Source organism: Ranitomeya imitator, chromosome 7 (genome assembly GCF_032444005.1).
Source record: "Ranitomeya imitator isolate aRanImi1 chromosome 7, aRanImi1.pri, whole genome shotgun sequence".
In the NCBI taxonomy this organism is placed as follows: domain Eukaryota; kingdom Metazoa; phylum Chordata; class Amphibia; order Anura; family Dendrobatidae; genus Ranitomeya; species Ranitomeya imitator.
This window is the reverse complement of record NC_091288.1, coordinates 91,589,254-91,661,342: the sequence shown is the minus strand read 5'-3', so window position 1 is coordinate 91,661,342 and position 72,089 is coordinate 91,589,254.

The window sequence follows — 72,089 nt, the reverse complement described above, 5'->3', positions numbered from 1 at the left end:
CATATCCTGGGCTCTCCTGAGAAGACTGATGGCAGTCTCATTTGAAGGCATGGCTTTTAGACAGTCGTCGACATAAAAGTCCTTTTCTATGAATTGTCTGACATCTGCTCCGTATTCTGCTTCTCCTTCCTGAGCTGACCTTTTGAGTCCGTAAATGGCGACTGCAGGGGAAGGACTGTTGCCAAAGATGTGCACTCTCATGCGATACTCTATGACTTCTTTAGTAGGATCATTGTCTCTGTACCAGAAGAATCTTAGGAAGTTCCTGTCTCTCTCACTCACAAGGAAACAATTGAACATTTGATGGATGTCAGCGATGAAGGCAATGGAATCCTTACGGAAGCGCATAAGTACACCCAGTAGTTTGTTATTGAGGTCTGGTCCTGTCAGCAGAACGTCATTCAGGGAGACATCATTAAATTTAGCACTGGAATCAAACACGACTCTGATCTGGCCTGGTTTTTTAGGGTGGTAAACTCCAAACATGGGTAGGAACCAGCATTCTTCAGAGTCTTTGAGAGTGGGAGCTAGTTCTGCGTGACAGTTTTCAAAAATCTTTGACATGAAGGAGAAAAAGTGATCTTTCATCTCTGGTTTCTTTTGCAGATTACGAATGAGAGAGGAGAAACGTTGTAATGCCTGATTTCTGTTGTTCGGTAGACGTGGTCTGTGGGTTTTGAAGGGAAGAGGTGCGACCCAGCTGTTGGTCTCATCTTTAACGAGTCCCTTGTCCATTACCTCTAAGAACAACTTGTATTCTACCGACATTGCCACTTGGGTGTCCTGTTTAGCTCTCTGGAAGACTGTGCACCCTAACTGATCCTCATAGCTTCCCGACACTATATTGCTGTCGTGAGTAAAGTCTATTAGATGGTTGGGCAGTTGGATGCTGTGTGGCAGTTCCCTGACATGGAACTCATTGTTACAAGGTTGAAACAGAGATGGACGTCCTTTCTCCAATGTATTTGTCAGCATGCTTGTCACAGAAGATGGGGCGTGCATGCGTCCCAAGCATACGTTGCCAATTATGACCCATCCTAGGTCTAGCCTTTGGGCATAGGGAGCATTGTGGAGTCCATTGATATGACGTCTGTTATGACCTGGTGGTCAGGACAATAATGGACCTGGTGGATAAGAGCACACGGAATGACCTGATAGTTACTGATAATAAAGGACGAGCTCTGGGACGTGGGAACTCTGCTGACCGCAATCCCTAATCCTATCAACCACACTAGAAATAGCCGTGGATTGCTCCTAACGCTCCATATGCAACTCGGCACAGCCTAAGGAACTAGCTAGCCCTAAAGATAGAAAAATAAAGCCTACCTTGCCTCAGAGAAATTCCCCAAAGGAAAAGGCAGCCCCCCACATATAATGACTGTGAGTAAAGATGAAAATACAAACACAGAGATGAAATAGATTAAGCAAAGTGAGGCCCGACTTACTGAACAGACTGAGGATAGGAAAGGTAGCTTTGCGGTCAGCACAAAAACCTACAAAAAGACCACGCAGAGGGTGCAAAAAGACCCTCCGCACCGACTCACGGTGCAGAGGCGCTCCCTCTGCGTCCCAGAGCTTCCAGCAAGCAAGAACAATCAAAATAGCAAGCTGGACAGAAAAATAGCAAACCAGAGAAAAACAAGCAGTCACTTAGCTTCTGCTGGGAAGACAGGTCACAAGAACGATCCAGGAGTGAACTAGACCAATACTGGAACATTGACAGGTGGCATGGAGCAAAGATCTAAGTGGAGTTAAATAGAGCAGCCAGCTAACGAATTAACCTCGTCACCTGTGGAAGGAAACTCAGAAACACCCACAGCCACCAGAGAAAGTCCATGGACAGAACCAGCCGAAGTACCATTCATGACCACAGGAGGGAGCCCGACAACAGAATTCACAACAGACGTCTCACTTTATGAACCTGCAGGATATCTCTCCCCAACAGCAGAATTATCTGGGCCTGATGGTCGAGTTCTGGTATAAGGTGTGCTATTCGTTTTAAGTGAGCGTGATGGATTGCTACATCTGGTGTAGGGATTTCAGATGTATTGTCTGGGATCTGGTTACATTCGATGATCGTAGGTAGTGGTAGGCAGAATTGTCCGTCTAAAGACTCGATCTGGTAGTCAGCAGCTTTCCTGCCTGCTGTTGTCACAGTACCTGCACACGTCTTTAAGGAGTAGGGAGTGCTTGGCCCTTTGATGTTGAATAGGTCAAAGAACGTTGATCTAGCCAAGGATCGATTACTTTGATCATCCAAGATAGCATACAGTCTTACAGCTTGGTCTCTATGGCCCTTTGGGTATACTTTGACGAGGCATATTTTTGAACAGGACCTACTGTCTATTGTCCCTTTGCAGACCTCGGTACATTGTGAAGTGATCTCTGGCGTAGATGTATCAGTGATCCTTTCCTCCCCGCCATGCTCACTGTCAGCTGGCATGTTTTGTATACTCCATGGAGCTGGGCCAGGGTGTAGAGCGGTGTTATGATCTGTTGTGTCATATTCTGTGCATTTTACACTGACCTTGCAATCCTTGGCGAGATGAGTTGTGGACGAGCAGCACTTGTAGCAGATACCGTTTTCTTTCAGGAAGCTTCTGCGATCTGGCATAGATTTTCCTCTGAAGGCTTTGCATTTCAGGAGAGGATGAGGCTTCTGATGAAGTGGGCACTGCTTGTCAGGGTCCTGCACCTTTGTCTCTGATTGGGAGCAGCAAGCAGACCTGTAATTAGAACCTGAAGAAGAAACATAAGTCTTGTGTACTGCCACAGATGTTCTGCGTGGATTTGCAGGTGGTGACGGTGTGGCATATGGTATTGCAAAGTCAAAGCTGGGATCGTTTCTAATTCTCGCTTGTTGGTGTATGAAGTCTACAAAAACGGAGAAGGGAGGGAATGAAACGCTGTGTTTGTATTTGTACGTGGAACCATGTATGAGCCACCTCTCCTGTAGATTGTAGGGCAACTTCTGGACTATAGGGTTAACACCTCTGGCTGTGTCGAGAAATGCAAGTCCCTGTAGGTCGTCCTCGTATTTGGCAACTTGGACTTCCTTTAGCAAGTCGCTTAGCTCTCTAAGTTTCTGGAGACCTTTGTTAGATATTTTAGGATTCTTTTGAACAAGGCTCTTTCTATTACTTCTGCTGAGCCGTAACACTCATCCAGCCTTTTCCAGATCTCTTTGAGGCCAGTCTCAGGGCGGTTTATATTAATGTCTCTGATCCTTACTGCGTGTTTGACTGACTCTTCTCCCAGGTACTTGACTAACAGGTCTATCTCTTCCCTGTGTTGTAGCCCCAAGTCTCACCAAGACACCAAGGAGAGCAGACGTGTCTGTCTGCTCTCTGCTGGATGAGGACAATAAGGCGCCGTGCTAGTGGCAGCCCATTGCAGCAGCAATAGTTTTGTTTTGTTTTAGTTTTGTTTTGTTTTGTTTTATTTTGTTTTGTTTTACTTTACTTTATTTTATTTTGGAATTATTTTTGTTATGTGTGAACCTTTTTCTTTCTGAACCTCAGCTTTTTTGGTACTCCTAAGGAATTTTCTTTTCCCCAGTACCTTCTCCTTCTGAACTTGGATCCGCTGGAATGCTTCCCTTGGATTTATGCTGAACCCTTGGATTTATGCTGAACCCTTGGATTTCCCCTTGGCTGGTTGCTTCTGAACCTGGGATCCTCTGATTTGTTTTCCCTGGATGCATACTGCTACCCACAGCTTTCTGGATGTATGCTTCTGATCCTTGGCTCCCCTGGAAGGTTTCCCTTGGATGTTTGCTGCTACCCGCAGCTATCTGGATTCACAGTGCATTTGTGATCACCTTGCAACCTAGGACTGGTATTATACGCACCTACTGCCAGGCGGCCACTACCTGTCTGGGAATTGGCACAGCTATGTCTGGAGGAGTGCACTGTATACCTCCCTACACGGACAGGCTTAGTGCGACTAACATGGGCAAGGTTTTGATTGATGTCCCTGAGTCTGTTCATAAACGTGTTGCTTACTCAAGGGGCCGACTTCTGGAGCTGCGCAGGCTAATGCCTTCTCCTGCAGTGGGTAGACCACGTGTCCCGTATGAGGTAAGGCGACCCTACAGAGGCTGCAGAGCGGGCAAAAAACTTAAGGCAAGGCAAAGACGGTTTAAACCTGTAGTTCCGTCCATCATCATGGGGAATGTTCAATCACTGGGTAATAAGTCGGATGAACTGCTGGCATTAATACGGACCCAGAGGGAATACAAAGAATGCAGTTTGATATGTTTTACTGAAACATGGTTACGTGGCGAGATCCCGGACTCAAGTGTTTCAGTACCAGGATTTCACATGGTCCGGGCGGATAGAGACACTATGAAGAGCGGCAAAAAAAAGGGCGGTGGAGTTATACTCTACATAAACAATGGTTGGTGCAATCAGGGGCATGTGACTGTAAGGGAGCGCCATTGTTGCCCGAACATTGAATTGCTAGCTGTTGGCCTCAGACCTTACTATATTCCTAGAGAATTCTCGCTTGTTACTGCAATAGTGTTGTACATACCACCAACTGCAAACCATGAGGCTGCAGGTGAAGTGCTGTCAGGAGTCATTGCCCGGCTCCAGATCAAACACCCCAACTCGCTTACTGTAATCTCTGGGGATTTTAACCGGGCTAAAATGTCTACTGCCTTACCTAAATTCTATCAATTTGTTAAATGTACAACACGTGACAAAATTACGTTGGACTTACTCTATGCGAATGTCAAGAATGCTTATTCATCCTCCACCCTGCCGCCCTTGGGGAAGTCTGATCACAATCTTATACTATTGTCACCAGTCTACCAACCTGTTGTTAGAAAACAGCCTGCTAAGATTAAATCAGTTAGAATGTGGAGTCCAACAAATGAACAGGCTTTACAGGATTGCTTTCATCTTACAGACTGGGATGTGCTTCTTGGGACAATGGACGAGTATACAAATGTTAATGAAGTGGTTGGTAGAGTGACTGACTACATTAACTTCTGCACTGATATGTTGGTGCCGACTAAAAAGATTAGGTGTTTTGCAAACAACAAGCCATGGATAACAAAGGAATTGAAGCATTTGCTCAACAGGAAAAAAAGGCATTTAAACTGGGTGACAAAGAGGAAATTAAAATAATACAGCATGAATTGAAGTATAAAATAAAGGAGGCCTAGGAAGCCTTCAGAATTAAACTTGAAAAGAAACTGTCCCACAATAATACCAGAGAGGTTTGGTCAGGAATGAAATTACTGACTGGGCTTAAAGTGAGGCCTGAAAATGATCCAGGAACAATAGACAAGGCTAATGAGATGAATGAGTATTTCAATAGATTTAGCAGTACATGTGTAATGCCAACTGATAGTGGATGGGAACTGGGTGCAAATTCTGCAACATCAATATTGGAGGAGGAACAGACCAATTTTAGAGTATCCGAAAATGATGTGAGGAGGCAGTTTAAGTCACTTAACATTGGTAAAGCTGCAGGACCAGATGGACTCAGCTCACGTGTCCTTAAAGTTTGTGCAGACCAGCTGTGCACTGTCTTTACGTGCCTATTTAATGGAAGTCTACAAACACAGAGGGTACCAGTGTTATGGAAAACTTCCTGTCTGGTGCCGGTACCCAAGACGACTTCTCCTGCAACCCTAAATGACTATCGTCCTGTAGCCTTAACATCTCACGCTATGAAGGCCTTGGAAAGATTAGTGCTTGCTCACTTAAGATCAAGGGTCAATGCTTTTATCGATCCCCTTCAGTTTGCTTACCGACATAGATTGGGGGTGGATGATGCTATCCTTTCTCTGTTACATAGGGTACATTCATTTCTGGAGACTGACGGAACCACGGTGCGAGCGATGTTCTTCGATTTCTCGAGTGCATTTAACTCCCTGCAGCCACTTTTACTACACAAAAAGATGACTGATATGAAGGTTGAGGAGGGGATGAGAAATTGGATAACTGACTACCTATCAGATCGGCCACAGTTTGTACAGATGGGAGCAGTGGTGTCAAGCACATTATTGAACAGTGTAGGTGCCCCCCAGGGAACGGTGCTTGCGCCCTTTCTATTCACACTGTATACTTCAGACTTTCAGTATAAATCTGAACTTTGCCACCTTCAAAAATTTTCGGATGACTCTGTGGTTGTGGGATGCATTAGGGGAGATCAGGGGGATGAGGAATATAGAAGGGTGGTGTCGAATTTCGTGGATTGGTGCAATGGTAACTATCTACAACTAAATGTTAAGAAAACTAAGGAGTTGGTGGCCAACTATAGCAGGATAAAGATGGAATGCTTACCGATCACTATTGCTGGTCAGGAGGTAGAGCAGGTGGAGAGTTACAAATATTTGGGGGTCCATTTGGATAGCAAACTGGACTGGAGATGCCACTCGGAGTTTGTCTACAAGAAAGGGATGAGCAGACTGTATTTCCTAAGGAAACTGAGGTCTTTTAATGTGTGTAGCAAAATGTTAGAAATGTTCTACCAATCTGTGGTGGCAAGTGCCATCTTTTTTGCAATCACGTGCTGGGGTAGTAGTGTGCGGGCCTCTGATGCTAATAAGCTGAATAAGATTATTAAGAAGGCAAGTTCTGCTGTGGGCTGCAATCTGGACTCTTTTGGGGAGGTAGTGGAGAAAAGAACTCTGAGAAAGTGTATGGCAATTATGAACAATAATGCACATCCACTATATGAGCTATTCATGAGACAGAAGAGCACCTTCAGCAACCGGCTTAATCTTCTGAGGTGTAAGAAGGAAAAATATAGGAAATCGTTTGTGCCAACTGCCATGGGAATGTACAACAATAACATTAGGGTTAAACCACCAAGGTGAATGTCTACTTATTTCTCTACATTTAAGTTCACTTGTTGTGTATGTCCTATTCTAATGTATAATGTTCTTCTGTCAACAAACTGTCATGTCAACTATGTAATTCCTTTATGATTTTTATGATTCAAGTCGTGCTGCTGTGATACCATAATTTCCCACGGGATCAATAAAGTGTATCGTATCGTATCGTAATGACATTTTGGAAGGAAGCTTTCCAAGCTTTGTAACCTTCAGCTCGGTCAGTGAATTTCATGAGTCCCTTGGCAACCAGTTCACGTCGTGTGAAGAACTTGGCAAATTCTGTCGTGAACCGGTTGTCAGCAGAGTATACTGGTGATGGGTCGCCCTGATAGTGATGTGAGGTGCGTTCGTACCTGTTAGTGTCCTCATGGTGGCGCCAGCCGGTGTCATATTGCTTTGGCCTGATGTACGGTGTGTCAGCAGGGTGATCCACGTTGGTTACCTGATGAGGGGCAAGGTAGTCATTAGCAGAGTTGTTTTGCCTCACATTTTCAAGTTTGTTTCTGTCCTGAGCCTCGTGACGACTCTCGCTCACTTTGCTGTAGGTGTGTCGTATTCTGGTTTTGGTACTGGTTCAGGGTTATAGTTTGGATCAGGAAGGTCATTCACATACTGAGATGTGCGTTGTGGTGAGTCTTGCAGTGGAAACTCCAGACTCGACATACTGCTTTGGCTATGCAGCTTGGGATTTTGCGCGGCTTCTAGCAATTCTGCTCCGGCGAGGGCTGCGGCAGCTTCCCTTTTTGCTGCTAGGCTTTCTAAGGCGGCATCCACACGTGCCTTCTCTAACTGCGTCCTTCTCTCTTGGTCGGCTCTCTCATGATCTATGCATGCTTTCTCTAACTGCGACCTTCTCTCTTCGTCGGCTCTCTCATGATCTATGCGTGCTTTCTCTAAGCATGACCTTCTCTCTTCGTCATCTAGGCGTGCCTTTTCTAATTTAAGTTGCATCTCTTGGTCAGCAAAGCTCACTCGTATTTTGGCGGCTTCAGCATTTGCGCGGGCAATGGCGACCGCGCTGCTGATGGATGTTGTCTTTGAGGAGACGGAAGTAACAGATCTTGTCCTATGTGATTTGTGCGACATGGTGTCTTGGGAAAGTGCTGGGTTGTGCAGAGATTACTGTAGCTGTATTTAGTCTCTGAGTAGCCGGTGACTTGAATCCCACTAGTCGGATGGCTGCCGTTTCACTGTTCTGTCCTCACTAACTGAGGCAGGCTCATACGTAGCTATACAGTCAGCTAAACCGCTATACCGGGGTCCAATAAGGAGACTGTGGTTGAGTCTGTGCTTTATTAAACGTAGTGGTATATTGATGCGGTGAAACTGTGAACAATGATATACATAAAATCAGTGCATGGTATAGAACAGATACATAATACACATGATATACATTATGCATAACATTTAGAAAGCTAGTGACTAAACTAGGAGTACAACTGGCTAGGCTAGGCTAATATGGAGCAGAAATATCTACAGAAAGCATAAAGACATACCGGCAATGCAATCGCAAGGGGGATGAAGTGAAGCGTCTTTCCTTGAAGGCAAACTGAAGAAAGTGAAAGGAAAAATGGAGGGAAATGGAGGCTGAGCTACCATAATGCATTGCAAAGGAGGAGGAGAATCAGACATGGATAATACAAAAACAAGATTGAACTGTCAACATAACTCTGACCGCTAGAGGGAGCCAAAGCATCACAAACAAATAAAGGTATGAATATCCATACTGAGAAACCTGCAATTATGCAAAGAGATAATCAAGGTAACAATATTAGATGGCGGAGACAGAACAGCATCTTTCTATGAACTCTTATACAAAGAGTCTCTAATAGAACAGCCCACTGGACCAAAAATCCCAGAAAGAGCAAAGGATCAAGTGATTAAAACACAAATTATACAGATTTTTTCTCACAATACTACATAACAATCTGCTCAGCTCCTCCTGATGTGTAACATGGTGCCTACAGATTAGACGGCCTTTTCATGGAGACAACCTTCCTTCAAATGGAGTCTTCAGAAAGTCTTCCAGTCAGCAAAACACCTGCGCCACCTACTTCAGCACAGCCAGCGGGAAGCAACGGCAGGCTGTTCTGAACTTCATATGTTTTGTTGGATAAATCCCACACCATGCAGGAGCTGTGGATGGATATTAAAGAACAGACAAATGACTGGTTGGTGTTGCTGAATCTCAAGCCGGGCCTGTTTGAGTGCGATAAAGCACAAAATCTCCTAGCAGCTCTTGGACTAGCCGGTTTGACGCACATCCCATGCCTGGCGAATATGCTGAATTTGGTGGTGCAGAGCTTCCTTAAATATTACACAGATATGTCATAGCTGCTGCTGCTGAAAGTGTAGGCCGTCTGTGCGCACTATTGATGTTCTCACCCTGACGCTGCTCAGCTGTGTGAGCTGCAGCTTCATGTCTTCCTTACTGCTCACTGCCTCATTTGCAATGTACCCACAAGGTGGAACTCCATCTTCCACATGCTGGAGAGACTGTGCAAGCAGCAGCAAGCAATTTTGGAGTTTCATCTGCAGCACGCTTGGGTCAGGTTCTCTGCAGAGCAACACCACTTCACGAGCAGCGAATGGGTCTCCATGCGAGATGTGTGTGCCATGTTACGTTACTTCTAATAGTCCACGAACATGGCCAGAGCCAAAGATGTCATTGTCTGTGTTACGATCCACTTCTATGTCTCCTAAAAATAAAAAAAAAGACTTTCAGGAGATGATGAATGAGGTGGAGGCACAGGAGTAAGAGTAAGAGGAAAAAGGACCATTCACACTATTATCAGACCAGTCATCCACAAATAAGTTGGAGGATGGGTTCCTGTCCCAACAGCGGCCAGGCACACAAATGTCCAGCCAGGGGACAGTTGCGCAGGATGAGGAACAACTGTGTTCACAGCAGGGTGGCTCTCAAAGCAGCTCATGGGTATCATTGGATTGTGGCTGAGGGGATACAAAGAATACAGATGATACAGAGGACCCAGATGATACACTTCCCACTGATGATGACAGTATTTTGTTGCCTCTGGGCAGCCTACCACACATGAGGCAATTCATGCTGCTGTGCCTGTGCTACAACAGCCGAGTTTCCTGGATTGATACAAGCATAACTCCCGACCGTCCCGGATCCAGCGGGACAGTCCCGATTTTGAGACTCTGTCCTGCTGTCACGGCCGGGATCCTCCTTTTCCTGCATCGCCTCAGACTAAATGTACTGCCACTTTAAAACCCCTTCTCAACCTGTGATGCCACTTAGGCGTCATGAAAGTCGGAGCCAATCCGACCTGTGATGGCTTTGTGGTGTCATAGCAGGATCGCGTTCCTGTGAGTGGGGTGACCAGGGTCACTGAAATGTCACCTGACCTGCAGGTACAGGAGGACCTCTAGTTGAGCCCAGGGGATGTGGCTTTGCCCCCCATGGCTACGATCACTCTTGTAACCTCTTTGTCACCACCCCCAGATCTGATTGGAGCTAGCTTCCATGTGACGCTATCCCTCCAATCAGATGTGGAGGGGCAGGCTGAAATATGACTGCCTTCGCTCTCCATCCTGATCCCGGGCGCTGCAGAGCAGGGTCCCTTCTGCTGCACTGCTGCCACAGCTGCCACCACCTGATCGCCGCCTGACTGTTGCTGCTGCCTGACCTCCATCTGCCATCCGGTACTCCCCTCTGCTGCTCTCCACTCTGCCGCCATCCGATTCCACCCCCCAACCTCTGCTCCCTCCCCTGCCCCCCTGATCGCTTCCCTGCTGCTGCCGGCTCCACCTCCATCTCCATCTGCTGCTGCATCTCCTCTGCCCCTTGCACCTGAAATCCCCCTCCTACCCCCGGTGATCACTCCTCTGCCTCACTGATCGCCCCCCGGCCCTGCAGATCGCCTTGCAGATTGCCCCATTGCCCTGCTGATAGCCCCCTGATCGCCCCCTTGCCCTAGTGATCACCCCCCTACCCCGCTGATCGCCCCCTGCCCCGGTGATCACCCCTAGAGTTAGGCTAAAGTTAGGGTTAAAGTTGGGGCTAAAATTAGGGTTAGGGTTAGGGTAGGGGTTAAGGTTGGGATTAGGGTTAGGAGTGTATTAGGGTTAGGTTTGTGGTTAGGGTTGGGATTAGTGTTAGGGGTGTGTTAGGGTTAGGTTTGTGGTTAGGGTTAGGGTTGTACACAGCATCTGGTGGGGCCATTATACAGTATGGAGCATCATGTGAGGCCATTATACAGTATGGAACACCCTGTGTGGCCATTATACAGTATGGAGCATCATGTGGGGCCATTATACAGTATGGAGCATCATGTGAGGCCATTATACAGTATGGAGCATCATGTGTGGCCATTATACAGTACAGAGCACTATGTGAGGCCATTATACAGTATGGAGCACTATGTGTGGCCATTATACAGTATGGAGCATCATGAGTGGCCATAATACAGTATGGAGCATCATGTGGGGCCATTATACAGTAAGGAGCACTATGTGTGGCCATTATACAGTATGGAGCACTATGTGTGGCCATTATACAGTATGGAGCATCATGTGTCGCCATTATACAGTGTGGAGCATCATGTGGGGCCATTATACAGTACTGAGCACTATATGGGGCCATTATACAGTATGGAGCACTATGTATGGCCATTATACAGTATGGAGCACTATGTGTGGCCATTATACAGTATGGAGCATCATGTGTGGCCATTATACAGTATGGAGCATCATGTGGGGCCATTATACAGTACAGAGCACTATATGGGGCATTATACAGTATGGACCACTATGTATGGCCATTATACAGTATGGAGCATCATGAGTGGCCATTATACAGTATGGAGCACTATGTGGGGCCCTTATACAGTATGGAGCATCATGTGAGGCCATTATACAGTATGGAGCATCATGTGAGGCCATTATGCAGTATGGAGCATCATGTGAGGCCATTATGCAGTATGGAGCATCATGTGTGGCCATTAGACAATATGGAGCATCATGTGGGGCCATTATTATTATTATTATTATGGTTCATTTTTATAGCGCCATTTATTCCATGGCGCTTTACATGTGACTGGGGCAAATATGGGCAAGTACAATAAACATGAGTAAAACAAGGCACACACAAATACAGGAGGAGAGAGAACCCTGCCCGCGAGGGCTCACAGTCTACAGGGGATGGGTGAGGTTACACTAGGTGAGGGAAGAGCTGGTCATGTGGCGGTTCAGTAGACTGGGGATCACTGCAGGTTGTAGGCTTGTCGGAAGAGGTGGGTCTTTGGGTTCCTTTTGAAGGTTTCTGTGGTAGGTGAGAACCTGATGTGTTGGGGTAGAGAGTTCCAGAGTATGGGGGAAGCACGGGAGAAGTCTTGGATGCGGTTGTGGGAGGAAGAGATGAGAGAGGAGTAGAGTAGGAGATCATGAGATGATCGAAGGTTGCGTGTAGGTAGGTAGCGGGAGACCATGTCACAGATGTATGGAGGAGTCAGATTGTGAATGACTTTGTCATATGTCATTGTTAGTGTTTTGAACTGTAGCCTCTGGGCAATAGGAAGCCAGTGAAGGGCCTGGCAGAGAGGAGAGGCTGGGGAGTAATGGGGAGACAGGTGGATTAGTCGGGCAGCAGAGTTTAGGATGGATTGGAGTGGTGCCAGAGTGCTAGAAGGGAGGCCAGAGAGTAGGAGGTTGCAGTAGTCGAGGCGGGAGATGATAAGGGCATGTACTAGTGTTTTTGTGGTTTCGTGGTCAAGGAATGTACGGATCCGGGAAATATTTTTGAATTGGAATCGGCAAGAGGAGGCAAGGGCTTGGATATGTGGCTTGAAAGAGAGGGTAGAGTCAAGGATCACCCCGAGGAACCGAGCGTGCGGGACCGGGGAAAGTGAGCAGCCATTGACATTGATGGATAGGTCGGGTGGAGGGGTAGAGTGAGGTGGGGGAAAGATGATAAATTCTGTTTTGTCCGTGTTCAGTTTTAGAAAATGAGCAGCAAAGAAGGATGAAATAGCAGACATTGTGGGATTTTGGTCAGTAAGGAAGTGAGATCGGGTCCAGATAGGTAGATCTGCGTGTCATCAGCGTAGAGATGATATTGTAAACCGTGGGATTCTATGAGCTGTTCCAGGCCAAAGGTGTAGATGGAGAAGAGTAGGGGTCCTAGAACTGAGCCTTGGGGAACACTGACAGACAGGGGGCGAGATGAGGAGGTGGTGTGGGAGAGGGAGACACTGAATGTCCGGTCTGTTAGATATGATGAGATCCAGGATAGGGCCAAGTCTGTGATGCCAAGAGATGAGAGGATCTGTAACAGGAGGGAGTGGTCCACAGTGTCGAAGGCAGAAGACAGGTCCAGGAGGAGGAGGACAGAGTAGTGTCACTTGCTCTTGGCGGTTAGTAGGTCATTGGTCACTTTAGTTAGGGCAGTTTCAGTTGACTGATGTGTTCGGAAACCAGATTGGGAGGACAGTTCAAGATGGACATGCTGTTGCAGTAGTTTTGAGGCAAAAGGGAGAAGGGATATCGGGCGATAGCTGGACACAGAGGATGGGTTGAGGGAGGGTTTTTTGAGGATAGGTGTAATTGATGCATGTTTGAAGGATGAGGGGAAGACACCATTTGTAAGTGAGAGGTTGAAGAGTTGTGTTAAGGTTGGGATGAAGACTTTTGTGAGGTTAGGTATGAGGTGGAATTGGAGCGGGTCAAGAGAGCAAGTGGTGAGATGTGATCTTGATAGAAGTAGGGAGAGCTGATTGTCTGTCATGGTGGAGAAGCTGGATTTGGAACAGGGCTGAGAAGTCAGGAGGAGGGGCATTGGGGGCTGTGGGCCAAAGCTTTGTCTGATGTTATCTATCTTCTGCTTAAAGAAAGAGGCAAAGTCTTCAGCTGAAATGAGAGGGGAGGGAGGAGATGCTGGGGGACGGAGTACAGAATTGAAGGTGTTGAAGAGCTGTTTAGGGTTGTGAGACAGGGAGGATATTAGAGATGAGAAGTAAGTTTGTTTTGTGGCAGTGAGCGTGGACTTGAAGCTGGCGAGGGACTGCTTGTATGCAGTGAAGTGCTCAGCAGAACGAGATCTCTTCCATCGCCGTTAAGCGATCCTAGAAGCCCGTCTTAGTTCTTTGGCCAGGCTGGTTAGCCAGGGCTGCCTGTTGATTCTACGAGTTTTGTTATGCATGAGTGGGGTGGCCGAATCGAGTGTTGATGTTATTGTGGTGTTATAAAAAGAGGCAGCAGCGTCTGTGTCATGAAGGGAGGCTATGTCTGTAAGAGGGAGAAGGGACTCAGAAAGTGATTGTAAATTGAGGTGTTTGAGATTTCTGCGAGGGTGAGTGAGTTTGTGGAGTGAAGGTTGTGTGCTATGAGGGGAGAGAGAAGAAAATGTCAGTAGGTTGTGGTCAGACAGGGGGAGGGGTGAGTTAGTGAGATTAGTAAGGGAATAAAGGTGGGTGAAGATGAGGTCCAGTGTGTGGCCATCTTTATGGGTGGCTGAAAATGACCATTGAGTGAGACCAAAGGAGACAGTGAACGATAAAAGTTTAGAGGCGGCTGAGGTGGAAGTGTCAATGGGGATATTGATGTCACCCATGATGATAGTGGGGATGTCGGCTGAGAGGAAATGAAGTAGCCAGGTGGTGAAGTGGTCAAGAAAGGTGGAGATGGCTAGTTCTGGGGGGCGGTAGATGACAGCCAGCTGTAGATTGGAGGGGGAGTAGATGCGGACGGAGTGCACCTCGAACGAGGGAAGAGTAGCAGAGGGTGGTAGTGGAATTGGGGTAAAGGAGCAGGTGTCAGACAGGAGCAAGCCAACCCCTCCACCACGTTTGTTGCTGGGGCGAGGGGTGTGAGAGAGGTGGAATCCACCATAGAAAAGAGCGGCTGGAGAGGCTGAGTCAGAGGGGTGAGTCAGGTTTCAGTGATGCTGAGGAAGAAGAGTTTGTTATTGATAAAGAGGTCATGGATAAATGACAGTTTATTGCAGACAGAGCGTGCGTTCCATAGTGCTCCAGATAGGGGGACCGGGGGAGTGGGGGCTGGATGAATGGGTATGAGGTTACTGTGGTTGTGAAGATGTGTAGAGGATCGTGGCAGGGGATCAGAAATGAGTATGGGGATGTGATGAGGAGGGCCAGGATTTGGGGATATGTCGCCAGCAATGAGGAGCAGCAGACAGAGCGTTAGAAGGTGTGAGCTCGATAGGTCATGATGTGGCCGTGTGTGTCTGGAGAGAAAGGATTGTATGTGGGGGAATAGTTCTGTGGAGGAGGTGAGGTGACTGGGGAGGATAGAGGAAGAAATGACTAGTTCCTTACTGGGTTGAGGGATTACAGGAGATAGAAAGAAATAAAGTAGTATGGGGGTGAATGTTAAAAGAAACCGAAACATTGTCGTTTTCTATTCCTTTACCTTCCAGTCAATTCCAGTCCAATTCTAGTCTAATTCATAGTGATTAAAAATCTGTGATTTCAAAGATGGTCAGACACGTCTGGTCACACTCATTACTTTGAATTTATGTGCACCTAAGGGCTCACAGCTGAGAGGGGGAATGTGGGTGTGTGTGTCCAGAGCACATGTTCACCGTTAAGCCAGGTTATAAAGAGGGGGTGGGGTAGATTGGCCACTCAGGCATGCAAGGAAGACACAAGAGGAGTGAAGTACATATGGATAGAAAATAATGGGTAAGCAAAGCATGCCATGTGGCAATTACATGCACTTCACATAAACAGACATTGCAGGAAAAGCTGAGTAGATGAGCATTATACAGTATGGAGCACTATGTGTGGCCATTATACAGTATGGAGCATCATGTGGGGCCATTATACAGTACGGAGCACTATGTGTGGCCATTATATAGTATGGAGCATCATGAGTGGCCATTCTACAGTATGGAGCATCATGTGGGGCCATTATACAGTATGGAGCATCATGAGTGGCCATTATATAGTATGGAGCATCATGTGGGGCCATTATACAGTATGGAGCACTGTGTGGCCATTATACAGCATTGAGCATCATGTGGGGCCATTATACAGTATTGAGCACTGCATGGCCATTATTCATCAGCCATCATGCTGCCCAGTGTCACATTTTGGTTTAAAATTCATCTTGAACACACGTTTAACCCCTTCACCCCAAAGCCTGGTTTCACATTTATGACCAGGTCAGTCTTTTCAGTTTTAACCTCTGTCACTTTATGAGGTCATAACTCTGAAATGCTTCAGTGGATCCTAATAGCTCTGAGATTGTTTCTTGCAACATATTTTACCTCATGAAAGTGGTAACATTTCGTTGATATGACTTACATTTATTTGTGAAAATATTGGAAATTTGGCAAAAATTTTGAAAATGTTGCAATTTTAAAACTTTTAATATTTAAACCCCTAAATTAGAGAGTCATGTCACACAAAATACATTTTTGTTAGGTAGTTATAAGGGTTAGAAGTTGACCAGTGATTTCTTATTTTTACCGCAAAATTTACAAAACCATTTTTTTAGGGACCGCACCACATTTGAAATGACTTTGGGGGCCTATATGACAGAAAATACCCAAATGTGACACCATTCTAAATACGGCACTCCTCAAGATACTCAATACCACATTAAAGAAGTTTATTAACCCTTCAAGTGCTTCACAGGAATTAATAGAATGTGGAAGTGGAGCACCCACCAGGGCCATGGGGATACTCAGTACCGTTCTTAAAGGGGATGGGTCATGGCAGCAGTGACCCGGTCCGTGGCCCTGGGCGTAAAATAAAAGGGGAATAAAGTTTATGGGATAAATGTTTGTGATGCCACCTGTGGTACTCGGCAAATAGGAGATGTTAGCCGATGCTGCTTGAAGGGACCGCTGGGGCAGATGGTGATGCAGCAGAGTTGGTACAACTCTCCACAGGTAAAGCTTTAGTCCCAGGGCACTTAGTTGAAATTGTGAGACGATGGATGTTTGTAGTAGCTGTGGTGCAGGGTGGATGGCACAGTAAATAAGTATGAGGACACAGTAGGGTGCAGTTTCCAAAGCTTTGCTCATAGTTTTTAGCTGCCGCAGCCGGGGTGCTGTGTCCTCCGAGTAGGTGATCCAGCCAGCTCTCAAGCAATTTGGGTGCACTTTCCAGAACCCTCTTTCTATGTTTCTTTCTCTGGCCATCTCTCTGCGCTGGCTTCGCCTCTCCTGCCCAGCGCCTGCCACACAGTGTCACAAGCCAACAGCTACGGATCTTGTTTAGCAGCGTACACTGAATCCCCCTGGATCCTATTTGGCTGCCTTTTCAGCAAATGTGTGGAGATGTGGCTGTGGCACATAAAGATACCACAGCCTCTGGTTAGCTAGCTGAGTCCTTAGTTTCTCCACTAGAATGGGTCCGGACCCCTTGCCTGCAACCTGGTGTTAGGGGTCGAGTTCCCACCTCTGCACAGGGGGAGTCTCGAACCATCTCCGCTGCGGTCTCCCATTCTTCTCCAGCCGCAGTGGAGCCTACTCAGTGGAGACATCAGTCTCAGCGTATGGCTCAGCCTGATGCTGTGCGGATGGTTACTGCTGCCTTTCCAAGCTCAGCCATTGTAGCCAGTACTGGTCAACAGCGAGCAGACATCTCTGGGACTAAGTCCTGCTTTTCACCTTCTGAGCATGCCCAAGGTAAGACCTCTCATTGGAGATCAGGGGTCACATGCCCAGGTACTGCACCAGCTCCCATTGGTCCTCTAGGAAGGTCCTGAAGTTGCTGAGGTACTGTGGCAGCTCCCATTGGTCCTCTAGGAAGGTCCTGAAGTTGCTGCAGCTATAAATGGTTTGCACGGTGGCATGGCCATGCGCTAAGATCAGCTTATGCCATGAGTTTTTGCTATTCAGTGGTCTTGTCTGCCTGTGGTCAGGGTCCGGCTGAAATAAGCCACTAGAATTCCGGCACCTCCGGTGAGGAGTTATGGATGGTGAATTCAGGGCTGGCGTAAAACCATTAGAATTCTGGCTCCACCGGAGAGGAGGTGTTTGTGTGCTTGCTACTTCCTGACCACTGATTGTTTTTGCTCTGTTAGGCAGCTGTGTTCACCTGTGACGCTAACAGGGCACTGCGTTTTCCCTTCTGTGCGACTCTGTGAAGTAACAGAGTTCACTTATACTGCCATATTGTGCCACCATTTGCTAGCAGCAGGTTGGCATCCTGCACGGTGGACCCCGGGCTGCGAACGCACCAATAGTTATATTTAAATATACTCGGTGCGTTCCGCCAGCCCTAACACCTGGTCCCTCCACTTCTGAATACGAGCCCCACAGCTGGATTTCTCACTACCCGTGCATCTAGGACCCCTTCTCTTTTTTTCTTTAGCTTCATTTTCATGTTCCCTCTCTCTGGGAACTCCTTTCTGTCTGTTTCAGTCTTTCTGTCTGACAGGAGCTGCAGACCCTCACGTCTGCTCAGCTCCACTCCTTTCACACTAGCGTCCTACAACGCACGTCGCAATGCGTCGTTTTGGAGAAAAAACGCATCCTGCCAAATTGCTTGCAGAATGCATTTTTTCTCCATAGACTAACATTAGCGACGCATTGCGACGCTTTGCCACACGTCGCAACCGTCGTGCGACGGTTGCGTCGTGTTGCGTCGGACATCGAAACCAAAAAACATTGCATGTAACGTTTTTTGGTGCGCCGTGTCTGCTATTTCTGACCGCGCATGTGCGGTCGGAACTCTGCCCCCTCCTCCCCGCAGCTCAGAATGGGGCAGCAGATGCATTGAAAAACTGCATCCGCTGCCCCCATTGTGCGGCGCTGTCACAGTATGCGTCGGTACGTCGCAACGTCGCATTGCGACGTGCGTCGTACGACGCTAGTGTGAAAGTAGCCTTACTCACTAACTTTTCTAGATCTTTCCTGACTCTTGCTTACTAAGCTCTTCCCCTACTCTATCTCCCCCACCCACTCCTCCAACACCCTGTCCTATCCAGCCTGGGATGAGGCTTCCTCCCTTAGGATACGCTCAGGTGCCTTGACTGAATTGTCTAGTGTTCGATGCAAGTGTAGGGTTCTGTGCAGTGCCATCTACTTGCCTGAGAGCAGGATACCACACCTCAGGGTGAGGTGCAGTTATACAGGTCCTTCTCAAAAAATTAGCATATAGTGTTAAATTTCATTATTTACCATAATGTAATGATTACAATTAAACTTTCATATATTATAGATTCATTATCCACCAACTGAAATTTGTCAGGTCTTTTATTGTTTTAATACTGATGATTTTGGCATACAACTCCTGATAACCCAAAAAACCTGTCTCAATAAATTAGCATATCAAGAAAAGGTTCTCTAAACGACCTATTACCCTAATCTTCTGAATCAACTAATTAACTCTAAACACATGCAAAAGATACCTGAGGCTTTTATAAACTCCCTGCCTGGTTCATTACTCAAAACCCCCATCATGGGTAAGACTAGCGACCTGACAGATGTCTTCATGTGTGGATCAGCTCACGGCAAGAGTACAAAATATTCAAGACTTTGTGGTTCAGAATTCTATGTTAGAACCAAAAATTCCTATTCCTGATTTATTTTTTGGAGATAGAACTAAATTTCTGAGTTTCAAAAATAATTCTAAACTATTTCTGGCTTTGAAACCTCGCTCCTCTGGTGACCCAGTTCAACAAGTCAGGATCATTATTTATTTTTTACGTGGCGACCCTCAGGATTGGGCATTTTTTCTTGCGCCAGGAGATCCTACATTATGTAATATTGATGTGTTTTTCCTGGCGCTCGGATTGCTGTACGATGAACCTAATTCAGTGGATCAGGCAGAAAAAAATTTACTGACTCTGTGTCAGGGTCAGGATGAGATAGAGGTATATTGTCAGAAATTTAGAAAATGGTCCGTGCTCACTCAATGGAATGAAGGCGCGCTCGCAGCTATTTTCAGAAAGGGTCTCTCTGAAGCCCTTAAGGATGTCATGGTGGGATTTCCTATGCCTGCTGGTCTGAATGAGTCTATGTTTTTGGCCATTCAGATCGGCCGACGCTTGCGTGAGCGTAAATCTGTGCACCATTTGGCGGTATTATCTGAGCATAAACCTGAGCCTATGCAGTGTGATAGGACTTTGACCAGAGTTGAATGGAAAGAACACAGACGTCAGAATGGGCTGTGTTTCTACTGTGGTGATTCCACTCATGCTATCTCTGATTGTCCTAAACGCATTAAGCGGTTCGCTAGGTCTGCCACCATTGGTACGGTACAGTCAAAATTTCTTTTGTCCGTTACCTTGATCTGCTCTTTGTCATCTTATTCTGTCATGGCATTTGTGGATTCAGGCGCTGCCCTAAATTTGATGGACTTGGAGTATGCTAGGCGTTGTGGGTTTTTCTTGGAGCCCTTGCAGTGTCCAATTCCATTGAGAGGAATTGATGCTATGCCTTTGGCCAAGAATAAGCCTCAGTATTGGACCCAGCTGACCATGTGCATGGCTCCTGCACATCAGGAGGTTATTCGCTTTCTGGTGTTGCATAATCTGCATGATGTGGTCGTGTTGGGGTTGCCATGGCTACAAGTCCATAATCCAGTATTAGATTGGAAATCCATGTCTGTATCCAGCTGGGGTTGTCAGGGGGTACATGGTAATGTCCCATTTCTGTCTATTTCGTCATCCACCCCTTCTGAGGTCCCAGAATTCTTGTCTGATTACCGGGATGTATTTGATGAGCCCAAGTCCGATACCCTACCTCCGCATAGGGATTGTGATTGTGCTATCGATTTGATTCCTGGTAGTAAATTCCCAAAAGGTCGACTGTTTAATTTATCTGTGCCTGAGCACGCCGCTATGTGGAGTTACGTGAAAGAGTCCTTGGAGAAGGGGCATATTCGCCCGTCATCGTCGCCATTGGGAGCAGGGTTCTTTTTTGTGGCCAAGATGGATGGTTCGCTGAGACCTTGTATAGATTACTGCCTTCTAAATAAGATCACGGTTAAATTTCAGTACCCCTTGCCGCTGTTATCTGATTTGTTTGCTCGGATTAAGGGGGCTAGTTGGTTCACCAAGATAGATCTTCGTGGTGCATATAATCTTGTGCGTATTAAGCGAGGCGATGAATGGAAAACTGCATTCAATACGCCCGAGGGCCATTTTGAGTACCTAGTAATGCCATTCGGACTTGCCAATGCTCCATCAGTGTTTCAGTCCTTTATGCATGGCATCTTCCGAGAGTACCTGGATAAATTCCTGATTGTATACTTGGATGATATTTTGGTCTTCTCTGATGATTGGGAGTCTCATGTGAAGCAGGTCAGAACGGTGTTTCAGGTCCTGCGTACTAATTCTTTGTTTGTGAAGGGATCAAAGTGTCTCTTTGGTGTTCAGAAGGTTTCATTTTTGGGGTTCATTTTTTCCCCTTCTACTATCGAGATGGACCCTGTTAAGGTCCAGGCCATCCATGATTGGACTCAGCCGACATCTCTGAAAAGTCTGCAAAAGTTCCTGGGCTTTGCTAATTTTTATCGTCGCTTCATCTGCAATTTTTCTAGTATTGCTAAACCATTGACCGATTTGACCAAGAAGGGTGCTGATGTGGTCAATTGGTCTTCTGCTGCTGTGGAAGCTTTTCAAGAGTTGAAGCGTCGTTTTTCTTCTGCCCCTGTGTTGTGTCAGCCAGATGTTTCGCTTCCGTTCCAGGTCGAGGTTGATGCTTCTGAGATTGGAGCGGGGGCTGTTTTGTCGCAGAGAAGTTCTGATTGCTCGGTGATGAAACCATGCGCCTTCTTTTCCAGGAAGTTTTCACCTGCTGAGCGAAATTATGATGTTGGCAATCGAGAGTTGCTGGCCATGAAGTGGGCATTCGAGGAGTGGCGTCATTGGCTTGAAGGAGCTAAGCATCGCGTGGTGGTCTTGACTGATCATAAGAACTTGACTTATCTCGAGTCTGCCAAGCGGTTGAATCCTAGACAGGCTCGTTGGTCGCTGTTTTTCGCCCGTTTTGACTTTGTGATTTCGTACCTTCCGGGCTCTAAAAATGTGAAGGCGGATGCCCTGTCTAGGAGTTTTGTGCCCGACTCTCCGGGTTTGTCTGAGCCGGCGGGTATTCTCAAAGAGGGAGTAATTGTGTCTGCCATCTCCCCTGATTTGCGGCGGGTGCTGCAAAAATTTCAGGCTAATAAACCTGATCGTTGCCCAGCGGAGAAACTGTTTGTCCCTGATAGGTGGACGAATAAAGTTATCTCTGAGGTTCATTGTTCGGTGTTGGCTGGTCATCCTGGAATCTTTGGTACCAGAGAGTTAGTGGCTAGATCCTTTTGGTGGCCATCTCTGTCGCGGGATGTGCGTTCTTTTGTGCAGTCCTGTGGGATTTGTGCTCGGGCTAAGCCCTGCTGTTCTCGTGCCAGTGGGTTGCTTTTACCCTTGCCGGTCCCGAAGAGGCCTTGGACACATATCTCTATGGATTTTATTTCAGATCTTCCCGTCTCTCAAAAAATGTCAGTCATTTGGGTAGTTTGTGATCGCTTCTCTAAGATGGTCCATTTGGTACCCTTGTCTAAATTACCTTCCTCCTCTGATTTGGTGCCATTGTTCTTCCAGCATGTGGTTCGTTTACATGGCATTCAAGAGAATATCGTTTCTGACAGAGGTTCCCAGTTTGTTTCGAGGTTTTGGCGAGTCTTTTGTGCAAGGATGGGCATTGACTTGTCTTTTTCCTCAGCTTTCCATCCTCAGACTAATGGCCAGACCGAACGAACCAATCAGACCTTGGAAACATATCTGAGATGCTTTGTTTCTGCTGATCAGGATGACTGGGTGTCCTTTTTGCCTTTGGCTGAGTTTGCCCTTAATAATCGGGCCAGCTCGGCTACCTTGGTTTCGCCGTTTTTCTGCAACTCTGGGTTCCATCCTCATTTCTCTTCAGGGCAGGTTGAGTCTTCGGACTCTCCTGGTGTGGATACTGTGGTGGACAGGTTGCAGCAGATTTGGACTCATGTAGTGGACAATTTGACCTTGTCCCAGGAGAAGGCTCAACGTTTTGCTAATCGCAGACGCTGTGTGGGTCCCCAACTTCGTGTTGGTGATTTGGTTTGGTTGTCTTCTCGTCATATTCCTATGAAGGTTTCCTCTCCTAAGTTTAAACCTCGTTTCATTGGTCCGTATAGGATTTCTGAGGTTCTTAATCCTGTGTCTTTTCGTTTGACCCTTCCAGATTCCTTTTCCATCCATAACGTATTCCATAGGTCATTGTTGCGGAGATACGTGGCACCTATGGTTCCATCTGTTGATCCTCCTGCCCCGGTTTTGGTGGAGGGGGAGTTGGAGTATATTGTGGAGAAGATTTTGGATTCTCGTGTTTCAAGACGGAAACTCCAGTATCTGGTTAAGTGGAAGGGTTATGCTCAGGAAGATAATTCCTGGGTTTTTGCCTCTGATGTCCATGCTCGCGATCTTGTTCGTGCCTTTCATATGGCTCATCTTGGTCGTCCTGGGGGCTCTGGTGAGGGTTCGGTGACCCCTCCTCAAGGGGGGGGGGGTACTGTTGTGAATTCTGTGGCAGAGTTCCCTCCTGTGGTCACAAGTGGTACTTCGGCTGATTCTCTCTATGAGCTTCTGTTCGTGGAGGAAAGTGGTACTGCGGCTTCTGCGTTTCCTTCCTCAGGTGATGTGGTGAAGTCATTAGGTGCTGCTCTATTTAACTCCACCTAGTGCTTTGATCCTGGCCTCCAGTCAATGTTCTAGTATTGGACTTGCTTCCTCCTGGATCGTTCCTGTGGCCTGCTGCTCTGCATAGCTAAGTTGCTCTTGTGTTATTTTTGTTTGCTGTTTTTTCTGTCCAGCTTGTTTATTTGTTTTTCTTGCTTGCTGGAAGCTCTGGGACGCAGAGGGTGTACCTCCGTGCCGTTAGTCGGTACGGAGGGTCTTTTTGCCCCCTTTGCGTGGTTGTTTGTAGGGTTTTGTGTTGACCGCAAAGTTACCTTTCCTATCCTCGCTCTGTTCAGAAAGTCGGGCCTCACTTTGCTAAATCTATTTCATCTCTGCGTTTGTCTTTTCATCTTAACTCACAGTCATTATATGTTGGGGGCTGCCTTTTCCTTTGGGGTATTTCTCTGAGGCAAGGTAGGCTTATTTTCTATCTTCAGGCTAGCTAGTTTCTCAGGCTGTGCCGAGTTGCATAGGGAGCGTTAGGCGCAATCCACGGCTGCCTCTAGTGTGGTTGGAGAGGATTAGGGATTGCGGTCAGCAGAGTTCCCACGTCTCAGAGCTTGTTCTATGTTTTTGGGTTATTGTCAGGTCACTGTATGTGCTCTGACTTCTATGTCCATTGTGGTACTGAATTACCTGATCATAACAGTTTAGACTCACTGTGGCTCAGAAGGGAGGGGGGCATATGGATTTGGGAGTGTTGAATTTGTTGAATTTCTTTTGAGGGACGAGGAGCCATTTTGCTTTTCCAGAGCTCTTGTGCTACCAGTAACATGAAAGTCCCCTATATTTCCATTAACAGATGATGGACCTGAGTGGGGACTTGCTTTTTTGTGGATTGAATTGAAGCTTTTATTAGGAACATTTTATACAACATGTGCGATCACATTTATCCTGCGCTCTACCCTCAGCACTTACTTTGGGGTTTCCATCTAAATTTTTGAGTGACATGATTCAGGTGAAACCCCAGAGGGATCCACTCACTATAATGAGGCAGCAGAATTACTCTGGGCTCTATCTGGCTCTGTTCAGCAGTGTCCTTTTCAGAAGTGCACAAAACTGTGGTTGACCGCATTTTTATGCTCGCCTGTAAAGAGAGACACCGCCGGATCACAGGTCAGACGGTGTCCACATTATGTCCATCTGCCTCATTATAGGGAATCTTCCACCATAGGTTCAGACTGAATCACATATTTTAGAGATTTACACAAAAACCCGGGTGTAAGCGCTCAGTGCAGAGCGCAGAATACATGTGCGCCAAGCCTTACTACGATCTTTGGGATGCAAAATGGAAAAATCAACAGCAGGTGAAGAATTGTTTTTATTTATTTTTTATGCCATTCCTTATGCAGTATAAGTAATTACCATATATACTCGAGTATAAACCAACCTGAGTATAAGCCGACCCCCCTAATTTTACCACAAAAAACTGTGAAAACTTATTGACCCGAGTATAAGCCTAGGGTGGAAAATGCAGCAGCTACCGGTGAATTTCAAAAATAAAAATAGATGCTCCATACCGTTCATTATGGCCCCATAGCTGTGCCATATAGTGCTCTGCACCGTTCATTATTGCCCCATAGCTGTGCCATATAGTGCTCTGCACCGTTCATTATTGCCCCATAGCTGTGCCATATAGTGCTCTGCACCGTTCATTATTGCCCCATAGCTGTGCCATATAGTGCTCTGCACCGTTCATTATTGTCCCATAGCTGTGCCATATAGTGCTCTGCACCGTTCATTATTGCCCCTAGCTGTGCCATATAGTGCTCTGCACCGTTCTTTATTGCCCCATAGCTGTGCCATATAGTGCTCTGCACCATTCATTATTGCCCCATAGCTGTGCCATATAGTGCTCTGCACCGTTCATTATTGCCCCATAGATGTACCATAGAAAGCTGTGCCATTGCTGCTGCTGCTGCTGCAATAATAAAAAAAATGCCAAACTCACCTCTCTTGCTTGCAGCTCCTCAGCGTCCCGTCCCGGCGTCTCTCTGCATTGACTGATCAGGCAGAGGGCGAAGCGCACACTATATGCGTCATCGCGCCCTCTGACCTGCACAGTCAGTGCAGAGAGACGCCGGGAAGATGGAGCGGCGCCCGGGGGGTGATACATGGTGTTAGGAGTCGAGTTTCCTCTGCTGCACAGGGGGAATCTCGATCCGTGTCTACTGCGGTCTCCCATTCGGTATCAGCCGCAGTGGGCTCTGCTCAGCGGAGACGTCGCTCCCAGCGTCTCGCTGGGGCTGATTCGGTGCATAGGGTCACTACTGCCTTTTCTGGCTTTCCTATGGTACCCTGCACTGATCTGCGGCAAGCGAGCCTCTCTGGGACTAAGTCCTTGTTTACTCACACTGAGCATACCCAGGGCAGGGTCTCCCATTGGAGGTCGAGGGCCACATGTTCGGTCACATGCTCAGGTGCTGCAGTACATTCCATTGGTCCTTCTGGAAGGTCCTGAAAGGGCAAAACATGCTCAGGTACTGCAGCACTTTCCATTGGTCCTTCTGGAAGGTCCTGAAAGGGCAAAACATGCTCAGGTACTGCAGCACTTTCCATTGGTCCTTCTGGAAGGTCCTGAAAGGGCAAAAACTTCAGTAGCAGCTTCCTGTGCTGCAACTATATAAACTGCGCATGACCGCACGGCCATGTGCTAGTATCGTCTTATGCTATATGCTTTGCGCCAATGTGGTCATGTGTTTGAATGTGTTCAGGGACCCGGCTGAAATAAACCCCTAGAATGCTGGCACCTCCGGCGAGGAGATTGTGTTTAAGTGTGTTCAGGGACCCGGCTGAAATAAGCCCCTAGAATGCTGGCATCTCCGGCGAGGAGTTTTGTATGCATGCATGACCACTCACTGCTCACCTCTGGGTAGTTGGCCTGTGCCTCTGTGAAAGTCTAACAGGGCACAGAGCTTTCCTCTCGCGGTTACTCTGTGAAGCTAACAGAGTTGGTATATACCGCCATATAGAGCCGCCATTATTTAGCAGCAGGTGCTTTCCTGCACGGTGGATCCCGGGTTGCGAACGCACCAATTCCATTTAATAAATTATATATTTGGTGCGTTCCGCCAACCCTAACACATGGGCAGGTGAATATGAAATACTTACCTGCTCCCGGCGTCCTGCTCCTTTCCCCGGACAGATGGTCTTTGGTGCCGCAGCCTCTTCCTCTATCAGCGGTCACTGGCACCGCTCATTAGAGAAAGGAATATACGGCTCCACCCCTGTGGGAGTGGAGTCCATATTCATTTCTCTAATGAGCGGTCCCACGTGACCACTGAACAGGGGAAGAGCTGTGGCGCCCGGAGACCGTGGGACTGCAGGGACAGCGCCAGGAGCCCCGGAAGCAGGTAAGTATGCCTCAGCGCCCTCTCCCCCTCACCCGCCGACCCTGCCGCCGACCGTGACTCGAGTATAAGCCGAGAGGGGCACTTTCAGCCCAAAAATTTGGGCTGAAAATCTCGGCTTATACTCGAGTATATACGGTAGATGACTTTATTCTTCAGGTTGGTGCGATTACAAGATTTATATCATTTTTTTATGTTTGGCTGCTGTCACACACTAAAAGATGCTTTAGATTGCAAAAACTAGTTTTTTCCATCCCCATATTTTGAGAGCTATAATTTTTCCATATTTTGTCCAACAGAGTCATGTGATGGCTTAGTTTTTGCAGGACAAGTTGACATTTTTATTGGTAACATTTTTAGACACATGACATTTTTTCACCGCTTTCTATTCTGATTTTTGGGAGGTAGAATGAGGAAAAACCAACAATTCAGTAATAGTTTTTTGTGCTTTTTTTGTCATACCCTTCCACGTGTGGTAAAATTGGATAATGCAGCTTTACTCTTTGGGTCAGCACTAGTGTTGAGCGATACCTTCCGATATCGGAAAGTATCGGTATCGGTTTGGATCGGCCGATATTCAAAAAATATCGGATATCGCCGATACCGATACCCGATCCCAATGCAAGTCAATGGGACCAAAATATCGGAATTAAAATAAACCCTTTCTTTCCTTGTAGGTTCATTCTACCTGAAGGAAAACAACTAAGAATAATGTAGGATGTATGGGGGAGGTGGCGGAGACATTAAAGGCAATGAGGATTAGTCCAATCAAATAGAATAGCATGTTTTTTTTTTTTTTTTAAAGAAGTTCGGATTGAAAAAGATATTGAGTATGTAAATTTTTTTTATTTTGTCAGATATTGATGTTTCACTATTCCACGCCCTTCCCCTTCTTTTTTTTCTTTTTTTTTTTTTTCTTTTCCCACACTTTCATCTTCATCATCATCAGCATCCTTGACATCAACTTCTTCACCTTATTCATCTTCTTCTTCATCTTCTACCTATTTTTTTTTTTATTACATTCTTCATATTCATTTTCTTCAACTATTATTATTCTTCCTATTCTACATATTCTTTTTATTCCACTGTTATTATTCTTCCTATTCTACTTCTTCATCATATTCTCATTTGTGACAGGCATTCCCGTAGTTGTTATCTATAAAAGTTGGAAGATTACACCTTCCGTTCTGCCAGTCACAAAAGTTACATTTGTCCGCGTTCAGTTTGGCCTGCAGCATCAGGCTTTATCCAGGGGCACCACGAGGAGGAACGGACTCACCCCCATACACTGCTTAGTCTTCTTCTGCATATAATTTAGATAATATCTTTTGCTCTGATATTAAGTCTTATGCTTAATGTTCTTCTGCTCTTTGTTCTGCAGCCTCTTGTTCTTCTGCTTCTCGGTCTTCCATGTTGTCGTCTCCAGGGTCTTCGTCTCCAGTGTCGTCATCTCCGCCGTCGTCGTCTCAGCCGTCGTCGTCTCCGCCGTCGTCGTCGTCGTCGTCATCGGGGTGGTCTTCCGGGTCGTCGTCATCGGGGTGGTCTTCCGGGTTGTCGACGTTAGGGTCTTCAACTTGGAAATGTAGCAGAAGGTACAAGAAGGCTGAGAAAATGCCAAGAACCAGCTGATGGAACTGGAACTCGGATGGCTACCCGAAGGTTCAAGAGCCTATGGAACTACCGAGGACCAGCTGACGTTACTGGAACCCGGTTACTAAGCAGGAGGTACCCGTGCTAAAAAGCACTACCAAGGACCGCCTGACGTTGGCGGAACTCGGATACCCAGAAGGAGGCACCTAAGCCAAAGGCTCTGCCCGGAACCAGATGACGTTACTGGAACCAGGATGGGGAGCAGAAGGTACAAGAGCAAAAGACACTGCCGAGAACCAGCTGACGGTACTGGAACCCGGATGGGTAGCCGAATGTCCAAGAGCCAATGGAACTACCAAGGACCAGCTGACGTTACTGGAACCCGGTTACTAAGCAGGAGGTACCCGTGCCTGAAAGCACTACCAAGGACCACCTGACATTGGTGGAACTTGGATACCCAGAAGGAGGCACCTAAGCCAAAGGCTCTGCCCGGAACCAGCTGACGGTACTGGAACCAGGATGGGGAGCAGAAGGTACAAGAGCAAAAGACACTGCCGAGAACCAGCTGACGGTGCTGGAACCAGGTGGTGGACCCGAAGGCCCACAGGAGAGGAGAGAACAGCTAGGCCGCGAGGCAGCCGCAGTTACCGAACCCCAACAGTCCTACAGGGGGAGCTGGGCCTACTGGCACTACAGAACCAGCCTTGACTACCAGTTCACGCAGCCCACATAGGAAGCTCCTAAACTGGAGGCACCCTGGAGTTGGCTAACTCGACCGCCCCACGACGGGGCAAGCATAGGCGTCTCAGTGAAGTTGACACAACCCGGAAACAGCTGACGGTGCTGAAACCAGGCTTGGCACGAGGGAGTACCTGTGACAAGAACACTGCCGAGAACCAGCTGGCGGTGCTGGAACCCGGATGCGTTGCCCCAGTGTGCAAGAGCCAATGGCACGACCGAGGACCAGCTGACGGTGCTGGAACCCGGTTACTAAGCTGTAGGTGCCCGCGCTTAAAAGCACTACCAAGGACCGCCTGGCGTTGGCGGAACTCGGATACCCAGGAGGAGGCACCTTAGCCAAAGGCTCGGCCCGGAACCAGCTGACGGTGCTGGAACCAGGTGGTGGACCCGAAGGCCCACAGGAGAGGAGAGAACAGCTAGGCCGCGAGGCAGCCGCAGTTACCGAACCCCAACAGTCCTACAGGGGGAGCTGGGCCTACTGGCACTACAGAACCAGCCTTGACTACCAGTTCACGCAGCCCACATAGGAAGCTCCTAAACTGGAGGCACCCTGGAGTTGGCTAACTCGACCGCCCCACGACGGGGCAAGCATAGGCGTCTCAGTGAAGTTGACACAACCCGGAAACAGCTGACGGTGCTGAAACCAGGCTTGGCACGAGGGAGTACCTGTGACAAGAACACTGCCGAGAACCAGCTGGCGGTGCTGGAACCCGGATGCGTTGCCCCAGTGTGCAAGAGCCAATGGCACGACCGAGGACCAGCTGACGGTGCTGGAACCCGGTTACTAAGCTGTAGGTGCCCGCGCTTAAAAGCACTACCAAGGACCGCCTGGCGTTGGCGGAACTCGGATACCCAGGAGGAGGCACCTTAGCCAAAGGCTCGGCCCGGAACCAGCTGACGGTGCTGGAACCAGGTGGTGGACCCCAAGGCCCACAGGAGAGGAGAGAACAGCTAGGCCGCGAGGCAGCCGCAGTTACCGAACCCCAACAGTCCTACAGGGGGAGCTGGGCCTACTGGCACTACAGAACCAGCCTTGACTACCAGTTCACGCAGCCCACATAGGAAGCTCCTAAACTGGAGGCACCCTGGAGTTGGCTAACTCGACCGCCCCACGACGGGGCAAGCATAGGCATCTCAGTGAAGTTGACACAACCCGGAAACAGCTGACGGTGCTGAAACCAGGCTTGGCACGAGGGAGTACCTGTGACAAGAACACTGCCGAGAACCAGCTGGCGGTGCTGGAACCCGGATGCGTTGCCCCAGTGTGCAAGAGCCAATGGCACGACCGAGGACCAGCTGACGGTGCTGGAACCCGGTTACTAAGCTGTAGGTGCCCGCGCTTAAAAGCACTACCAAGGACCGCCTGGCGTTGGCGGAACTCGGATACCCAGGAGGAGGCACCTTAGCCAAAGGCTCGGCCCGGAACCAGCTGACGGTGCTGGAACCAGGTGGTGGACCCGAAGGCCCACAGGAGAGGAGAGAACAGCTAGGCCGCGAGGCAGCCGCAGTTACCGAACCCCAACAGTCCTACAGGGGGAGCTGGGCCTACTGGCACTACAGAACCAGCCTTGACTACCAGTTCACGCAGCCCACATAGGAAGCTCCTAAACTGGAGGCACCCTGGAGTTGGCTAACTCGACCGCCCCACGACGGGGCAAGCATAGGCGTCTCAGTGAAGTTGACACAACCCGGAAACAGCTGACGGTGCTGAAACCAGGCTTGGCACGAGGGAGTACCTGTGACAAGAACACTGCCGAGAACCAGCTGGCGGTGCTGGAACCCGGATGCGTTGCCCCAGTGTGCAAGAGCCAATGGCACGACCGAGGACCAGCTGACGGTGCTGGAACCCGGTTACTAAGCTGTAGGTGCCCGCGCTTAAAAGCACTACCAAGGACCGCCTGGCGTTGGCGGAACTCGGATACCCAGGAGGAGGCACCTTAGCCAAAGGCTCGGCCCGGAACCAGCTGACGGTGCTGGAACCAGGTGGTGGACCCCAAGGCCCACAGGAGAGGAGAGAACAGCTAGGCCGCGAGGCAGCCGCAGTTACCGAACCCCAACAGTCCTACAGGGGGAGCTGGGCCTACTGGCACTACAGAACCAGCCTTGACTACCAGTTCACGCAGCCCACATAGGAAGCTCCTAAACTGGAGGCACCCTGGAGTTGGCTAACTCGACCGCCCCACGACGGGGCAAGCATAGGCGTCTCAGTGAAGTTGACACAACCCGGAAACAGCTGACGGTGCTGAAACCAGGCTTGGCACGAGGGAGTACCTGTGACAAGAACACTGCCGAGAACCAGCTGGCGGTGCTGGAACCCGGATGCGTTGCCCCAGTGTGCAAGAGCCAATGGCACGACCGAGGACCAGCTGACGGTGCTGGAACCCGGTTACTAAGCTGTAGGTGCCCGCGCTTAAAAGCACTACCAAGGACCGCCTGGCGTTGGCGGAACTCGGATACCCAGGAGGAGGCACCTTAGCCAAAGGCTCGGCCCGGAACCAGCTGACGGTGCTGGAACCAGGTGGTGGACCCCAAGGCCCACAGGAGAGGAGAGAACAGCTAGGCCGCGAGGCAGCCGCAGTTACCGAACCCCAACAGTCCTACAGGGGGAGCTGGGCCTACTGGCACTACAGAACCAGCCTTGACTACCAGTTCACGCAGCCCACATAGGAAGCTCCTAAACTGGAGGCACCCTGGAGTTGGCTAACTCGACCGCCCCACGACGGGGCAAGCATAGGCGTCTCAGTGAAGTTGACACAACCCGGAAACAGCTGACGGTGCTGAAACCAGGCTTGGCACGAGGGAGTACCTGTGACAAGAACACTGCCGAGAACCAGCTGGCGGTGCTGGAACCCGGATGCGTTGCCCCAGTGTGCAAGAGCCAATGGCACGACCGAGGACCAGCTGACGGTGCTGGAACCCGGTTACTAAGCTGTAGGTGCCCGCGCTTAAAAGCACTACCAAGGACCGCCTGGCGTTGGCGGAACTCGGATACCCAGGAGGAGGCACCTTAGCCAAAGGCTCGGCCCGGAACCAGCTGACGGTGCTGGAACCAGGTGGTGGACCCCAAGGCCCACAGGAGAGGAGAGAACAGCTAGGCCGCGAGGCAGCCGCAGTTACCGAACCCCAACAGTCCTACAGGGGGAGCTGGGCCTACTGGCACTACAGAACCAGCCTTGACTACCAGTTCACGCAGCCCACATAGGAAGCTCCTAAACTGGAGGCACCCTGGAGTTGGCTAACTCGACCGCCCCACGACGGGGCAAGCATAGGCGTCTCAGTGAAGTTGACACAACCCGGAAACAGCTGACGGTGCTGAAACCAGGCTTGGCACGAGGGAGTACCTGTGACAAGAACACTGCCGAGAACCAGCTGGCGGTGCTGGAACCCGGATGCGTTGCCCCAGTGTGCAAGAGCCAATGGCACGACCGAGGACCAGCTGACGGTGCTGGAACCCGGTTACTAAGCTGTAGGTGCCCGCGCTTAAAAGCACTACCAAGGACCGCCTGGCGTTGGCGGAACTCGGATACCCAGGAGGAGGCACCTTAGCCAAAGGCTCGGCCCGGAACCAGCTGACGGTGCTGGAACCAGGTGGTGGACCCCAAGGCCCACAGGAGAGGAGAGAACAGCTAGGCCGCGAGGCAGCCGCAGTTACCGAACCCCAACAGTCCTACAGGGGGAGCTGGGCCTACTGGCACTACAGAACCAGCCTTGACTACCAGTTCACGCAGCCCACATAGGAAGCTCCTAAACTGGAGGCACCCTGGAGTTGGCTAACTCGACCGCCCCACGACGGGGCAAGCATAGGCGTCTCAGTGAAGTTGACACAACCCGGAAACAGCTGACGGTGCTGAAACCAGGCTTGGCACGAGGGAGTACCTGTGACAAGAACACTGCCGAGAACCAGCTGGCGGTGCTGGAACCCGGATGCGTTGCCCCAGTGTGCAAGAGCCAATGGCACGACCGAGGACCAGCTGACGGTGCTGGAACCCAGTTACTAAGCTGTAGGTGCCCGCGCTTAAAAGCACTACCAAGGACCGCCTGGCGTTGGCGGAACTCGGATACCCAGGAGGAGGCACCTTAGCCAAAGGCTCGGCCCGGAACCAGCTGACGGTGCTGGAACCAGGTGGTGGACCCCAAGGCCCACAGGAGAGGAGAGAACAGCTAGGCCGCGAGGCAGCCGCAGTTACCGAACCCCAACAGTCCTACAGGGGGAGCTGGGCCTACTGGCACTACAGAACCAGCCTTGACTACCAGTTCACGCAGCCCACATAGGAAGCTCCTAAACTGGAGGCACCCTGGAGTTGGCTAACTCGACCGCCCCACGACGGGGCAAGCATAGGCGTCTCAGTGAAGTTGACACAACCCGGAAACAGCTGACGGTGCTGAAACCAGGCTTGGCACGAGGGAGTACCTGTGACAAGAACACTGCCGAGAACCAGCTGGCGGTGCTGGAACCCGGATGCGTTGCCCCAGTGTGCAAGAGCCAATGGCACGACCGAGGACCAGCTGACGGTGCTGGAACCCGGTTACTAAGCTGTAGGTGCCCGCGCTTAAAAGCACTACCAAGGACCGCCTGGCGTTGGCGGAACTCGGATACCCAGGAGGAGGCACCTTAGCCAAAGGCTCGGCCCGGAACCAGCTGACGGTGCTGGAACCAGGTGGTGGACCCCAAGGCCCACAGGAGAGGAGAGAACAGCTAGGCCGCGAGGCAGCCGCAGTTACCGAACCCCAACAGTCCTACAGGGGGAGCTGGGCCTACTGGCACTACAGAACCAGCCTTGACTACCAGTTCACGCAGCCCACATAGGAAGCTCCTAAACTGGAGGCACCCTGGAGTTGGCTAACTCGACCGCCCCACGACGGGGCAAGCATAGGCGTCTCAGTGAAGTTGACACAACCCGGAAACAGCTGACGGTGCTGAAACCAGGCTTGGCACGAGGGAGTACCTGTGACAAGAACACTGCCGAGAACCAGCTGGCGGTGCTGGAACCCGGATGCGTTGCCCCAGTGTGCAAGAGCCAATGGCACGACCGAGGACCAGCTGACGGTGCTGGAACCCGGTTACTAAGCTGTAGGTGCCCGCGCTTAAAAGCACTACCAAGGACCGCCTGGCGTTGGCGGTACTCGGATACCCAGGAGGAGGCACCTTAGCCAAAGGCTCGGCCCGGAACCAGCTGACGGTGCTGGAACCAGGTGGTGGACCCCAAGGCCCACAGGAGAGGAGAGAACAGCTAGGCCGCGAGGCAGCCGCAGTTACCGAACCCCAACAGTCCTACAGGGGGAGCTGGGCCTACTGGCACTACAGAACCAGCCTTGACTACCAGTTCACGCAGCCCACATAGGAAGCTCCTAAACTGGAGGCACCCTGGAGTTGGCTAACTCGACCGCCCCACGACGGGGCAAGCATAGGCGTCTCAGTGAAGTTGACACAACCCGGAAACAGCTGACGGTGCTGAAACCAGGCTTGGCACGAGGGAGTACCTGTGACAAGAACACTGCCGAGAACCAGCTGGCGGTGCTGGAACCCGGATGCGTTGCCTTGCCTATTAAAGATTGTCTTCCTAGAGCCCCAACTAGCGGTGTTGGAGCAAAGGGTAAGCAGGGGGAGATGAGTGTAGGCCGAAGCCTGCACTGGAGGCAGCTTTGTGTCTGCGTTGCGTTTGCAGGACACTTTGCCGGCTACACACTGGGGGAACAGCTGGCGTTGCTGAACCCCACTAACACAATGGCGTGTGTTTTTATCTGTGCAGCTAGCACTTGCGGGCAAAAACTTGCGATGTTAGAGCCCGTGTTGAAGCAGGAGGAGGAGGAGAGGAGCAGAGTGTAGGCCGAAGCCTAGTTGAACCAATTTCAAAGGAAACCTTTAACCCCCCCCTCAGGTGTTACAAAGTACAAGAGACACACCTTGTGCAGTATTAATGCTGCACAAGTGAAAGGTTGCTCTATTAATTTGTCTACTTGCACACGCTGAATGAAAGACATACACAATTTACCCCATTCTACAGTAAAACTGTAGTGGATGCGTGACTTGGTTTTTTGATGAGACGCAGCACAGGTGTCCAAAATAACGCCTTGGTGCTTGGCGCAGCTTCCTGAGCGTTGTTATTTGCTGTACAGGAGTCTGCGCTCTTGTGTTATCCCTTGGCAATGCCCTGTTAGCGCTGCCCATCTTATGACCTCATTTCATGTTGGCCGGTGCGGTTAACGATGGCCATAAATCCCAGACCCACAGTGGCTTTTCCTAAAGTCACACTGCGGTGCTGGGATTCGTGGCCTTGAGCAGTAAATATTTTGGCCGCTCACACACGTCCTTACACCTGCTTCAGACTGGGCGGCCTCTGCTGATCCCTTCTCGCATGCCGCGGCCATGAGGCTGCACAGTCTGAAGAAGGCGGAAGGAGATGAGTTAAGACAGGCGAAGATATGCACTGCTCGTGCCCATCAATCACACCCTCGCAGTCAAAATAATTAAGACAACGAGGAGCATTTTATTCAGGCAGGGCGGACGAACAGGCGCAAGTAGCCAACCAATGATGTCAGAAGACGGGAAGCGCTACCAAGGGGGGTGCTGCGTATCATTAGAAAGGAAAGTCACACCTCAGGGACAGTGGAATGGTCTCAAAGAGACACATTTTGTACGTGTTGAGTTCCACGTGGGCAAGGAGAAAACGTCAGCCACCTTGTACAAATGCAGCAGTACTGCTGTACAAGGTGGCTGTTATACATAGAAACACCTGGGGGTGGTGGCCAGGCTCCCTTCAATTTCAGTTCATGTGCCTGCGTGGCGTTTGCAGGTCACGTTGCAAGCTACACAGCAGGGGAACAGCTGGCGTTGCTGAACCCCACTGACACATTGACTGGTGTTTTTCTCTGTGCAGATTGCATGTCCGGGCAAAAACTAGCGGTGTTAGAGCCCAGGGTCAGCAGGAGGAGGAGGAGAGGAGCAAAGTGTAGGCCGAAGCCTGCACTGGTGGCAGCTTTTGGTCGGTTGTGCCAGCGTGGCTTGTGCTGGACACGATGCCGGCTACACAGCGGGGGAACAGCTGGCGGTGCTGAACCACACTAACACATTGGCTGGTGTTTTTCTCTGTGCAGCTAGCATGTCCGGGCAGAAACTGGCGTTGTTTGAGCCCAGGGTCAGCAGGAGGAGGAGAGGAGCAAAGTGTAGGCCGAAGCCTGCACTGGTGGCAGCTTTTGTTCTGTTGTGCCAGCGTGGCTTGTGCTGGACACGTTGCCGACTACACAGCAGGGGAACAGCTGGCGATGCTGAACCCCACTAACACATTGGCTGGTGTTTTTCTCTGTGCAGCTAGCATTTCCGGGCAAAAACTAGCGGTGTTTGAGCCCAGGGTCAGCAGGAGGAGTAGAGGAGCAGAGTGTAGGCCGAAGCCTAGTTGAACCAATTTCAAAGGTTACCTTTAACCCCCCCCTCAGGTGTTGCAAGGTACAAGAGCCACACCTTGAACAGCATTAATGATGCACAAGTCAAAGGTTGCTCTATTTAATTTTGCTCCTTGCACACGCTGAATTAAACACGTACACTATTTAGCCCATTATACTGTCAAACAGTTGTGGAGGCGTGACTTGTCTTTTTAACGAGACGCAGCACAGGTGTCAAAATTTGCACCTAGGTACTGGGCGCAGATTCCTGAGCGTTGTTATTTGCTGTACAGGAGTCTGCGCTATTGTGATCCCTTGGCCATGCGCTGTGAGCGCTTCCTGTCTTCTGACCTCATTTCATGTCGGCCGTTGCGGTTAGCGATGGACATGAATCCCAGACCCACAGTGTGTTTTTAAAAAATCACACTGCGGTGCTGGGATTCGTGCCCTGGTGCACTAAATATGTTTGCCGCTCACACATGTCCTTACACCTGCTTCAGACTGGGTGGCCTCATCTGATCCCTTATCGCCTGCCGCGGCCATGAGGACACCCAGTCTGAAGAAGGCGGAAGGAGATGAGTGAACACAGGCAAACATATGCACTGCACATGCCCATCAATCACACCCTCGCTGTCCAAAAAAATAAGACACCGAGGGCCGTTGTTTCGAGCAGGGGAGATGCACAGGCGCAGCCAGCTAACCAATGATGTCAAAAGACGGGCAGCGCTAACAAGGGTGGTGCTGCGTGTCATTACAAAGGAAAGTCACACCTCAGGGACATTGTAATGGTCTCTAATGAGACACATTTTGTACGTGTTGAGTTCCACGTGGGCAAGGAGAAAAAGTCAGCCACCTCGTACAAATGCAGCAGTACTGCTGTACAAGGTGGCTGATATACATAGAAACACCTGTGGGTGGGGGGCAGGCTCCCTTCAATTTCAGTTCATGTGCCTGCGTGGCGTTTGCAGGTCACGTTGCAAGCTACACAGCAGGGGAACAGCTGGCGTTGCTGAACCCCACTGACACATTGACTGGTGTTTTTCTCTGTGCAGATTGCATGTCCGGGCAAAAACTAGCGGTGTTAGAGCCCAGGGTCAGCAGGAGGAGGAGAGGAGCAAAGTGTAGGCCGAAGCCTGCACTGGTGGCAGCTTTTGGTCGGTTGTGCCAGCGTGGCTTGTGCTGGACACGATGCCGGCTACACAGCGGGGGAACAGCAGGCGGTGCTGAACCCCACTAACACATTGGCTGGTGTTTTTCTCTGTGCAGCTAGCATGTCCGGGCAGAAACTGGCGTTGTTTGAGCCCAGGGTCAGCAGGAGGAGGAGAGGAGCAAAGTGTAGGCCGAAGCCTGCACTGGTGGCAGCTTTTGGTCGGTTGTGCCAGCGTGGCTTGTGCTGGACACGTTGCCGACTACACAGCAGGGGAACAGCTGGCGGTGCTGAACCCCACTAACACATTGGCTGGTGTTTTTCTCTGTGCAGCTAGCATTTCCGGGCAAAAACTAGCGGTGTTTGAGCCCAGGGTCAGCAGGAGGAGGAGAGGAGCAGAGTGTAGGCCGAAGCCTAGTTGAACCAATTTCAAAGGTTACCTTTAACCCCCCCCTCAGGTGTTGCAAGGTACAAGAGCCACACCTTGTGCAGCATTAATGCTGCACAAGTAAAAGGTTGCTCTATTTGTTTTGCTCCTTGCACACGCTGACTAAAACACGTACACTATTTAGCCCATTATACTGTCAAACAGTTGTGGAGGCGTGACTTGTCTTTTTAACGAGACGCAGCACAGGTGTCAAAATTTGCACCTAGGTACTGGGCGCAGATTCCTGAGCGTTGTTATTTGCTGTACAGGAGTCTGCGCTATTGTGATCCCTTGGCCATGCGCTGTGAGCGCTTCCTGTCTTCTGACCTCATTTCATGTCGGCCGTTGCGGTTAGCGATGGACATGAATCCCAGACCCACAGTGTGTTTTCAAAAAATCACACTGCGTGGCTGGGATTCGTGGCCTTGTGCAGTAAATAGGTTTGCCGCTTACACATGTCCTTACACCTGCTCCAGACTGGGCGGCCTCAGCTGATCCCTTATCGCCTACCACGGCCAGGAGGCCGCACAGTCTGAAGAAGGCGGAAGGAGATGAGTTAAGACAGGCGAACATATGCACTGCTCGTGCCCATAAACCACACCCTCGCTGACAAAATAAATATGACAACGAGGGGCGTTGTTTCTAGCAGGGCGGATGCACAGGCGCAGCCAGCTAACCATGATGACAAAAGACGGGAAACGCTACCAAGGGGGGTGCTGCGTATCATTACAAAGGAAAGTCACACCTCAGGGACAGTGGAATGGTCTCAATGAGACACATTTTGTACGTGTTGAGTTCCACGTGGGCAAGGAGAAAAAGTCAGCCACCTTGTACAAATGCAGCAGTACTGCTGTACTAGGTGGCTGTTATACATAGAAACACCTGGGGGGGTGGGGCCAGGTTCCCTTTTAATTTCAGTTCCTGTGCCTGCATGGCGTTTGCAGGTCACGTTGCCGGCTACACAGCAGGGGAACAGCTGGCGTTGCTGAACCCCACTAACACATTGGCTGGTGTTTTTCTCTGTGCAGCTAGCACTTCCGGGCAAAAACTAGCGGTGTTTGAGCCCAGGGTCAGCAGGAGGAGGAGAGGAGCAGAGTGTAGGCCGAAGCCTGCACTGGTGGCAGCTTTTGTTCTGTTGTGCCAGCGTGGCTTGTGCTGGACACGTTGCCGACTACACAGCAGGGGAACAGCTGGCGGTGCTGAACCCCACTGACACATCACCTAGTGTTTTTTTCTGTGTAGACAACACTTCCAGGTGGCAACTGACAGTGTTGAAACCCAGGGAATCAAAGAGGAGCAGAGTGTAGGCCGAAGCCTGCAGTGGAGCAAGTTGAAAGGGAACCTTTAACCCCCCCCCCCCAGGCATTTGTTGCTGAAAGAGCCATCTTGTACAGCAGTAATACTGCACATGGAAAATGGTGGCTCCGAAAATTATGCTCCTTGCAAACGCTGAAGTACACACTCATATAATGTGTCCCCTCACACCGTCAAACCATCCCGGAAGTGGGACTTTCCTTTGTAATGTGACACAGCACAGCCGTCATTCCAACCCCCTTGGTGCCGGGCACCACCTCCTCAACGTTGTTTGGTTCTGTCACGGAGCCCGCACTGTAATGTTATCCCTTGGCCATGCACAGTTAGCGGTGCCCGTCTTCTGACATCATGTAGGTGTCAGGCTGGCAGTGCCTGTGCGTCCAAGCTGCCCGAGATCCAACCTTGCAGTGTCATCTAATGTAGTCCCACTGCGGGCCAGGGATCCATGGGCATGCGCAGTGCATATCATCGCCTCTCACTCACCTCCTTCCTGCTTCTTCAGACTGTGCGGCGTCACGGCCGTGGCATGCTATTAGGGATCAGCTGACGCCGCCTAGTCTGAAGAAGCGTGAAGAAGGGGAGTGAGAGGCTAGTATATGCACTGCGCATGGCCATGGATACCAGGCCCACTGTGGGATCACATTAGACGACACTGCGAGGTGTGATTTCGGGCAGCGTGGACGCACAGGCGCAGCCAGGACGACAACAAATGATGTCAGAGGACGGGCAGCGCAAACTGTGCATGGCCAAGGGATAACATAACAGCGCAGGGTCCATGACGGAATCAAACAACGCTAAGGAGGCAGCGCACGGTGCCAAGGGGGTAGCAATGACGGCTGTGCTGCGTCACATTACAAAGGAAAGTCCCACCTCCAGGACGGTTGGACGGTGTGAGGGGACACATTACATGAGTGTGTAGTTCAGCGTTTGCAAGGAGCATAATTTCAAGAGCGACCTTTCCCTTGTGCAGTATTAGTGCTGCACATGGTGGCTCTTTCAGTAACAAACGCCTAGGGGGGGGGGGGGACAGGTCCCCTTACATTTTAGTTGTGCCAGCGTGGCGGTCGCATGACACGTTGCCGGATACACAGCTGGGGATCAGCTGACGTTACTGAACCCCAATAACAGAGGAGCGACTGTTGACTGTGCACACAGCACTTCCAGGCACCAACTGGCGGTGTTAGAGCCCAGGGACAGCAGGAGGAGCAGATTGGAGGTATTGCCGCACACACAGCTGGGGATCAGCTGACGTTACTGAACCCCAATAACAGAGGAGCGACTGTTGACTGTGCACACAGCACTTCCAGGCACCAACTGGCGGTGTTAGAGCCCAGGGACAGCAGGAGGAGCAGATTGGAGGTATTGCCGCACACACAGCTGGGGATCAGCTGACGTTACTGAACCCCAATAACAGAGGAGCGACTGTTGACTGTGCACACAGCACTTCCAGGCACCAACTGGCGGTGTTAAAGCCCAGGGACAGCAGGAGGAGCAGAGGAACAGAGTGTAGGCCGAAGCCTGATTGGAGCAAGTTGAAAGGAAACCTTTAACCCCCCCCCCCAAGACGTTTGTAGCTGAAAGAGCCATGTTGTGCAGCACTAAGGATGCAAAAGGAAAAGGTTGCTCTTTTAGTTATGCTCCTTGCAAACATCGAAGTAAACACTAAAAATGTGTCCCTTTATACCGTTAAACCGTTCCGGAGGTGCGAATTTCCTTCGTAATGGGACACAGCACAGCTGTCATTCCTATCCCCTTGATGCCGTGCGCTGCCTCCTCAGCGTTGTTTTAAGCTGCCACGGAGCCTGCGCTGTTCTGTTAGCCCTTGGCCATGCCCAATTAGCGCTGCCTGTCTTCTGACATAATTTGGTGTCAGGCTGTCAGTGCCTGTGCGTCCACGCTGCTCCAGATCCCACCTCGCAGTCTCATCTAACGTAATCCCACTGCGGGCCTTGGAACCATGGGCATGCACAGTGCATAACCTCGACTCTCACTCCCCTCCTTCCCTCTTCTTCAGACTGTGCGGTGTCACGGCCGTGGCATGCTAGGGATCAGCTGACGGCGCACAGTCTAAAGAAGGCGGAGGGAAATGAGCGAGAGCCCGAGGGGAAGATATGCACTGCGCATGCCCATGGATCCCAGGCCCGCAGTGTGACTCAATCAGAAGACACTGCGAGGCGGGATCTCGGGCACCGCGGCCGCACAGGCGCAGCCAGCCTGACACCAAATTATGTCAGAAGACAGGCAGCGCAAATAGGGCATGCCCAAGGGATAACAGAACAGCGCAGGCTCCGTGACAGCTTAAAACAACGCTGAGGAGGCAGCGCATGGCACCAAGGGGGTAGGAATGACGGCTGTGCTGCGTCACATTACGAAGGAAAGTCCCAGCTCCGGGACGGTATAACGGTATCAGTGAACACATTTTATAAGTGTTAAGTTCTGCGTGTGCAAAGAGCTAAAAAAAAAGAGCTACCTTTTCCTTGTGCAGCATTACTGCTGCACAAGATGGCTCTTTCAGTAACAAACGACGGGGGGGGGGGGGGGGACAGGTTCCCTTACATTTAGGTTGTTGTGCCAGCGTGGCGGTCGCAGGACACATTGCCGGCTACACAGCTGGGGATCAGCTGACGTTACTGAAACCCAATAACACTGGGTCGTATGTTTTTACTGTGCAGCCTGCACTTCTGAGCCGCAACTGGCGGTGTTGGAGCCCAGGAATAGCAGTTCAGGTGGTAGAAAGATGAACACAGCAGGAGACCTGGATGACACCCAATTACTTAATCAGGCAGAGGAGTGGCAAATTCCTGCGAGATCCAGGCCTGGTTCATTTTCAGGAAAGTAAGCCGGTCAACGTTATCGGAGGATAGTCGCATGCGACGGTCTGTTAGTACACCACCTGCGGCACTAAAGACACGTTCCGATAAGACACTAGCCGCAGGGCAAGCCAGCACCTCCAATGCATACTGGCTTAGCTCTGGCCATGTATCCAGCTTAGAGACCCAAAACTTGAACGGGGAAGAGCCGTCTGGGAGTACAGTAAGAGGGCAAGCCATGTAGTCTGTCACCATCTGACGGAACCGTTGCCTCCTGCTGACTGGAGCCGCCGGTGATGGTGTAGACATTTGGGGCGGGCACACAAAAGTGTGCCAGAGTTGTGCCATACTGGGCTTGCCTTGGGCAGAGGCACTGCTTCTGCTCCCTCTTTGGGCAGAGCCTCCCCCACTGCCTCGACGCACTGAGCTGCTTTGTAAAGCACTAGCAGCACTCCTCTCAGTTGGACAGGAGAAGATGATGGAATTCACCAGTGTGTCGTGGTACTCCCGCAATTTACGCTCCCGGGTCAACGCAGGGATGAGGTTTTGGACGTTGTCCCGGTAGCGAGGATCGAGGAGGGTGAACACCCAATAATCAGGCATGTTGAGAATGTGGTCGATGCGGCGGTCGTTTCTCAGGCACTGCAGCATGAAATCCACCATGTGCTGCAGAGTGCCAACCGGCCCAGAAACGCTGTCCCCTGCTTGAGACATGATCTCTGCCCGCTCGTCATCACCCCACCCTCGCTGTACACACTGACCACTGGACAATTGTGTCGCTCCCTCCTCTGGACGGAGCTCTTCCTCCTCCATTGACTCCTCCTCATCCTCCTCACAAATTGGCCCCTGCGTACCCCTTTGTGAGGAACCACGTGGCGCTGACTCTCCAGAAGCTGATGGAAAAGGTGACTCCTCATCCTCCACCTCTTCCACCACATCATCCCTTAACCCTTGCAAAGTTTGCTGAAGCAGGCAGATAAGGGGGACAGTCATGCTGACTAGTGCATCATCTGCACTTGCCATCCGCGTGGAATAATCAAAAGGACGCAAAACCTGGCAGACGTCCTTCATAGTGGCCCACTCTGTGGTTGTGAAGTCTGATCGGCGCTGACTGCGACTTCTTTGCGCCTGATGCAGCTGGTACTCCATAACTGCTTGCTGCTGCTCACACAACCGCTCCAACATATGTAACGTGGAATTCCACCGGGTAGGTAGGTCACATATGATGCGGTGTTCCGGAAGGCGGAATCGGCGCTGCAGAGCAGCAATGCGGGATCTGGCCAAGCTGGAACGCCGCAAGTGAGCACACTCTAGGCGGACCTTGTGCAGCAGGGCATCAAGATCCGGATAGTCCCTCAGAAAACTCTGCACAACCAAATTGAGCACATGTGCCAGACATGGGATGTGAGTGAGGTTGCCAAGGGCCAAAGCTGCCACCAGATTTCGGCCATTGTCACACACTACCATGCCTGGCTGGAGATTCGCTGGCAGTAACCACACATCGCTCTCCTGCTTTATAGCATTCCAGAGCTCCTGCGCTGTGTGGCTTCGATGCCCCAATGAAACTAGTTTCAAGACGGCCTGCTGACGTTTGGCCACGGCTGTGCTCATGTCGGTCATAGGTAAACGTTCACGGGTCCATGTGGGGGTGGACTGTGACGGATCCTGCAGAGAGGAATCAGAGGAACTGGTGTAAGAGGAGGAGTCGATGCGTACAGACTGGATTCCTGCAATCCTTGGAGTGGGCAGGACACGTCCTGCGCCACTCGCACGATCTGTACCTGGCTCAACAACATTAACCCAATGGGCAGTGAGGGAAACATATCGCCCCTGTCCATGCTGACTGGTCCACGCATCGGTGGTGAGGTGGACCTTGCTACTGACGGCGTTCAGTAGCGCATGTTTTATGTTTGCCTCAACATGCCTGTGCAGGGCAGGGACAGCCTGCCTGCTGAAGTAAAAGCGGCTGGGCACCTTGTACTGTGGGACTGCCAATGCCATCAAGTCACGGAAGCTGTCAGTCTCCACCAGCCTGAACGAGAGCATTTCCAGGGACAACAGTTTGGCAATGCCTGCATTCAGAGCCTGTGCTCGGGGGTGGTTGGCCGAGAATGCCCGCCTTTTCTCCCATGCCTGTACTACCGATGGCTGTAGAGTAGACTGGGAGTGTGAGGATGACTGGGAAGGTGGTGCTGTGGGTGGAATTACACAAGGTCTCTGGGAGGAAGCCAAACCAGCTGTGCGTGAGCTGGAGGAAGAGGCAACACGAGCTGAAGAGGTGGTAGCTGCCGCTGTTGGTTGGCCTACATCTTCAGTGTGTTTCTGTAACTCCACCGCGTGCCTGGTCCGCACATGTTTCCACATATTTGTGGTATTGAGGTTGCTGACATTTTTCCCTCTTTTTACTTTATGATGACACAGCTTGCATTTGACAAAACAAATGTCATCTGCAACTGTGTCAAAAAAGGACCAGGCACTGCAAGTCTTGGGAGCGCCCTTTTTGGCTTTGGAAAGAGACAGGCTCCTAACGGGTGCCAAAGTGGAGGCTACAGGCTCCGCAGTCTTCCCCCTCCCTCTCCCTCTTTGGCCCGTAAGAGGAAGCTCTTCCTCTGAGCTGCTCCCACCACCTTCCTGTTCCTCACGCCACGATGGGTCAAGGACCTCATCATCTCCACTACCCTCTGCCACCAACTGCTCCTCCTGGGTAGTCTCAGCAGCACAGTACGCACGAGAAAGCGGCACCTGAGTTTCATCATCAGATGCGTACTGCGCTGTGGTCACCGGAGGCACTGGCCCACCTGCCTCTTCAGAGTCAGAGAGAAAAAGGTGTTGGGCATCACTGCACACTGCCTCTTCTTCCATTTCTCCAATGCTGCTTGGCTGGCCCCCTGTTTCCAAGCCAAGAGATTCAGAGAACAGAAGTAGAGACGGCTCCTGTCCTGGGCTCTCTGACTGCCTGGCCAATTTGGCAGGTGGTGAAGAGACAGATGGCTGCTCTCCAGTGCTCTGTGCCTGAGAGGATGTGGCACTAACTGAAGTCGATGCCGAGGCGTTAGCTGCCATCCACCCGACAACGGCTTCAATTTGGTCTTCACGCAGCAGCGGTGCACGGCGCTCTCCGACAAAGCTGCGCATGAAGGACTGTTCCCTGCTGAAACTGAGTGACGACGAGTCACCGGCGCCCGCAGCAGGCACAGAATCACCACGTCCTCTCCCTGCTCCTCTCCCTGCTCCGCGCCCACGCCCACGTGCCTTACTCCCTGCCCTCTTCATCTTGGTTGACAGATAAAGATAAGCAGAAAAGTACTAAGGCCTTAGTGTGCTTATTCCTGTAATGCTCCTCCTAACAGGTGTAAGAAACACTAATGTTGTAAATTGTGGACTAAACTTTATTATTTTGCAAATGTGGCCTACACAAGTGTAAGTTGTGTTTGGTGAACTTAACCTTTTTTTTGGTGCAGATCGGGCTACAGAGCTAGTTTAAATCACACGGAGACCGTGCAGACAGCCGTAAACGGCGCTGCAAGGCCAAGAAACCCTCCTCTCGGTTATCCTATATAGTGTTTTTCCACTATTTAGCTGGATACGAGTGGAAAGACACTAATAGGAATTTTTTTTTTCAAATTTTAAACTGGCTGCACTATTTGAAAAAAAGGAAATTGTTTTTCAAGGTATGAGGCAGTAACGCACCCTGAGCTGAATCCAACCGGCTATGGCTGCACACAGACTACAGGGCGAGCTGCGCTCACACAGAGACCGTGCAGACAGCCGTAAACGGCGCTGCAAGGCCAAAAAACCCTCCTCTAGGTTATCCTATATAGTGTTTTTCCACTATTTAGCTGGATACGAGTGGAAAGACACTAATAGGAATTTTTTTTTTCAAATTTTAAACAGGCTGCACTATTTGAAAAAAAGGAAAATTTTTCTCAAGGTATGAGCCAGTAACGAACCCTGAGCTGAATCCAACCGGCTATGGCTGCACACAGACTACAGGGCGAGCTGGGCTCACACGGAGACCGTGCAGACAGCCGTAAACGGCGCTGCAAGGCCAAAAAACCCTCCTCTCGGTTATCCTATATAGTGTTTTTCCACTATTTAGCTGGATACGAGTGGAAAGACACTAATAGGAATTTTTTTTTTCAGATTTTAAACAGGCTGCACTATTTGAAAAAAAGGGAAATTTTTCTCAAGGTATGAGCCAGTAACGAACCCTGAGCTGAATCCAACCGGCTATGGCTGCACACAGACTACAGGGCGAGCTGGGCTCACACGGAGACCGTGCAGACAGCCGTAAACGGCGCTGCAAGGCCAAAAAACCCTCCTCTAGGTTATCCTATATAGTGTTTTTCCACTATTTAGCTGGATACGAGTGGAAAGACACTAATAGGAATTTTTTTTTTCAAATTTTAAACAGGCTGCACTATTTGAAAAAAAGGAAAATTTTTCTCAAGGTATGAGCCAGTAACGAACCCTGAGCTGAATCCAACCGGCTATGGCTGCACACAGACTACAGGGCGAGCTGGGCTCACACGGAGACCGTGCAGACAGCCGTAAACGGCGCTGCAAGGCCCAAAAACCCCCCTCTAGGTTATCCTATGTAGTGTTTTTCCACAATAGAGCTGGAGACTGGTGGAAAAACACTAATAGGAAATTTGAGAAAAAATGTGCAGCAGGCTGCACTAAGAGCAAAAAAGAACAACTGTGTGAGGCAGTGTGAACCCCCCCTGAGCTGAATACAACCGGGTATATGGCTGCACACAGACTACAGAGTGAGCTGCACACACACACACACAGAGACCTTGCAGAACGCTGTTAAAACAGCGCTGCAAGGCAAGAGCAAGGTGAACAGTGAAGAACACACAGCGTTTTGCTAAATTAGCCTTTGGAAAGGAAAATAAAGCAATTAGCTAGCTCGACTGGCCCTCAGTTAGAACACAGCGTCCTGTCCCTAACTGAAATCACAGCAGAGTGAGCGCAAAATGGCGGCAGCGCTTTTTTATAGTGCAGAGTGACATCATTTCAGCAGCCAATCCCAGCCTTGCCAGTACTTACATGCCCACCATGCTAAACAGGATGTGCCCACACTTTCATTCATTCCTCATTGGCTGCTGCGTTCAATTTGAATTCTGGGAACTTCCGATTCCGGTATCCGATACGCGGGAAGTATCGGAATTCAGTATCGGAATTCCGATACCGCAAATATCGGCCGATACCCGATACTTGCGGTATCGGAATGCTCAACACTAGTCAGCACAATTATAGCAATACTCCAGTTATTTTTTTAAATGTTTTGGCGCTTTTACAAAACAAAAAATAATTTATAGAAAAAATAATTATTTTTGCATCGCTTTATTCTGAGAGCTATAACTTTGTGGCAGCTTGTTTTTTGCGGGACAAGATGACGTTTTCAGTGGTACCATTTTATTTACATTTGTCTTTTTGATCACATTTTATTAGACTTTGTGTTCAGCGATATGATGATAAAGCATTGTTTATTTGCCTTTTTTTACGGCGTTAACTACTGGGACAATTTTATAGAGTGGGTCGTTCTGGATGCAGCGAAGCCAAATACGTTTACTTTTTTTTTTATTTACATAAATAAATGTATTTATTAGAATAATATTTGTTTATTTTGCTCTTTATTTTGGGGATTTTAAAAAATATATTTTTGAACTTTTTAATAACTTTTTAAAACTTTTTTTTACATTGTTCCAGGATAGGACATCACTGTACCTTATCAGATTGCATTGTAGAGCATCAGATCAGCATCTGATAGGCAGGGAAGGACGCATGTAAACACCTGTCCTTAGCATGCGCTCACAAGCCACTGTCCCTGCAGGACCCCATGGCCATCTTGAGTCCAGGGGTCTCCATGGAGACCATCAGAACAATGTGCGTTGTTCTGATGGGAGCACACAGGGAGTCCCCTCCGTGCGCGATGCTCCTCGATGTCGCTGTCACTATTGACAGCAGCATAAGAGGGGTTAAATGCCCACGATCGGTGCTAGAACTGATCGTAGGTGTTGCTGAAGGGTGTCAGCTCTCACATAGAGATGACACCAGCACCCGATCACCACAGCACTCAGGGTGAGGCCGCACGATTGCGGCGCCGTACATATACTGCCAAGCAGCAGTATATATACGACGCATGTTTGGAAAGGGTTAATATTGAAATTTTTTTAACCCCTTAATCCCATATGACATACAATCCCCTCGAGGTGAGGTGGGCTCGTATGACCATCGATGAGATAGTACGTCATATGCGATTGGCCGCCCTCACGGGGGGAGCGCAGCCGATTGCGGCCGGGTATCAGCTGACTTTTGCAGCTGACATCCGGCACTATGTGCCAGGAGCGGTCACGGACCGCTCCTGGCACATTACCCCTGAAACACTGCGATCAAACATGATCACAGCGTTGCGGCAGTACAAAGAAACATCGTGCATGGAGGGGGCTCCCTGCAGGCTTCCCTGAGACCCTCAGTACAAGGCGATGTGCTCACCTTGTACCGAGCATCTACTCCCTGCAGGCCCCGGATCCAAAATGGCAACGGGGCTACATCCGGGTCCTGCAGGGAGGTGGCTTACCAGCGCCTGCTCAAAGCAAGCGCCTGTAAGCCTGGAGCCCTACATGTCAGATCGCTGATCTGACACAGTGCTCTGCAAAGTGTCAGATCAGCGATCTGACAATATAGTGTGATGTTCCCCCCACGGGGGAATGTTATAAAGTAAAAAAAAAAATATTCACATGTGTAAAAAAAAAAAAAAATTCCTAAATAAAGAAAAAAAAATATTGGTCTCATAAATACATTTCTTTATCTAAATAATAAAAAAAATAAAAGTACACATATTTAGTATCACCGCATCTGTAGCAACCCCACCTATAAAACTGTCCCGCTAGTTAACCCCTTCAGTGAACGCGGTAAAAAAAAAACTGAGGCAAAAAACAATGCTTTATTATCATACCGCCGAACAAAAAGTAGAATAACACGCGATCAAAAAGACAGATATAAATAACCATGGTACCACTGAAAACATCATCTTGTCCCGCAAAAATCAAGCCACCATACAGCATCATTAGCGAAAAAATAAAAAAGTTATAGTTCTCAGAATAAAACGATGCAAAAATAATTATTTTTTCCATAACATCGTTTTTATCATATAAAAGGGCCAAAACATGAAAAAATGATATATATGAGGTATCGCTGTAATCGTACTGACCTGAAGAATAACACTGCTTTACCAAGTTTACCAAATGTGGAATGGTATAAACGCCCCCCCCCCAAAAAAAAAAGAAATTCATGAATAGCTGTTTTTTGGTCATTCTGCCTCACAAAAATCGGAATAAAAAGCGATCAAAAAATGTCACGTGCCCAAAAATGTTACCAATAAAAATGTCAATTCGTCCCGCAAAAAACAAGGCCTCACATGACTCTGTGGACCAAAATATGGAAAAATTATAGCTCTCAAAATGTGGAGATGCAAAAACTATTTTTTGCAATAAAAAGCATCTTTTAGTGTGTGACGGCTGCCAATCATAAAAATCCGCTAAAATAAACGCTATAAATAGTAAATCAAACCCCTCTTCATCACCCCCTTAGTTAGGGAAAAATAATACAATTTATTAGTCCTAGCCCTAGCCTTAACCCTAGCCCTAGGGCTAGGGTTAAGATTAGGGCTAGGGTAAGGGTTAGGGCTAGGGTTAGGGTTAAGGCTAGGGTTAGGGCTAGGGTTAGGGCTAGAGTAAGGGTTAGGGCTAGGGTTAGGGCTAGGGTTAGGGCTAGGGTTAAGGCTAGGGTTAGGGCTAGGGTTAAGATTAGGGCTAGGGTAAGGGTTAGGGCTTGGGTTAGGGTTAAGGCTAGGGTTAGGGCTAGGGTTAGGGCTAGAGTTAGGGTTAGGGCTAGGACTAGGGCTAGGGTTAAGGCTAGGGTTAGGGCTAGGACAAGGGTCAGGGCTAGGGTTGGGGTTAGGGTTAGGGTTGGGGCTAGGGTTAGGGTTGGGGCTAGGGCTAGGGTTTCAGTAAGAATTGGGGTTTCCACTGTTTAGGCACGTCAGGGGCTCACCAAACACGACATGGCGTCTGATCTCAATTCCAGCCAATTCTTCGTTGAAAAAGTGAAACAGTGCTCCCTTCTGAGCTCTCCTGTGCGCCCAAACAGGGGTTTACCCCAACATATGGGGTATCAGCGTACTCAGGACAAATTGGACAGCAATTTTTGGGGTCCTATTTCTCTTGTTACCCTTGGGAAAATAAAAATTTGCGGTGGTAAAAAAAAACATTTTTGTGGGAAAAAATGATTTTTTATTTTCACAGCTCTGCGTTATAAACTGTAGTGAAACATTTGGTGGTTCAAAGTTCTCACAACACATCTAGATAAGTTCAATGGGGGTTTAGTTTCCAATATGGGGTCACTTGTGGGGGGTTTCTACTGTTTAGTTACATCAGGGGCTCTGCAAATGCAACATGACGCCTGCAGACCAATCCATCTATGTCTGCTTTCCAAATGGCACTCCTTCCCTTCCGAGCTCTGCCATGCACCCAAACGGTGGTCCCCTCCACATATGGGTTATCAGCGTATTCAGGATAAATTGGACAACAACTTTTGGGGTCCAATTTTTCCTGTTACCCTTGGGAAAATACAAAACTTGGGTCTAAAAAATAATTTTTGTGGGAAAAAAAAATTATTTTCATGGCTCTGCGTTATAAACTGTAGTGAAACACTTGGGGGTTCAAAGCTCTCACAACACATCTAGACAAGTTCCTTAGGGGGTCTACTTTCCACTTTTGGGGGGTTTCAATGTTCAGGCACATCAGTGGCTCTCCAAACGCAACATGGCGTCCCATCTCAATTCCAGTCAATTTTGCATTGAAAAGTCAAACGGCGCTCCTTCTTTTCTGAGCTCTGCCATGCGCCCAAACAGTGGTTTACCCCCACTTATGGGGTATCAGCGTACTCAGGATAAATTGCACAACAACTTTTTGGTCCAATTTCTTTTCTTACCCTTGCAAAAATAAAAAATTGGGGGCGAGAAGATCACTTTTGTGAAAATATATAATTTTTTATTTTTACGGCTCTGCATTATAAACTTCTGTGAAGCACTTGGTGTGTCAAAGTGCTCACAACAACACATCTAGATAAGTTTCTTAGGGGGTCTACTTTCCAAAATGGTGTCACTTGTGGGGGGTTTCAATATTTAGGCACATCAGTGGCTCTGCAAACACTACATGGCGTCCCATCTCAATTCCTGTCAATTTTGCATTGAAAAGTCAAATGGCGCTTCTTCCCTTCCGAGCTCTGCCATGCGCCCAAACAGTGGTTTACGCCTACATATGGGGTATCAGCATACTCAGGACAAATTGCACAACATCTTTTGGGGTCCAATTTCTTCTCTTACCCTTTGGAAAATAAATAATTGGGGGCGAAAAGATCATTTTTGTGAAAAAATATGATTTTTTATTTTTACGGCTCTGCATTATAAATTTCTGTGAAGCACTTGGTGGGTCAAAGTGCTCACCACACACCTAGATAAGTTCTTTAGGGGGTCCACTTTCCAAAATTGTGTCACTTGTGGGGGGTTTCAATGTTTAGCAACATCAGGGGTTTTCCAAACTCAACATGGCGTTCCATCTCAATTCCAGTCAATTTTGCAATGAAAAGTCAAATAGCGCTCCTTCCCTTCCGAGCTCTGTCATGTGCCAAAACAGTATTTTACCCCCATATATGGGGTATCAGCGTACTCAGGACAAATTGTACAACAACTTTTGTGGTCCATTTTTTCCTGTTACCCTTGGTAAAATAAAATAAATTGGAGCTGAAGGACATTTTGTGTGAAAAAAAAGTTAAATGTTCATTTTTATTTAAAAATTCCAAAAATTCCTGTGAAACACCTGAAGGGTTAATAAACTTCTTGAATGTGGTTTTGAGCACCGTGAGGAGTGCAGTTTTTAGAATGGTGTCACACTTGGTTATTTTCTATCATATAGACCACTCAAAATGACTTCAAATGAGATGTGGTCCCTAAAGAAAAATGGTGTTGCAAAAATGAGAAATTGCTGGTCAACTTTTAACCCTTATAACTCCCTAACAAAAAAAAATTTGGTTCCAAAATTGTGCTGAGGTAAAGTAGACATGTAGGAATTGTTACTTATTAAGTATTTTGAAGACACAAAAGAGAATAGTAAAACCAAAAACACTCAGTTTAAAAAAATGTTGCAGTAATCCGCAAGTGCTAGTAAAAGATGTAAAAAACAGGGTATTTGGTTGATACGTTTTTTGCAAAAAATGTATACTAAGCTGCTCTACCAATCTTCACGGTATACCCTTATCAGAGCAGTCCTAACTAATGTATGCAATCCCTATCTGATGTGTTTAAAAACCTGATCATCTGTATATAAACTGTGTGAACACGGTTCAGAGAGGAAAAATCCATGTGTGCATACAGGGTAGAACAGCTTTTGTGCAGATAGCCCAAGAGGAGTGGTGGAACTCCCCAGTCTTGTAGACACAAGAGAACAATTATGGAAACAGGAACACATGGGCTACTTGCACAGTGAACAAGTCTGTATGATCATGTTCACACACCACCAAGAAACCTGAAGACACAAAAGAGAATAGTAAAACCAAAAACACTCAGTTTGAAAAAATGTTGCAGTAATCCGCAAGTGCTAGTAAAAGATGTAAAAAACAGGGTATTTGGTTGATACGTTTTTTGCAAAAAATGTATACTAAGCTGCTCTACCAATCTTCACGGTATACCCTTATCAGAGCAGTCCTAACTAATGTATGCAATCCCTATCTGATGTGTTTAAAAACCTGATCATCTGTATATAACCTGTGTGAACAGGGTTCAGAGAGGAAAAATCCATGTGTGCATACAGGGTAGAACAGCTTTTGTGCAGATAGCCCAAGAGGAGTGGTGGAACTCCCCAGTCTTGTAGACACAAGAGAACAATTATGGAAACAGGAACACATGGGCTACTTGCACAGTGAACAAGTCTGTATGATCATGTTCACACACCACCAAGAAACCTGAAGACACAAAAGAGAATAGTAAAACCAAAAACACTCAGTTTGAAAAAATGTTGCAGTAATCCGCAAGTGCTAGTAAAAGATGTAAAAAACAGGGTATTTGGTTGATACGTTTTTTGCAAAAAATGTATACTAAGCTGCTCTACCAATCTTCACGGTATACCCTTATCAGAGCAGTCCTAACTAATGTATGCAATCCCTATCTGATGTGTTTAAAAACCTGATCATCTGTATATAACCTGTGTGAACAGGGTTCAGAGAGGAAAAATCCATGTGTGCATACAGGGTAGAACAGCTTTTGTGCAGATAGCCCAAGAGGAGTGGTGGAACTCCCCAGTCTTGTAGACACAAGAGAACAATTATGGAAACAGGAACACATGGGCTACTTGCACAGTGAACAAGTCTGTATGATCATGTTCACACACCACCAAGAAACCTGAAGACACAAAAGAGAATAGTAAAACCAAAAACACTCAGTTTGAAAAAATGTTGCAGTAATCCGCAAGTGCTAGTAAAAGATGTAAAAAACAGGGTATTTGGTTGATACGTTTTTTGCAAAAAATGTATACTAAGCTGCTCTACCAATCTTCACGGTATACCCTTATCAGAGCAGTCCTAACTAATGTATGCAATCCCTATCTGATGTGTTTAAAAACCTGATCATCTGTATATAACCTGTGTGAACAGGGTTCAGAGAGGAAAAATCCATGTGTGCATACAGGGTAGAACAGCTTTTGTGCAGATAGCCCAAGAGGAGTGGTGGAACTCCCCAGTCTTGTAGACACAAGAGAACAATTATGGAAACAGGAACACATGGGCTACTTGCACAGTGAACAAGTCTGTGTGATCATGTTCACACACCACCAAGAAACCTGAAGACACAAAAGAGAATAGTAAAACCAAAAACACTCAGTTTGAAAAAATGTTGCAGTAATCCGCAAGTGCTAGTAAAAGATGTAAAAAACAGGGTATTTGGTTGATACGTTTTTTGCAAAAAATGTATACTAAGCTGCTCTACCAATCTTCACGGTATACCCTTATCAGAGCAGTCCTAACTAATGTATGCAATCCCTATCTGATGTGTTTAAAAACCTGATCATCTGTATATAACCTGTGTGAACAGGGTTCAGAGAGGAAAAATCCATGTGTGCATACAGGGTAGAACAGCTTTTGTGCAGATAGCCCAAGAGGAGTGGTGGAACTCCCCAGTCTTGTAGACACAAGAGAACAATTATGGAAACAGGAACACATGGGCTACTTGCACAGTGAACAAGTCTGTATGATCATGTTCACACACCACCAAGAAACCTGAAGACACAAAAGAGAATAGTAAAACCAAAAACACTCAGTTTGAAAAAATGTTGCAGTAATCCGCAAGTGCTAGTAAAAGATGTAAAAAACAGGGTATTTGGTTGATACGTTTTTTGCAAAAAATGTATACTAAGCTGCTCTACCAATCTTCACGGTATACCCTTATCAGAGCAGTCCTAACTAATGTATGCAATCCCTATCTGATGTGTTTAAAAACCTGCTCATCTGTATATAACCTGTGTGAACAGGGTTCAGAGAGGAAAAATCCATGTGTGCATACAGGGTAGAACAGCTTTTGTGCAGATAGCCCAAGAGGAGTGGTGGAACTCCCCAGTCTTGTAGACACAAGAGAACAATTATGGAAACAGGAACACATGGGCTACTTGCACAGTGAACAAGTCTGTATGATCATGTTCACACACCACCAAGAAACCTGAAGACACAAAAGAGAATAGTAAAACCAAAAACACTCAGTTTGAAAAAATGTTGCAGTAATCCGCAAGTGCTAGTAAAAGATGTAAAAAACAGGGTATTTGGTTGATACGTTTTTTGCAAAAAATGTATACTAAGCTGCTCTACCAATCTTCACGGTATACCCTTATCAGAGCAGTCCTAACTAATGTACGCAATCCCTATCTGATGTGTTTAAAAACCTGCTCATCTGTATATAACCTGTGTGAACAGGGTTCAGAGAGGAAAAATCCATGTGTGCATACAGGGTAGAACAGCTTTTGTGCAGATAGCCCAAGAGGAGTGGTGGAACTCCCCAGTCTTTTAGACACAAGAGAACAATTATGGAAACAGGAACACATGGGCTACTTGCACAGTGAACAAGTCTGTATGATCATGTTCACACACCACCAAGAAACCTGAAGACACAAAAGAGAATAGTAAAACCAAAAACACTCAGTTTGAAAAAATGTTGCAGTAATCCGCAAGTGCTAGTAAAAGATGTAAAAAACAGGGTATTTGGTTGATACGTTTTTTGCAAAAAATGTATACTAAGCTGCTCTACCAATCTTCACGGTATACCCTTATCAGAGCAGTCCTAACTAATGTATGCAATCCCTATCTGATGTGTTTAAAAACCTGATCATCTGTATATAACCTGTGTGAACAGGGTTCAGAGAGGAAAAATCCATGTGTGCATACAGGGTAGAACAGCTTTTGTGCAGATAGCCCAAGAGGAGTGGTGGAACTCCCCAGTCTTGTAGACACAAGAGAACAATTATGGAAACAGGAACACATGGGCTACTTGCACAGTGAACAAGTCTGTATGATCATGTTCACACACCACCAAGAAACCTGAAGACACAAAAGAGAATAGTAAAACCAAAAACACTCAGTTTGAAAAAATGTTGCAGTAATCCGCAAGTGCTAGTAAAAGATGTAAAAAACAGGGTATTTGGTTGATACGTTTTTTGCAAAAAATGTATACTAAGCTGCTCTACCAATCTTCACGGTATACCCTTATCAGAGCAGTCCTAACTAATGTATGCAATCCCTATCTGATGTGTTTAAAAACCTGATCATCTGTATATAACCTGTGTGAACAGGGTTCAGAGAGGAAAAATCCATGTGTACATACATGGTAGAACAGCTTTTGTGCAGATAGCCCAAGAGGAGTGGTGGAACTCCCCAGTCTTGTAGACACAAGAGAACAATTATGGAAACAGGAACACATGGGTTACTTGCACAGTGAACAAGTCTGTATGATCATGTTCACACACCACCAAGAAACCTGAAGACACAAAAGAGAATAGTAAAACCAAAAACACTCAGTTTGAAAAAATGTTGCAGTAATCCGCAAGTGCTAGTAAAAGATGTAAAAAACAGGGTATTTGGTTGATACGTTTTTTGCAAAAAATGTATACTAAGCTGCTCTACCAATCTTCACGGTATACCCTTATCAGAGCAGTCCTAACTAATGTATGCAATCCCTATCTGATGTGTTTAAAAACCTGATCATCTGTATATAACCTGTGTGAACAGGGTTCAGAGAGGAAAAATCCATGTGTGCATACAGGGTAGAACAGCTTTTGTGCAGATAGCCCAAGAGGAGTGGTGGAACTCCCCAGTCTTGTAGACACAAGAGAACAATTATGGAAACAGGAACACATGGGCTACTTGCACAGTGAACAAGTCTGTATGATCATGTTCACACACCACCAAGAAACCTGAAGACACAAAAGAGAATAGTAAAACCAAAAACACTCAGTTTGAAAAAATGTTGCAGTAATCCGCAAGTGCTAGTAAAAGATGTAAAAAACAGGGTATTTGGTTGATACATTTTTTGCAAAAAATGTATACTAAGCTGCTCTACCAATCTTCACGGTATACCCTTATCAGAGCAGTCCTAACTAATGTATGCAATCCCTATCTGATATGTTTAAAAACCTGATCATCTGTATATAACCTGTGTGAACAGGGTTCAGAGAGGAAAAATCCATGTGTGCATACAGGGTAGAACAGCTTTTGTGCAGATAGCCCAAGAGGAGTGGTGGAACTCCCCAGTCTTGTAGACACAAGAGAACAATTATGGAAACAGGAACACATGGGCTACTTGCACAGTGAACAAGTCTGTATGATCATGTTCACACACCACCAAGAAACCTGAAGACACAAAAGAGAATAGTAAAACCAAAAACACTCAGTTTGAAAAAATGTTGCAGTAATCCGCAAGTGCTAGTAAAAGATGTAAAAAACAGGGTATTTGGTTGATACGTTTTTTGCAAAAAATGTATACTAAGCTGCTCTACCAATCTTCACGGTATACCCTTATCAGAGCAGTCCTAACTAATGTATGCAATCCCTATCTGATGTGTTTAAAAACCTGATCATCTGTATATAACCTGTGTGAACAGGGTTCAGAGAGGAAAAATCCATGTGTGCATACAGGGTAGAACAGCTTTTGTGCAGATAGCCCAAGAGGAGTGGTGGAACTCCCCAGTCTTGTAGACACAAGAGAACAATTATGGAAACAGGAACACATGGGCTACTTGCACAGTGAACAAGTCTGTATGATCATGTTCACACACCACCAAGAAACCTGAAGACACAAAAGAGAATAGTAAAACCAAAAACACTCAGTTTGAAAAAATGTTGCAGTAATCCGCAAGTGCTAGTAAAAGATGTAAAAAACAGGGTATTTGGTTGATACATTTTTTGCAAAAAATGTATACTAAGCTGCTCTACCAATCTTCACGGTATACCCTTATCAGAGCAGTCCTAACTAATGTATGCAATCCCTATCTGATATGTTTAAAAACCTGATCATCTGTATATAACCTGTGTGAACAGGGTTCAGAGAGGAAAAATCCATGTGTGCATACAGGGTAGAACAGCTTTTGTGCAGATAGCCCAAGAGGAGTGGTGGAACTCCCCAGTCTTGTAGACACAAGAGAACAATTATGGAAACAGGAACACATGGGCTACTTGCACAGTGAACAAGTCTGTATGATCATGTTCACACACCACCAAGAAACCTGAAGACACAAAAGAGAATAGTAAAACCAAAAACACTCAGTTTGAAAAAATGTTGCAGTAATCCGCAAGTGCTAGTAAAAGATGTAAAAAACAGGGTATTTGGTTGATACGTTTTTTGCAAAAAATGTATACTAAGCTGCTCTACCAATCTTCACGGTATACCCTTATCAGAGCAGTCCTAACTAATGTATGCAATCCCTATCTGATGTGTTTAAAAACCTGATCATCTGTATATAACCTGTGTGAACAGGGTTCAGAGAGGAAAAATCCATGTGTGCATACAGGGTAGAACAGCTTTTGTGCAGATAGCCCAAGAGGAGTGGTGGAACTCCCCAGTCTTGTAGACACAAGAGAACAATTATGGAAACAGGAACACATGGGCTACTTGCACAGTGAACAAGTCTGTATGATCATGTTTACACACCACCAAGAAACCTGAAGACACAAAAGAGAATAGTAAAACCAAAAACACTCAGTTTGAAAAAATGTTGCAGTAATCCGCAAGTGCTAGTAAAAGATGTAAAAAACAGGGTATTTGGTTGATACGTTTTTTGCAAAAAATGTATACTAAGCTGCTCTACCAATCTTCACGGTATACCCTTATCAGAGCAGTCCTAACTAATGTATGCAATCCCTATCTGATGTGTTTAAAAACCTGATCATCTGTATATAACCTGTGTGAACAGGGTTCAGAGAGGAAAAATCCATGTGTGCATACAGGGTAGAACAGCTTTTGTGCAGATAGCCCAAGAGGAGTGGTGGAACTCCCCAGTCTTGTAGACACAAGAGAACAATTATGGAAACAGGAACACATGGGCTACTTGCACAGTGAACAAGTCTGTATGATCATGTTCACACACCACCAAGAAACCTGAAGACACAAAAGAGAATAGTAAAACCAAAAACACTCAGTTTGAAAAAATGTTGCAGTAATCCGCAAGTGCTAGTAAAAGATGTAAAAAACAGGGTATTTGGTTGATACGTTTTTTGCAAAAAATGTATACTAAGCTGCTCTACCAATCTTCACGGTATACCCTTATCAGAGCAGTCCTAACTAATGTATGCAATCCCTATCTGATGTGTTTAAAAACCTGATCATCTGTATATAACCTGTGTGAACAGGGTTCAGAGAGGAAAAATCCATGTGTGCATACAGGGTAGAACAGCTTTTGTGCAGATAGCCCAAGAGGAGTGGTGGAACTCCCCAGTCTTGTAGACACAAGAGAACAATTATGGAAACAGGAACACATGGGCTACTTGCACAGTGAACAAGTCTGTATGATCATGTTCACACACCACCAAGAAACCTGAAGACACAAAAGAGAATAGTAAAACCAAAAACACTCAGTTTGAAAAAATGTTGCAGTAATCCGCAAGTGCTAGTAAAAGATGTAAAAAACAGGGTATTTGGTTGATACGCTTTTTGCAAAAAATGTATACTAAGCTGCTCTACCAATCTTCACGGTATACCCTTATCAGAGCAGTCCTAACTAATGTATGCAATCCCTATCTGATGTGTTTAAAAACCTGATCATCTGTATATAACCTGTGTGAACAGGGTTCAGAGAGGAAAAATCCATGTGTGCATACAGGGTAGAACAGCTTTTGTGCAGATAGCCCAAGAGGAGTGGTGGAACTCCCCAGTCTTGTAGACACAAGAGAACAATTATGGAAACAGGAACACATGGGCTACTTGCACAGTGAACAAGTCTGTATGATCATGTTCACACACCACCAAGAAACCTGAAGACACAAAAGAGAATAGTAAAACCAAAAACACTCAGTTTGAAAAAATGTTGCAGTAATCCGCAAGTGCTAGTAAAAGATGTAAAAAACAGGGTATTTGGTTGATACGTTTTTTGCAAAAAATGTATACTAAGCTGCTCTACCAATCTTCATGGTATACCCTTATCAGAGCAGTCCTAACTAATGTATGCAATCCCTATCTGATGTGTTTAAAAACCTGATCATCTGTATATAACCTGTGTGAACAGGGTTCAGAGAGGAAAAATCCATGTGTGCATACAGGGTAGAACAGCTTTTGTGCAGATAGCCCAAGAGGAGTGGTGGAACTCCCCAGTCTTGTAGACACAAGAGAACAATTATGGAAACAGGAACACATGGGCTACTTGCACAGTGAACAAGTCTGTATGATCATGTTCACACACCACCAAGAAACCTGAAGACACAAAAGAGAATAGTAAAACCAAAAACACTCAGTTTGAAAAAATGTTGCAGTAATCCGCAAGTGCTAGTAAAAGATGTAAAAAACAGGGTATTTGGTTGATACGCTTTTTGCAAAAAATGTATACTAAGCTGCTCTACCAATCTTCACGGTATACCCTTATCAGAGCAGTCCTAACTAATGTATGCAATCCCTATCTGATGTGTTTAAAAACCTGATCATCTGTATATAACCTGTGTGAACAGGGTTCAGAGAGGAAAAATCCATGTGTGCATACAGGGTAGAACAGCTTTTGTGCAGATAGCCCAAGAGGAGTGGTGGAACTCCCCAGTCTTGTAGACACAAGAGAACAATTATGGAAACAGGAACACATGGGCTACTTGCACAGTGAACAAGTCTGTATGATCATGTTCACACACCACCAAGAAACCTGAAGACACAAAAGAGAATAGTAAAACCAAAAACACTCAGTTTGAAAAAATGTTGCAGTAATCCGCAAGTGCTAGTAAAAGATGTAAAAAACAGGGTATTTGGTTGATACGTTTTTTGCAAAAAATGTATACTAAGCTGCTCTACCAATCTTCACGGTATACCCTTATCAGAGCAGTCCTAACTAATGTATGCAATCCCTATCTGATGTGTTTAAAAACCTGATCATCTGTATATAACCTGTGTGAACAGGGTTCAGAGAGGAAAAATCCATGTGTGCATACAGGGTAGAACAGCTTTTGTGCAGATAGCCCAAGAGGAGTGGTGGAACTCCCCAGTCTTGTAGACACAAGAGAACAATTATGGAAACAGGAACACATGGGCTACTTGCACAGTGAACAAGTCTGTATGATCATGTTCACACACCACCAAGAAACCTGAAGACACAAAAGAGAATAGTAAAACCAAAAACACTCAGTTTGAAAAAATGTTGCAGTAATCCGCAAGTGCTAGTAAAAGATGTAAAAAACAGGGTATTTGGTTGATACGTTTTTTGCAAAAAATGTATACTAAGCTGCTCTACCAATCTTCACGGTATACCCTTATCAGAGCAGTCCTAACTAATGTATGCAATCCCTATCTGATGTGTTTAAAAACCTGATCATCTGTATATAACCTGTGTGAACAGGGTTCAGAGAGGAAAAATCCATGTGTGCATACAGGGTAGAACAGCTTTTGTGCAGATAGCCCAAGAGGAGTGGTGGAACTCCCCAGTCTTGTAGACACAAGAGAACAATTATGGAAACAGGAACACATGGGCTACTTGCACAGTGAACAAGTCTGTATGATCATGTTCACACACCACCAAGAAACCTGAAGACACAAAAGAGAATAGTAAAACCAAAAACACTCAGTTTGAAAAAATGTTGCAGTAATCCGCAAGTGCTAGTAAAAGATGTAAAAAACAGGGTATTTGGTTGATACGCTTTTTGCAAAAAATGTATACTAAGCTGCTCTACCAATCTTCACGGTATACCCTTATCAGAGCAGTCCTAACTAATGTATGCAATCCCTATCTGATGTGTTTAAAAACCTGATCATCTGTATATAACCTGTGTGAACAGGGTTCAGAGAGGAAAAATCCATGTGTGCATACAGGGTAGAACAGCTTTTGTGCAGATAGCCCAAGAGGAGTGGTGGAACTCCCCAGTCTTGTAGACACAAGAGAACAATTATGGAAACAGGAACACATGGGCTACTTGCACAGTGAACAAGTCTGTATGATCATGTTCACACACCACCAAGAAACCTGAAGACACAAAAGAGAATAGTAAAACCAAAAACACTCAGTTTGAAAAAATGTTGCAGTAATCCGCAAGTGCTAGTAAAAGATGTAAAAAACAGGGTATTTGGTTGATACGTTTTTTGCAAAAAATGTATACTAAGCTGCTCTACCAATCTTCACGGTATACCCTTATCAGAGCAGTCCTAACTAATGTATGCAATCCCTATCTGATGTGTTTAAAAACCTGATCATCTGTATATAACCTGTGTGAACAGGGTTCAGAGAGGAAAAATCCATGTGTGCATACAGGGTAGAACAGCTTTTGTGCAGATAGCCCAAGAGGAGTGGTGGAACTCCCCAGTCTTGTAGACACAAGAGAACAATTATGGAAACAGGAACACATGGGCTACTTGCACAGTGAACAAGTCTGTATGATCATGTTCACACACCACCAAGAAACCTGAAGACACAAAAGAGAATAGTAAAACCAAAAACACTCAGTTTGAAAAAATGTTGCAGTAATCCGCAAGTGCTAGTAAAAGATGTAAAAAACAGGGTATTTGGTTGATACGCTTTTTGCAAAAAATGTATACTAAGCTGCTCTACCAATCTTCACGGTATACCCTTATCAGAGCAGTCCTAACTAATGTATGCAATCCCTATCTGATGTGTTTAAAAACCTGATCATCTGTATATAACCTGTGTGAACAGGGTTCAGAGAGGAAAAATCCATGTGTGCATACAGGGTAGAACAGCTTTTGTGCAGATAGCCCAAGAGGAGTGGTGGAACTCCCCAGTCTTGTAGACACAAGAGAACAATTATGGAAACAGGAACACATGGGCTACTTGCACAGTGAACAAGTCTGTATGATCATGTTCACACACCACCAAGAAACCTGAAGACACAAAAGAGAATAGTAAAACCAAAAACACTCAGTTTGAAAAAATGTTGCAGTAATCCGCAAGTGCTAGTAAAAGATGTAAAAAACAGGGTATTTGGTTGATACGTTTTTTGCAAAAAATGTATACTAAGCTGCTCTACCAATCTTCACGGTATACCCTTATCAGAGCAGTCCTAACTAATGTATGCAATCCCTATCTGATGTGTTTAAAAACCTGATCATCTGTATATAACCTGTGTGAACAGGGTTCAGAGAGGAAAAATCCATGTGTGCATACAGGGTAGAACAGCTTTTGTGCAGATAGCCCAAGAGGAGTGGTGGAACTCCCCAGTCTTGTAGACACAAGAGAACAATTATGGAAACAGGAACACATGGGCTACTTGCACAGTGAACAAGTCTGTATGATCATGTTTACACACCACCAAGAAACCTGAAGACACAAAAGAGAATAGTAAAACCAAAAACACTCAGTTTGAAAAAATGTTGCAGTAATCCGCAAGTGCTAGTAAAAGATGTAAAAAACAGGGTATTTGGTTGATACGTTTTTTGCAAAAAATGTATACTAAGCTGCTCTACCAATCTTCACGGTATACCCTTATCAGAGCAGTCCTAACTAATGTATGCAATCCCTATCTGATGTGTTTAAAAACCTGATCATCTGTATATAACCTGTGTGAACAGGGTTCAGAGAGGAAAAATCCATGTGTGCATACAGGGTAGAACAGCTTTTGTGCAGATAGCCCAAGAGGAGTGGTGGAACTCCCCAGTCTTGTAGACACAAGAGAACAATTATGGAAACAGGAACACATGGGCTACTTGCACAGTGAACAAGTCTGTATGATCATGTTCACACACCACCAAGAAACCTGAAGACACAAAAGAGAATAGTAAAACCAAAAACACTCAGTTTGAAAAAATGTTGCAGTAATCCGCAAGTGCTAGTAAAAGATGTAAAAAACAGGGTATTTGGTTGATACGTTTTTTGCAAAAAATGTATACTAAGCTGCTCTACCAATCTTCACGGTATACCCTTATCAGAGCAGTCCTAACTAATGTATGCAATCCCTATCTGATGTGTTTAAAAACCTGATCATCTGTATATAACCTGTGTGAACAGGGTTCAGAGAGGAAAAATCCATGTGTGCATACAGGGTAGAACAGCTTTTGTGCAGATAGCCCAAGAGGAGTGGTGGAACTCCCCAGTCTTGTAGACACAAGAGAACAATTATGGAAACAGGAACACATGGGCTACTTGCACAGTGAACAAGTCTGTATGATCATGTTCACACACCACCAAGAAACCTGAAGACACAAAAGAGAATAGTAAAACCAAAAACACTCAGTTTGAAAAAATGTTGCAGTAATCCGCAAGTGCTAGTAAAAGATGTAAAAAACAGGGTATTTGGTTGATACGCTTTTTGCAAAAAATGTATACTAAGCTGCTCTACCAATCTTCACGGTATACCCTTATCAGAGCAGTCCTAACTAATGTATGCAATCCCTATCTGATGTGTTTAAAAACCTGATCATCTGTATATAACCTGTGTGAACAGGGTTCAGAGAGGAAAAATCCATGTGTGCATACAGGGTAGAACAGCTTTTGTGCAGATAGCCCAAGAGGAGTGGTGGAACTCCCCAGTCTTGTAGACACAAGAGAACAATTATGGAAACAGGAACACATGGGCTACTTGCACAGTGAACAAGTCTGTATGATCATGTTCACACACCACCAAGAAACCTGAAGACACAAAAGAGAATAGTAAAACCAAAAACACTCAGTTTGAAAAAATGTTGCAGTAATCCGCAAGTGCTAGTAAAAGATGTAAAAAACAGGGTATTTGGTTGATACGTTTTTTGCAAAAAATGTATACTAAGCTGCTCTACCAATCTTCATGGTATACCCTTATCAGAGCAGTCCTAACTAATGTATGCAATCCCTATCTGATGTGTTTAAAAACCTGATCATCTGTATATAACCTGTGTGAACAGGGTTCAGAGAGGAAAAATCCATGTGTGCATACAGGGTAGAACAGCTTTTGTGCAGATAGCCCAAGAGGAGTGGTGGAACTCCCCAGTCTTGTAGACACAAGAGAACAATTATGGAAACAGGAACACATGGGCTACTTGCACAGTGAACAAGTCTGTATGATCATGTTCACACACCACCAAGAAACCTGAAGACACAAAAGAGAATAGTAAAACCAAAAACACTCAGTTTGAAAAAATGTTGCAGTAATCCGCAAGTGCTAGTAAAAGATGTAAAAAACAGGGTATTTGGTTGATACGCTTTTTGCAAAAAATGTATACTAAGCTGCTCTACCAATCTTCACGGTATACCCTTATCAGAGCAGTCCTAACTAATGTATGCAATCCCTATCTGATGTGTTTAAAAACCTGATCATCTGTATATAACCTGTGTGAACAGGGTTCAGAGAGGAAAAATCCATGTGTGCATACAGGGTAGAACAGCTTTTGTGCAGATAGCCCAAGAGGAGTGGTGGAACTCCCCAGTCTTGTAGACACAAGAGAACAATTATGGAAACAGGAACACATGGGCTACTTGCACAGTGAACAAGTCTGTATGATCATGTTCACACACCACCAAGAAACCTGAAGACACAAAAGAGAATAGTAAAACCAAAAACACTCAGTTTGAAAAAATGTTGCAGTAATCCGCAAGTGCTAGTAAAAGATGTAAAAAACAGGGTATTTGGTTGATACGTTTTTTGCAAAAAATGTATACTAAGCTGCTCTACCAATCTTCACGGTATACCCTTATCAGAGCAGTCCTAACTAATGTATGCAATCCCTATCTGATGTGTTTAAAAACCTGATCATCTGTATATAACCTGTGTGAACAGGGTTCAGAGAGGAAAAATCCATGTGTGCATACAGGGTAGAACAGCTTTTGTGCAGATAGCCCAAGAGGAGTGGTGGAACTCCCCAGTCTTGTAGACACAAGAGAACAATTATGGAAACAGGAACACATGGGCTACTTGCACAGTGAACAAGTCTGTATGATCATGTTCACACACCACCAAGAAACCTGAAGACACAAAAGAGAATAGTAAAACCAAAAACACTCAGTTTGAAAAAATGTTGCAGTAATCCGCAAGTGCTAGTAAAAGATGTAAAAAACAGGGTATTTGGTTGATACGTTTTTTGCAAAAAATGTATACTAAGCTGCTCTACCAATCTTCACGGTATACCCTTATCAGAGCAGTCCTAACTAATGTATGCAATCCCTATCTGATGTGTTTAAAAACCTGATCATCTGTATATAACCTGTGTGAACAGGGTTCAGAGAGGAAAAATCCATGTGTGCATACAGGGTAGAACAGCTTTTGTGCAGATAGCCCAAGAGGAGTGGTGGAACTCCCCAGTCTTGTAGACACAAGAGAACAATTATGGAAACAGGAACACATGGGCTACTTGCACAGTGAACAAGTCTGTATGATCATGTTCACACACCACCAAGAAACCTGAAGACACAAAAGAGAATAGTAAAACCAAAAACACTCAGTTTGAAAAAATGTTGCAGTAATCCGCAAGTGCTAGTAAAAGATGTAAAAAACAGGGTATTTGGTTGATACGCTTTTTGCAAAAAATGTATACTAAGCTGCTCTACCAATCTTCACGGTATACCCTTATCAGAGCAGTCCTAACTAATGTATGCAATCCCTATCTGATGTGTTTAAAAACCTGATCATCTGTATATAACCTGTGTGAACAGGGTTCAGAGAGGAAAAATCCATGTGTGCATACAGGGTAGAACAGCTTTTGTGCAGATAGCCCAAGAGGAGTGGTGGAACTCCCCAGTCTTGTAGACACAAGAGAACAATTATGGAAACAGGAACACATGGGCTACTTGCACAGTGAACAAGTCTGTATGATCATGTTCACACACCACCAAGAAACCTGAAGACACAAAAGAGAATAGTAAAACCAAAAACACTCAGTTTGAAAAAATGTTGCAGTAATCCGCAAGTGCTAGTAAAAGATGTAAAAAACAGGGTATTTGGTTGATACGTTTTTTGCAAAAAATGTATACTAAGCTGCTCTACCAATCTTCATGGTATACCCTTATCAGAGCAGTCCTAACTAATGTATGCAATCCCTATCTGATGTGTTTAAAAACCTGATCATCTGTATATAACCTGTGTGAACAGGGTTCAGAGAGGAAAAATCCATGTGTGCATACAGGGTAGAACAGCTTTTGTGCAGATAGCCCAAGAGGAGTGGTGGAACTCCCCAGTCTTGTAGACACAAGAGAACAATTATGGAAACAGGAACACATGGGCTACTTGCACAGTGAACAAGTCTGTATGATCATGTTCACACACCACCAAGAAACCTGAAGACACAAAAGAGAATAGTAAAACCAAAAACACTCAGTTTGAAAAAATGTTGCAGTAATCCGCAAGTGCTAGTAAAAGATGTAAAAAACAGGGTATTTGGTTGATACGCTTTTTGCAAAAAATGTATACTAAGCTGCTCTACCAATCTTCACGGTATACCCTTATCAGAGCAGTCCTAACTAATGTATGCAATCCCTATCTGATGTGTTTAAAAACCTGATCATCTGTATATAACCTGTGTGAACAGGGTTCAGAGAGGAAAAATCCATGTGTGCATACAGGGTAGAACAGCTTTTGTGCAGATAGCCCAAGAGGAGTGGTGGAACTCCCCAGTCTTGTAGACACAAGAGAACAATTATGGAAACAGGAACACATGGGCTACTTGCACAGTGAACAAGTCTGTATGATCATGTTCACACACCACCAAGAAACCTGAAGACACAAAAGAGAATAGTAAAACCAAAAACACTCAGTTTGAAAAAATGTTGCAGTAATCCGCAAGTGCTAGTAAAAGATGTAAAAAACAGGGTATTTGGTTGATACGTTTTTTGCAAAAAATGTATACTAAGCTGCTCTACCAATCTTCACGGTATACCCTTATCAGAGCAGTCCTAACTAATGTATGCAATCCCTATCTGATGTGTTTAAAAACCTGCTCATCTGTATATAACCTGTGTGAACAGGGTTCAGAGAGGAAAAATCCATGTGTGCATACAGGGTAGAACAGCTTTTGTGCAGATAGCCCAAGAGGAGTGGTGGAACTCCCCAGTCTTGTAGACACAAGAGAACAATTATGGAAACAGGAACACATGGGCTACTTGCACAGTGAACAAGTCTGTATGATCATGTTCACACACCACCAAGAAACCTGAAGACACAAAAGAGAATAGTAAAACCAAAAACACTCAGTTTGAAAAAATGTTGCAGTAATCCGCAAGTGCTAGTAAAAGATGTAAAAAACAGGGTATTTGGTTGATACGTTTTTTGCAAAAAATGTATACTAAGCTGCTCTACCAATCTTCACGGTATACCCTTATCAGAGCAGTCCTAACTAATGTATGCAATCCCTATCTGATGTGTTTAAAAACCTGATCATCTGTATATAACCTGTGTGAACAGGGTTCAGAGAGGAAAAATCCATGTGTGCATACAGGGTAGAACAGCTTTTGTGCAGATAGCCCAAGAGGAGTGGTGGAACTCCCCAGTCTTGTAGACACAAGAGAACAATTATGGAAACAGGAACACATGGGCTACTTGCACAGTGAACAAGTCTGTATGATCATGTTCACACACCACCAAGAAACCTGAAGACACAAAAGAGAATAGTAAAACCAAAAACACTCAGTTTGAAAAAATGTTGCAGTAATCCGCAAGTGCTAGTAAAAGATGTAAAAAACAGGGTATTTGGTTGATACGTTTTTTGCAAAAAATGTATACTAAGCTGCTCTACCAATCTTCACGGTATACCCTTATCAGAGCAGTCCTAACTAATGTATGCAATCCCTATCTGATGTGTTTAAAAACCTGCTCATCTGTATATAACCTGTGTGAACAGGGTTCAGAGAGGAAAAATCCATGTGTGCATACAGGGTAGAACAGCTTTTGTGCAGATAGCCCAAGAGGAGTGGTGGAACTCCCCAGTCTTGTAGACACAAGAGAACAATTATGGAAACAGGAACACATGGGCTACTTGCACAGTGAACAAGTCTGTATGATCATGTTCACACACCACCAAGAAACCTGAAGACACAAAAGAGAATAGTAAAACCAAAAACACTCAGTTTGAAAAAATGTTGCAGTAATCCGCAAGTGCTAGTAAAAGATGTAAAAAACAGGGTATTTGGTTGATACGTTTTTTGCAAAAAATGTATACTAAGCTGCTCTACCAATCTTCACGGTATACCCTTATCAGAGCAGTCCTAACTAATGTATGCAATCCCTATCTGATGTGTTTAAAAACCTGATCATCTGTATATAACCTGTGTGAACAGGGTTCAGAGAGGAAAAATCCATGTGTGCATACAGGGTAGAACAGCTTTTGTGCAGATAGCCCAAGAGGAGTGGTGGAACTCCCCAGTCTTGTAGACACAAGAGAACAATTATGGAAACAGGAACACATGGGCTACTTGCACAGTGAACAAGTCTGTATGATCATGTTCACACACCACCAAGAAACCTGAAGACACAAAAGAGAATAGTAAAACCAAAAACACTCAGTTTGAAAAAATGTTGCAGTAATCCGCAAGTGCTAGTAAAAGATGTAAAAAACAGGGTATTTGGTTGATACGTTTTTTGCAAAAAATGTATACTAAGCTGCTCTACCAATCTTCACGGTATACCCTTATCAGAGCAGTCCTAACTAATGTATGCAATCCCTATCTGATGTGTTTAAAAACCTGATCATCTGTATATAACCTGTGTGAACAGGGTTCAGAGAGGAAAAATCCATGTGTGCATACAGGGTAGAACAGCTTTTGTGCAGATAGCCCAAGAGGAGTGGTGGAACTCCCCAGTCTTGTAGACACAAGAGAACAATTATGGAAACAGGAACACATGGGCTACTTGCACAGTGAACAAGTCTGTATGATCATGTTCACACACCACCAAGAAACCTGAAGACACAAAAGAGAATAGTAAAACCAAAAACACTCAGTTTGAAAAAATGTTGCAGTAATCCGCAAGTGCTAGTAAAAGATGTAAAAAACAGGGTATTTGGTTGATACGTTTTTTGCAAAAAATGTATACTAAGCTGCTCTACCAATCTTCACGGTATACCCTTATCAGAGCAGTCCTAACTAATGTATGCAATCCCTATCTGATGTGTTTAAAAACCTGATCATCTGTATATAACCTGTGTGAACAGGGTTCAGAGAGGAAAAATCCATGTGTGCATACAGGGTAGAACAGCTTTTGTGCAGATAGCCCAAGAGGAGTGGTGGAACTCCCCAGTCTTGTAGACACAAGAGAACAATTATGGAAACAGGAACACATGGGCTACTTGCACAGTGAACAAGTCTGTATGATCATGTTCACACACCACCAAGAAACCTGAAGACACAAAAGAGAATAGTAAAACCAAAAACACTCAGTTTGAAAAAATGTTGCAGTAATCCGCAAGTGCTAGTAAAAGATGTAAAAAACAGGGTATTTGGTTGATACGTTTTTTGCAAAAAATGTATACTAAGCTGCTCTACCAATCTTCACGGTATACCCTTATCAGAGCAGTCCTAACTAATGTATGCAATCCCTATCTGATGTGTTTAAAAACCTGCTCATCTGTATATAACCTGTGTGAACAGGGTTCAGAGAGGAAAAATCCATGTGTGCATACAGGGTAGAACAGCTTTTGTGCAGATAGCCCAAGAGGAGTGGTGGAACTCCCCAGTCTTGTAGACACAAGAGAACAATTATGGAAACAGGAACACATGGGCTACTTGCACAGTGAACAAGTCTGTATGATCATGTTCACACACCACCAAGAAACCTGAAGACACAAAAGAGAATAGTAAAACCAAAAACACTCAGTTTGAAAAAATGTTGCAGTAATCCGCAAGTGCTAGTAAAAGATGTAAAAAACAGGGTATTTGGTTGATACGTTTTTTGCAAAAAATGTATACTAAGCTGCTCTACCAATCTTCACGGTATACCCTTATCAGAGCAGTCCTAACTAATGTATGCAGTCCCTATCTGATGTGTTTAAAAACCTGATCATCTGTATATAACCTGTGTGAACAGGGTTCAGAGAGGAAAAATCCATGTGTACATACAGGGTAGAACAGCTTTTGTGCAGATAGCCCAAGAGGAGTGGTGGAACTCCCCAGTCTTGTAGACACAAGAGAACAATTATGGAAACAGGAACACATGGGTTACTTGCACAGTGAACAAGTCTGTATGATCATGTTCACACACCACCAAGAAACCTGAAGACACAAAAGAGAATAGTAAAACCAAAAACACTCAGTTTGAAAAAATGTTGCAGTAATCCGCAAGTGCTAGTAAAAGATGTAAAAAACAGGGTATTTGGTTGATACGTTTTTTGCAAAAAATGTATACTAAGCTGCTCTACCAATCTTCACGGTATACCCTTATCAGAGCAGTCCTAACTAATGTATGCAATCCCTATCTGATGTGTTTAAAAACCTGATCATCTGTATATAACCTGTGTGAACAGGGTTCAGAGAGAAAAAATCCATGTGTGCATACAGGGTAGAACAGCTTTTGTGCAGATAGCCCAAGAGGAGTGGTGGAACTCCCCAGTCTTGTAGACACAAGAGAACAATTATGGAAACAGGAACACATGGGCTACTTGCACAGTGAACAAGTCTGTATGATCATGTTCACACACCACCAAGAAACCTGAAGACACAAAAGAGAATAGTAAAACCAAAAACACTCAGTTTGAAAAAATGTTGCAGTAATCCGCAAGTGCTAGTAAAAGATGTAAAAAAACAGGGTATTTGGTTGATACGTTTTTTGCAAAAAATGTATACTAAGCTGCTCTACCAATCTTCACGGTATACCCTTATCAGAGCAGTCCTAACTAATGTATGCAATCCCTATCTGATGTGTTTAAAAACCTGATCATCTGTATATAACCTGTGTGAACAGGGTTCAGAGAGGAAAAATCCATGTGTGCATACAGGGTAGAACAGCTTTTGTGCAGATAGCCCAAGAGGAGTGGTGGAACTCCCCAGTCTTGTAGACACAAGAGAACAATTATGGAAACAGGAACACATGGGCTACTTGCACAGTGAACAAGTCTGTATGATCATGTTCACACACCACCAAGAAACCTGAAGACACAAAAGAGAATAGTAAAACCAAAAACACTCAGTTTGAAAAAATGTTGCAGTAATCCGCA